Genomic DNA, 72,089 nt, shown 5'->3' with positions numbered 1-72,089 from the left:
GGCAAGTCGAAAACCTGAAAAGGCGGCTTAGGCAAAAAAGGGTATCCTGGTGGACTGAAAACCTGAAAAGGCGGTCCAGGCAAAAATTAGGGATTAAAGCGTATGACTATGTCCTGTTCCCAGTCAGCTTCATCCAAGTTCAAAGGACTGAACAAGCTAATCACTTCTATCCGACAGTAGGAGATGAGATGCTTGAAGACATAATGACAGTAGTGGAATTAGAATCGATAGGACTTTTTTTTGCATAGCTTTCTCTTTGTTTTCTTGACGATGTCCTCTTACTAGGATTTCTGTCTTCGTGTACACAAATTGCCTGTTTACGGGCCCTCTTTCAAATCAATACAATTTTATTTCCAAAAAGATGATTTCGTTTTTACTTTTCTGTTTTGTTTGCGTAAACGTCCATTGGTTTAATTTGAATTGATTTATGCATCTGAATATGATTAATGTTTACCAAAAATGCATGCCTAGAATAGCAATAGCAATTACTACACGACTTCAGGATCGAGGAGAAGGTCTAATCACGCTTCCCAATGAATCCGTTGCTAATTCTATTCCCCAACAAAAACCAGCTATTTCCCAGAAGAGGTTGGCATTACCAGACAGACTGGTCACCTCTTCCAGCCCTAGCCAGGCTCTGTTGAGTGTCTCCATCGTCAAACATAAATCAAGTATCCCCCGGCTAAGGAAGGATCATCAATACAAATATCTCCGACCAGCAGACTGAGATTTATTTCCCCAGTAGAGTCTCCTGGAAGAACGTTTTAGACGCATAGTGCATTCATTACATCATTGCATAACATATACATGCATACAATGTTCGCATTTATTTCAGACGCATAATTCACTCATTACATCATTTCACAGCACACGCATGCATACAGCATTTGCATCTCATGGCATGAAGCTAACTTTATTTTTCAGGTCAATTATCCTCTTGATACAATCAGAACAAAGGTCCATTCAGACGGACATCTTTATCAATTACATTTAGGATTCAACTACATCTTCCAGATATACTCCATGTCAACATTCATTCTGACATCCTCATAACGATGGCATCTATAAGCCCATCCCAGACATTTATTGCAAATACACCATATACAAATACTATCAGATATAGCCTAGCGTACGGTTTATTCTGATTCAGCTCAACATACGACTCCTTCAACTCAGAGACGATCTAATGTATGATCCATTCCGACCTTCAACAACTCAAATACGGTCTAATGTACGACCCAGTTAGACCTTCATCTCCTCAGATGCTACCTAGTGTACGATACATTTCTGAAGTGTAGTCTAGCATATGACTACCCCCTTTTATCATCAGATTCAGCCTAATGGACGACTCATTCTGCTCAGATACGGTCTAATGTACGACCCAGTTAGACCTTCATCTCCTCAGATGCTACCTAGTGTACGGTACATTTCTGAAGTGTAGTCTAGCATATGACTACCCCCTTTTATCATCAGATTCAGCCTAATGGACGGCTCATTCTGCTCAGATACGGTCTAATGTACGACCCAGTTAGACCTTCATCTCCTCAGATGCTACCTAGTGTACGGTACATTTCTGAAGTGTAGTCTAGCATATGACTACCCCCTTTTATCATCAGATTCAGCCTAATGGACGACTCATTCTGCTCAGATACGGTCTAATGTACGACCCAGTTAGACCTTCATCTCCTCAGATGCTACCTAGTGTACGGTACATTTCTGAAGTGTAGTCTAGCATATGACTACCCCCTTTTATCATCAGATTCAGCCTAATGGACGGCTCATTCTGCTCAGATACGGTCTAATGTACGACCCAGTTAGACCTTCATCTCCTCAGATGCTACCTAGTGTACGGTACATTTCTGAAGTGTAGTCTAGCATATGACTACCCCCTTTTATCATCAGATTCAGCCTAATGGACGGCTCATTCTGCTCAGATACGGTCTAATGTACGACCCAGTTAGACCTTCATCTCCTCAGATGCTACCTAGTGTACGGTACATTTCTGAAGTGTAGTCTAGCATATGACTACCCCCTTTCATCATCAGACACAGCCTAACGGACGGCTCATCCTGCAACTCCAATACGGTCTAGCATAAGACCCATTTGGATCTTCAACTCAGATATGATCTAGCATACGATCCGGTCTGATCTTCTATCCCCAGTGAAATCACCCGCTTAATGGAGGTCTCATTTTGCAACTCAGAGACGATCAAGCGTACGATCCATTCTGATCCCTTATCCCCAGCAGCGTATAACACACTCTGACTCCCCAGCAAAGTCGACAGCATAATGGAGGACTCACTATACGGTCTAGCGTGTGACCCAGTATGACATCCATGTCTTCAGATATCGTCTAATATACGACACACTCTGAAGTTTCCATCATCAAACTTCCTGGATGGCATCGTTAAGCCCACCTCTCGATTGACAAGTGCAAATTTTTGGGGCATTCTAGTGTTCAATAATCTTCCACCTCCAGACCACGAATGGCATACTTGCCATCCTAACTCTCTCGGTTCAAGAATATTGAACAGGGGCAGCTGTCATACCCCAAAATTTGCCCATTAATCTTGCAAAACATTTCTCGAAGCACTCCAACTTATTCTGCAAGGCACTGACCTTAAAGGAACAAAAGCCCAGCTCACAACAGGCCCAATCCAGAAAATGGCCCAAACTGGCCTGCTCGCTAGGCGAGCAATTCCTTCGCCTAGCGAACCTTCGCTACACGCTCGCCTAGCGAAGCTTGCGAACATCAGAATTTTTGGGCTTCATTCTGAGCCCATTAGGTCACAACAAGAGCATTATAAATAGCCAAGCTTCAGTCAGAAAAAGGAGGACGAAAACAGATGAAGACGGACGGAAACCCTGGCATAGAAACCCTGGAGATTAACTCAGCGCATTCCGAGTAAAGAAACCCTGAAGGCCGCTCATCCGCTCCGAAGCTACCGCCGCCCAACTCCATCCGATACCAAAAGCGGTCAGGCCCTTCAACATCGCAGCTCAATTGCAAACAGGTTTGCGCATCACTACTGTTTTATGCTGTTAATCGGTAATCTCTACATAAGTCATCATGATTAAATTTTCGGATATGTAATATGATTTCACATTGAATTGAAGTATACTTGAATATCCTGAATGTTTATCCATGCTATTCCTGTAATTAAATGCCATAAAGTTCAGGGTTCCGGAGATCATGCTGCTATCAAATTCAAAACCAGCAGCCGCTCGCTAGCACATCACTAAGCGAGCTGGTAGCGAGCACTCGCTAAGCCTTCGCTAGGCGAAGCAGGAGCGAACGAGACAGTGGCTGTTTTGTTTCTTTTCGGTTCTGCCTTATGTTTATCTGATCAATATTCATTATAATTCTGCATTATTTGGCCTGACTTAATGACTGTTGTGTTATGGTGTAATTTCAATTGTACTTTATCTCGATGCTCTAACCCGTGTGCTGAATGGTGTAAAGGCTTACATATTTCCGAGGAGACGGCCGGCTAGGTATTCCACCTTATGTGTGGGATACCCTTATGGAGATGGATTCTGAAGTACTTAATTTTAATGTGGAGATTCATCCTAAATTATCTAGCTGATTTTAATGTATTGATTTCATCGATTTTAATGTGGACCTAATTACTTAATCGATTACGGCTATCTAATTAATTGTAAAACTTTGCCTTTTAATAAGTGATCTTGGACCTCTCTTTGTTACCCTACGATTACGGTATTACGGTCATGTCCCGCGAATATGGGGATACACTTAGCAAAGACCCTTCGGTTAAATCATCATAGTCCCTCGAATGTTGCCTTTGCCCCTCGATGACCCTTCGGTGTAGCCTACGGTTAAATGATGATAGTCCCTTCGAATGCTAAGGTATCCTCACAACTGTTGCCTTCGATGACCAATCAATGACCCTTCGATGACCCTTCTACATCCAAAGGATGAAACTACTTACTTCTCAATAGTAAGGACAGTTTTACCCTCATAAGGATAGGAAATGCCCGGAAAGACCTCGGACAGGTATAACCCTTAATTGCTCATTCATAACCTAAAATACCCCTCACACCTCACACATTTCCAAACATCTTTTTTTTAGAAAATCACCACTTGGCATACATCCGCACTAGGATCATTGTCGAGCTATATTTTTCTAAACTACTTTCAAAACTAAATGAGATAACCACTTCGTATACATTCATACACGAATCATTACAAAGTTAAATTCTCCTTTTCAAAACATTTCCTACACATTTCTCAACCACTTTTTCAAACTAGAAAAACATAAATGATTGAGAAATTAAGAGCCCATGGATAACCATGGATACAAAGGGTGCTAACACCTTCCCTTTGTATAATGTACCTCCCGAACCTAAGAATCTAAATTAAGGTCTTTCCTGTTCTTTTCCACCTTTCCTTATTGGATAAAAGAAAAGTCGGTGGCGACTCTTGCTAACCGCGACATTACGATTAAAAACACACAAAAAGTCAGTTCACCGTATGACAGTCTGTCATACCCCAAAATTTGCCCGTTGGTATTACAAAGCATTTTCCAAGACCCTCTGACTTGTTCTGCAAGGCACTGATGCCAAATGGACAAAAGCCCACTCACAACAGGCCCAATCCACAGGCGGCCCAAAACAGCTTGCTCGCTAGGCGAGCAGCTCCTTCGCCTAGCGAACATTTCATCATGCCACTCGCCCAGCGAAGCGTTGGATCCAGGAAAAGGCCCAGACCTAGTTTGCTCGCTAGGCGAGCAATCCCTTCGCCTAGCGAAGCTTGCGAGAATTTGAATTTTTGGACCTCATTTTAAGCCCATTAGGTCACCATTACCACTACTATAAATACCTGCTCTTCTGCCACGAAAAAGGACACACAGAGACGGACTCACCTACACGGAGACGCTCACACAGAGACCCGGAGGAAACCCTAGCACCGAAACCCTGCTGATCCAAAGAATTCAGAAGGCGGAAACCCTGAAGGCCGCTTACCCGTTCCGAAGCTACCGCCGCCTAACTCAATCCGGCTCGCCAATTCAAGGTTGCAACTCGATTTGCAAACAGGTTTGTATCACTATTATCGCTTTAGTTCTTAATTGGCATATGATATTGCTTTAGGATTCTTAATCGGCATATGATTATCACTTTGTGTTCTTATTTTGCATGTGGTACCGCTTTAGTGTCTTAATTTGCATGTGATATCGTTTTGTACTCTCATTTGGCCTATGGTACCACTTCATGTTCTTAATTTGTGAAGGATATTATAATTGAATTCACAAACATTTTGAAGTTTTGCATGAGAATTTAAATGTGCTTGAATATTGTGAAACTGAACCATATAATTATGTGTTAGAGGCCATAAGCCTTGCTGCAGATTGAGGTCATAATTTCAAACCCGTAGCCACTCGCTAGCTCATCGCTAGGCGAGCCCGCAGCGAGCCTTCGCTGAGCCTTCGCTAGGCGAAGCAGAGGCGACCGGGCCAGGGGCTGCTTTGCCTTTTTGCTGCCCATTTCATGTTTACTTGATGATGATTCTGCATTATTTGGCTTAAACTCCTGGCTGTTATATTTATCTTATGGTGCAATTTCCAATTGTATTGTACCTCAATGCTTTAATCCGTGTGTTCATGGTTTAAGGGCTAGCATACTTCCGAAGAAATAACCGGCTAGGTACTCCGCCTTTTGCATGGGAAGCCGTCATGGAGAGGGATTCTAAATTATTTCACTTTAATGTGAAGATTCATATTGATTGCCTAATTAATTTTAATGTAATCCTTAATGTGTTGATTTTAATGTATCGATTTAATGCGGTATCACCATAATTCCCTAATGAACTTAAAACATGGACTTTAAATGAATGATATCGGACCTCTCTTTATTACCCCACGATTACAATATTACGGTCATGTCCCGCGAATATGGGGATATCCTTAGCAAAGACCCTTCGGTAAAATCATCATAGTCCCTCGGACGTTGCCTACGATAACACGATTTTGTCACTCGATGACCCTTCGGTGTAGCCTACGGTTAAATGATGATAGTCCCTTCGAATGCTAAGGTATCCTCGCAACTGTTGCCTTCAATGACCAGCCGATGATCCTACGAGGACCCTTTAACATCCAAAGGATAAAACTACTTACTTCTCAATAGTAAGGACAGTTTTACCCTCATAAGAATAGGAAATGCCCGGAAAGACCTCGGACAGGTATAACCTTAATTGCTCATTCATAATAAAAAAAATATACTTTTCACACCTCACCCCTTTCAAACATCTTTTGGAAAATCACCACTTAGCATACATCCGTACTAGGATCATTGCCAAGTTATATTTTTCTAAACTACTTTTGAAAAACTAAACGAGATAGCCACTTTGTATACATTCATACAAGAATCATTACAAAGTTAAATTCTCATTTTCAAAACATTTTTCACACATTTCTCAACCACCTTTTTCAAACTAGAAAACATAAATGATTGAGCAATTAAGAGCCCATGGATAACCATGGATACAAAGGGTGCTAATACCTTCCCTTTGTAAAAAGTACCTCCCGAACCTAAGAATTTAAAATTAAGGTCTTTCCTGTTCTTTTCCGCCTTTCCTTATGGGATAAAAGAAAAGTCGGTGGCGACTCTTGCTAACCGCGACATTGCGATTACAAATCCAATACAAGTCAGTTCACCGTATGACAGAACTGGCGAATCTGCTGGGGACTATAAAGAGAGGTCCACCTTAAAAAATCATTTTTGTTTTAATTTGTTCTTTCGTTTTAAGGGATTGTCTGAGTGAAAGATCCTACACCCGGATCTAGTGTACCTTAGGTAAGTAGCAATAGATCATCGCGACTATCCGGCGTATACTGGAATGGTTAAAATGATGGCTACGGTTAATGTGACACTTTGGTTGTCCTGATGTTCCTCATGTTACTTGAGGAAAAATTTGGCTTCCGCGTGGTGTCATTAAAGCATTAACCAGACCTTTAGAACCCTAGTTGACTCATCCTAGCCATTAGAAAGTAGTGAGATAACTGGCTTCGGTTCCGACTGAGGTTGGTTGATACTCGATACTACACTCTTTGAGATTGGACTTTAGGGAAGCTTCGGTCAACCACTTGGTGTTGCACTGAAGTGGACCTAAAGAAAGGTCGATGATCTGAGATCCTTCTAGAACCCGGTTACTATTCTAGGACAGGTTGAACCAACCAAACTTCAGTGGGGAGGGTATTCACCTATGGAACTCATGCAAGCCTTAAAACCTAGGAATAATTGTTGTGTGACATGCTTGTGTTTGCATAACATCATAACATCATAACATCATGGCATCATACTAACCATTTCAAGGACTTAGGAATTTAGCTTTGCTCTGTTGAACAGGTTATGGCTTCCAGGAAGACTATCCGGATCAATCTTGTAACGATCTCTCCTCAACTCAAGGATTTGGTGTCAGAACTCCCCGATCATGCTCAGTTCAACAAGAAACATGGTCATCTCCTCAATTTGGTTACCACTGGTTTCAAGGAAGATATGATGAGAGTCCTATTCCAGTTCTTTGATCCTAAGCATCATTGCTTCACTTTCCCAGATTATCAGTTGGTACCCACATTAGAAGAGTTTTCCAAGCTGCTTGGGATACCTATCCTTGATCAAATACCTTTCAGTGGTCTGGAAAAGATGCCAAAGTCTGAAGAAGTTGCCGCAGCTCTACACATGACGAAGTCTGACATTGAGACCAACTGGGTAACAAGGAGTGGAGTTAAGGGCTTACTTGCCAAATTTCTGGTAGGTAAGGCCCGAGAATTCCTAAAAGTTATGAATGTCCATGCTTTTGAAGATGTTCTAGCCTTGCTAATCTATGGTTTGGTGCTATTCCCTAATCCGGACCAGTTCATAGATGTGAATGCTATTAAGATATTCCTCACTCATAACCCTGTGCCTACCTTGCTTGGAGACATCTTGCATTCCCTTCACACTCGTACTATGAAGAAGCAAGGGACTCTCATGTGCTGCATACCTTTACTGTCTAGGTGGTTTATTTCGCACCTTCCTCAATCAGTCTTGAAGAATGATCAAAATCTGAAATGGACTCAAAGGATAATGGCACTCTCTCATTCAGACATCCGGTGGTGTTCTAACCTCAGAGAAAATGTTATCATCATCGACCGTTGTGGAGAATTCCCTAATGTACCACTCATGGGGATGAGAGGAGGTATTACTTATAATCCTGCCTTAGCCCTACGTCAGTTTGGGTATGCTCGAAGGGATGGTCCACATGAAATGATTGTTCAAGGTACAGTGTTCGACTATGACAATGACCCTCAAAATCTCCGTCAAAAGTTTGTACGAGCTTGGGGCATGGTGAAAAGATGCAATTTAGGAAAGAAAAATTCTATTCCTGTGGAGCCTTATCTCAGATGGGTACGCGCCAGAGCTCGTGAACTTGTCATGCCATATCTTGCAGTCGGACCATTGATTGTTGAATCAGAGGTCGAAGGAGGTACTTCCCAGATCATTCCTTATCCAGATATGCCTACTGATGTTGAGGAATTGAAAAGATCCTGGACCCAGTTGAGGGAGGAGAGAGATACTTTCGAAGCTCAGTTCAATGCAGAAAGGAAGAAAGTACTAGAGCTCACCAGTCAGCTTAATGAGGAACGAAGACTCAATGCATATCTTCGCCCAAAAAGAAGTCGCCCCTGGGAGACTTGAGCTTTCATTGTATTTTATTATTATTCCTTTTGTAATGAACATTGATCAAAAAAAATTTTTAGCAATAAACATTTCTCCCTTGTTGGCAATTTACGCAAAGTTAAATTCCCAAAAGTCCTTGAAAACATTTCATGCATTGCATCGCATAACATAACATTGCATAACAGGCATTCCAAAGGACCATATTCTCACGGTCTGCCTCTTAAACAGAAAAATGGATCTCGAACAGACTGTCAAAGATCTCCAGACTCAAAATGCTCAGTTCAAGGAGATGATGTTAAGCTTATCCAAGGGGCAGGAGGAACTGAAGGCCCTTTTGGCTGAAAAGAAGAAGGACAAGAAAGCTGTGAGCTTCATTAACCCGGGCAGAAGGCGTAAAGGACAGGCTACGGGAATCAAATTTGGAATCCCGAATGGCCCAGAAGAGGGGGCGGAAAATGATTCAGAGGAGGAGAATGTTGAGTTCTCTAACCCTGAGGATGATGAGGAGGAGTATGAAAATGAACAGTACTCTCCAAGAGATGATAAGTACAAACTGCTGGAAGAACGCATGCTAGCCATGGAGGGTCAGAAGACACCTGGTCTGGATTTCGAAAGTTTGGGTCTGGTCTCCGATGTGACCATTCCTCGCAAATTCAAGATCCCCACTTTCAATAAGTACGATGGTGCATCCTGTCCTCAGATGCATCTAAGGGCTTATGTGAGAAAGATCCAGTCGCATACCACTGATAAGAAACTATGGATCCATTTCTTCCAAGAAAGTCTGTCTGGCACTCAATTGGAATGGTATTATCAGCTCGAGAGTTCTGACATCCGCACCTGGACTGATCTGGCAACAGCTTTCTATAAGCAGTACCAGTACAATTCTGAATTAGCACCTACTCGGCTACAGCTGCAGAATATGACTATGGGATCTAAAGAAAGCTTCAAAGAGTACGCTCAGAAATGGAGAGATTTGGCCGGCAGAGTCAAACCCCCTATGACTGACCGAGAATTAGTAGACCTGTTCATGGGTACTCTGACTGGCCCATTCTACAGCCACCTATTGGGGAGTTCTTCATCAGGTTTCACTGAACTTATACTGACAGGTGAACGGGTGGAGAGCGGCATTCGAAGTGGAAAATTACAGGCAACTACTTCCACAAGCAGTAAAAGGTCCTACCATGGGAAGAGTGAATCGAATGCTGTGTATGGTCAAAAGAATCATAACAAGAAAATCGGTGACCATGCCATTGGAGCAGTGACGATCGCAGCCCCGCCAGCTCAAAACTTCCAGCAAAGACAAGACAGACCAAGAAGGCAGTTTACCAAGCTCAATATGACTTTAGCACAAGCACTGCAAAGTATGCTAAAGGTAAACCTAATCACTCTCAGAGGTCCTCCTGCAAATGTCAACACTGCTTCGCCTCGTTATAATCCCAATGCCAGGTGTGCATATCACTCCGATAGCCCCGGGCATGATACAAATGATTGTTGGCTATTGAAGAATAAGATTCAGGACATGATCGATGCTGGGGAAATTGAGTTCGAGCCTCCGGAGACTCCTAATGTCATCAATGCACCTATGCCTAATCACGACAAGGCTGTTAATGCTCTCAATGACGATTCTCTCATCACTACTGTAGCGGACTTAGCATCTCCTCTCCCGATCATAAAGCGGAATTTATTGCAAGCTGGTTTATTTCCAGGTTGTACTGAAGGTTGCAATCTCTGCATACTTTGGCCCGAGGACTGTTTGAAATTGAAAAAGGGTATTCAACGGCTGATGAACGACCGCACAATTCTCTTTGAAAGGGTTTCTAAAGCGGAAAACCCTATTGAAGAAATATCTGTGATTGCTAGGTCCAAAGGTCCAGTAAAGATTACTGCTCCCAGAGTACCTGTGAAGATCATTGCTGAGCCCAAGGTAGCCCCCCTGATCATTACTGCACCTGGCCCAATACCGTACTCCTCAAGCAAGGCCATTCCGTGGAATTATGGAGGTGAGGTTTACATCCATGGCGTAAAGCAGGTCGGTGATTCTGCTAATCCTAATGACATCGTTGGGACTAGTAAAGTTACTCGAAGCGGAAGGATCTTCTCTCCGGAGATCTCACCCCCAGCTCCTGAAACTCAAGGAAAGGAACCAGTCAATCCGTCTCAGTCAGAGATACTGGTCGAAGCTACTACTGAAGACGTTGTCAAACGAGAAACGGAAGAGGTGTTGAAAATCATTCGCAAGAGTGACTTTGATGTTGTAGAGCAGTTGGGGCATACCCCGTCTAAGATCTCGATGTTATCCTTGCTGTTATCTTCTGAATCTCATGCCAATGCATTGGTAAAATTCTTGAAGACTGCTCACGTGCCTCAAGAAACATCTGTCGATCAGTTCGAAAACTATGTTGCTCACTTGGCTGTTGACAATGGCCTAGGCTTTTCTGATGCTGACCTGACGCCAGCAGGGAAGAACCATAATAAGGCCCTGCATATCTCCATTGAGTGTAAAGGGATCACCCTGTCTCATGTGTTGATCGATAATGGCTCTTCTTTGAATGTGTTACCGAAAGCCGTGCTCGAGAAACTTGACTGCAAGAGCGTTGAACTGAAGCCTAGTGACATTGTGGTGCGGCCTTACGATGGTGCAAAGAGTGTTGTCCACGGTGAAGTTGTTCTCCCTATCAAGATAGGACCTCAAGTCTTCAACACTACCTTTTATGTAATGAACATTCGTCCTGCCTACTCCTGCTTGCTGGGTCGCCCTTGGATTCATGAGGCAGGTGCTGTAGCTTCATCTCTCCATCAAAAGCTGAGATATCCAGTAGAGGGAAAGATCGTCACTGTGTGTGGGGAAGAAGAATACATTGTCAGTAGTGTGCATACCTTCAGATACGTTGAGATGGATGGTGAATTCTTCGAGACTCCAACTCAGTCATTTGAAGTGGTTTCTCCGCCCGATCTTGTCCTTAAGCCAACTCCCTGTGTGCCCAAGGTTATTCGTGCCCCTCCTGCTATGATCTCTCTGAAAGATGCTCAAGCTATGGTTGAAGATGGTGGCTGTACTGGCTGGGGTCAACTGATCAACGTACCGTACAAGTCTGACAAAGCTGGTCTGGGATTCAACTCTGAGAAGACGGTCAAAGATCAAATCAATGCTGTAGAAGATGCTGACAGTGATTGCGACCTGGATAGTTGGATCTACCCAACAATTGGCGACGGACTCAATAATTGGAAGGCTGAAGACACTATCCCGATCTCCTTTAGTCAGGAGTAATTGTTATTGTCTATTTAGCATTTGAACTTCTTAAAGCATTGTGTCAATACCCGGGGCACAATAGCTAATTTGTTAAGGGTTTTGTCATTTCATAAGCATATTTTTATATTCAATAAATCTATGGACGTTTTCGCATTCAAATATTGCGCTCTCTATTTTTCCTGTCGTCTTTCAAACAAGCTATGCATTCTTACACACACTCACGTAACAAATTGTAGATCCGTACTCACTCTGGATCCTGTTGATAATAATTCCGCTACTGTTCATTATGACTTTGAAAATCCAATCTACCAAGCCGAAGATGGAAGTGAGGAAGATTGTGAAGTCCCTGGAGAGCTTGCCAGACTATTACTGCAAGAGGAAAGGACTATACAGCCGCAGGAAGGATCCCTCGAAATTGTAAATCTGGGTACTGAGGTAGACAGAAAAGAAGTCAAAATAGGAGCAGGATTGGAAAGCAGTGTCAAGGAAAGATTGATTCGGATGTTACATGACTATGTAGAGGTTTTCGCTTGGTCTTATGAAGACATGCCCGGGTTGGATACTGATATAGTGGTGCATCGGCTGCCTACGAAGGAAGACTGCCGTCCTGTCAAGCAAAAGGTTCGCCGCATGCGTCCCGAAATGTCTGAGAAAATCAAAGCCGAGGTTATGAAGCAATTCAATGCCGGTTTCCTAGCCGTTACTTCTTATCCTCAATGGGTTGCTAATGTGGTGCCTGTGCCAAAGAAGGATGGTAAGGTGCGAATGTGCGTAGATTACCGAGACCTGAATAAAGCAAGTCCTAAAGACGACTTTCCACTCCCGCACATTGATGTTCTGGTAGATAACACCGCTCAACATAAAGTATTCTCATTCATGGATGGATTCTCGGGTTATAACCAGATTAAGATGGCACCTGAGGACATGGAGAAAACTACGTTTGTGACGCAATGGGGCACTTTCTGTTACAAAGTAATGCCGTTCGGTCTAAAGAACGCCGGGGCAACATACCAGCGTGCTATGGTGGTTTTGTTCCATGATATGATTCATCATGAGATAGAAGTGTATGTGGATGACATGATAGCTAGATCTCATACTGAAGAAGAACATCTCGATCATTTATACAAACTGTTCGAGAGGTTGAAGAAGTACAAGTTGAGATTGAATCCGAACAAATGCACTTTTGGGGTAAGATCCGGTAAACTCTTGGGCTTTATTGTCAGTGGTAAAGGAATTGAGGTTGACCCGGCTAAAGTGAGAGCTATTCAGAAAATGCCAGTTCCCCGTACGGAGAAAGAGGTCAGAGGTTTCTTGGGACGCTTGAACTACATTGCCCGATTTATCTCCCACTTGACCGCTACCTGTAAACCCATCTTCAAATTACTGAGGAAGGATCAAGAGATGATATGGAACGACGAATGCCAAGAAGCTTTTGACAGAATCAAGAAATATCTCCAGGAGCCTCCAATTCTGATACCACCAGTCGAAGGAAGACCTCTAATCATGTATTTGACCGTGTTAGAAAATTCAATGGGGTGCGTATTGGGGCAACATGACGAGTCTGGTCGAAAAGAGCATGCCATATACTACCTGAGCAAAAAGTTTACCGACTGTGAAACAAGATACTCACTGCTCGAGAGAACTTGCTGTGCTTTGGCCTGGGCTGCTCGCCGACTAAGACAGTAGATGTTGAATCATACCACTTTGTTGATTTCTAGGATGGATCCCATCAAATACATGTTCGAGAAGCCTGCCCTCTCCGGAAGAATAGCGAGATGGCAGATGATCTTAACAGAGTACGATATCCAGTATACTACCCAGAAAGCAATCAAAGGAAGCGTGCTGGCTGATCATTTGGCTCATCAAGCAGTGGATGATTATCAATCTATGAATTTTGAGTTCCCAGATGAGGATGTCATGTTTGTTACTGATGATGAAAAACCTAAACCAGATGGAGGACCCGAATGGGGATCCCGATGGACTATGGTCTTTGATGGGTCTTCTAATGCATTGGGCCATGGTGTTGGGGTTGTACTCATTTCTCCTGGAGGTTACCATACGCCTCTCACTGCTAGACTATGTTTTCATTGTACCAATAATATGGTTGAGTATGAAGCATGTATTTTTGGACTCAAAGCTGCTATAGATTGGCAAATCAAGTTTTTGAGTGTGTACGGGGATTCGGCCTTGGTAATCAGTCAGATCAACGGAGAATGGGAGACTAAACATCCAAATCTCATCCCTTATCGAGAGCAGGTGATGACATTGATCCCATACTTTGAAGAAATAACATTTGAACATATTCCAAGAGAGGAGAACCAGCTGGCAGACGCATTAGCTACCATGTCATCTATGTTCAGAGTCAGATGGGGCAGCGAAGCTCCCATGATTACCATTGGACGGTTAGATGAACCAGCACACTGTTATGAACTTGACACTGAGGAGGTACAGGAGAAACCTTGGTTCCACGACGTAAGAAGATATTTAGAAGCTCAGGAATACCCTGAAGGGGCATCCATCAAGGACAGAAAATTCCTGAGAAGGTTCTCCGCTAAATTCTTTCTGAGTAATGGAGTGTTATACAAACGTAATCATGATTCGACTCTGCTTCGCTGTGTGGATAGAAAGGAAGCAGAAAGAATTATGGGAGACATGCACGACGGTATTTTTGGGATTCATTCTAATGGACATACGATGGCCAAGAAGATTCTGAGATCAGGGTATTATTGGTCTACCATGGAAGCCGATTGTCACCATCACTCCAGAACCTGCCACAAGTGTCAGATCTATGCGGACAAAGTACATGTGCCTCCTGCTCCATTGAATGTGTTGACGGCACCTTGGCCCTTTGCAATGTGGGGCATCGATATGATCGGAGAGATTAAACCTACGGCTTCTAATGGACATCGCTTCATTCTCGTCGCCATTGATTACTTCACAAAGTGGGTAGAGGCATCCTCATTTGCTTCTGTCACCAAGAATGTGGTGGCACGGTTCATCAAGAATAGTCTTATTTGTCGGTATGGCATCCCTGAAAGAATTATCACTGACAATGGTACTAATTTGAATAACAAGATGATTACTGAACTCTGCACGCAGTTCAAGATAAAACACCATAACTCGTCCCCGTACCGGCCAAAGATGAATGGCGCCGTAGAAGCTGCTAATAAGACCATCAAGAAGATCATACAAAAGATGACAGTAACGTACAAAGACTGGCATGAGATGTTACCATTTGCTCTCCATGGTTATCGCACTTCAGTACGCACTTCGACAGGGGCAACTCCTTTCTCTTTAGTCTACGGAGCGGAAGCTGTTTTACCAGTGGAAGTCCAGATTCCCTCTCTAAGAATCATGAAAGAGGCGGGCTTAGATGAAGATGAATGGATTCAGACTTGACTCGATCAAATAAACTTGATTGATGAGAAGAGACTTGCGGCTGTTTGTCACGGGCAGATATATCAGAAGCGCATGACCCAAGCATTTAACAAAAGGGTCAAGAGACAGGTGTATCAGGTAGGCGACTTGGTGATCAAGCGTATCATCCTACCACAAGGGGACCCCAGAGGCAAGTGGACTCCCACTTACGAAGGGCCATTTGTGGTTAAGAAGGTATTCTCTGGTGGAGCCATGACACTTGCTACAATGGATGGCGAAGACTTCCCGCATCCTGTGAACGCGGACATAGTTAAAAAATACTACGCATAAAAGAGACCCGCTAGGTCGACGTACCTAGGCAAAAGTAAGGGCATCCCGGCGAACCAAAAGGGTTCGGGCAAAAATTAGGGATAAATATAAAGTCGTGTACCCGGCAAGTCGAAAACCTGAAAAGGCGGCTTGGGCAAAAAAGGGTATCCCGGTGGACTGAAAACCTGAAAAGGCGGTCCAGGCAAAAATTAGGGATTAAAGCGTATGACTATGTCCCGTTCTCTGCCCCTTCAACCAAGTTCCAGGGACTGAACAAGCCAATCACTTCTATCCGACAGCAGGAGATGAGATGCTTGAAGACATAATGACAGTAGTGGAATCAAAATCAATAGGACTTATTCTGCATAGCTTTCTTTTGTTGTCTTGACGATTTCCTCTTACTAGGATTTCTGTCTCCTTGTACACGAATTGCCTGTTTATAGGCCCTCTTTCAAAATCAATACAATTTCATTTCCAAAAAGATGCTTTTAGTTTTACCTTTTCTGTTTTGATTTGCGTAAACGTCCATTGATTTAATTTGAAGTGACTTATGCACTTGAATATGACCAATGTTTACCAAAAATGCATGCCTAAAATAGCAATAGCAATTACTACACGACTTCAGGGTCGAGGAGAAGGTCTAATCGCGCTTCCCCAAGGAGTCCGTTGCTAATCCGATTCCCCGGCAACACCAATTATTCCCCGGAGGAGGTCGGCACCGCCATACCGAAAGGTCATCCCTTCTATCCCCAACCAGGCCCCGTTGGACAGAACACAAGTCCCCAGCTAAGGAAGGGCCATCAATACCAATGTCTCCGGCCAGCAGACTGAGATCTATTCCCCCAGTAGTGTCCCCTAGAAGAATGTTCCATACGCCTAATGCATTCATTACATCATTTCATACTACATACCTGCATACAACGCTCACATTTACTTCATTCCACATCATACACTTTACATCATTTCATAACATATACAGGCATACACATGCATACCAGGTCCGCACGCATATAACATTTGCATCTCATGCATCATGACATCGCATGAAGCTAACTTTATTTTTCAGGCTAATTATCCTCCTGATCACATTCAAGGTTCAACTACATCTGTCAGATATACTCTGTGTCAACATTCATACTGACATCCTCCCAACGATGGCATCTATAAGCCCATCCCAGACATTTATCGCCAATGCAACAAATATTATCAGATACAGCCTAACGTACGGTTCACTCTGATTCAGCCCAACATATGACGCTGTCAACTCAGATACGGTCTAACGTACGATCCATTCTGACTCTCAACAACTCCAATACGGTCTAACGTACGACCCGTTTGGATACTCACATCCTCAGATACAGCCTGACGTACAACTCATTCTGCAACTCCAATACGGTCTAACGTACGACCCGTTTGGACCTCCAGCTCAGATACGATCTAACGTACGATCCAGTCTGATCTTCAACAACTCAAGTATGGTTTAATGTACGACCAAGTTAAACCTTCATCTTCTCAGGTGCTACCTTCGGACAGGTACATTCCTGAATGGTAGTCTAGTATATGGCTACTCCCTTTCTCAGGTGCTACCTTCGGACAGGTACATTCCTGCATGGTAGTCTAGTATACGGCTACTCCCTTGCTCAGGTGCTACCTTCGGACAGGTACATTCCTGAATGGTAGTCTAGTATACGGCTACTCCCTTTCTCAGGTGCTACCTTCGGACAGGTACATTCCTGAATGGTAGTCTAGTATATGGCTACTCCCTTTCTCAGGTGCTACCTTCGGACAGGTACATTCCTGAATGGTAGTCTAGTATACGGCTACTCCCTTGCTCAGGTGCTACCTTCGGACAGGTACATTCCTGAATGGTAGTCTAGTATACGGCTACTCCCTTGCTCAGGTGCTACCTTCGGACAGGTACATTCCTGAATGGTAGTCTAGTATACGGCTATTCCCTTTCTCAGGTGCTACCTTCGGACAGGTACATTCCTGAATGGTAGTCTAGTATACGGCTACTCCCTTTCTCAGGTGCTACCTTCGGACAGGTACATTCCTGAATGGTAGTCTAGTATATGACTACTCCCTTACTCAGATGCTACCTTCGGACAGGTACATTTCTGAATGGTGGTCTGGCATACGACTACTCCCTTTTCAGCAGATTCAGCCTAACGGACGGCCCATTCTGCAACCCAGATGCGATCTAGCGTACGATCCATTCTGATCTTTCATCCCCAGCAAAATCATCCGCCTAATAAACGGCTCACTCTGGTATTCAGACACGGTCTAACATACGATCCATGCTGATCCCATATCCCCAGCAGTATATAGCATACTCTGACTCCCCAGCGAAGTCGACGGCATAATGGACGACTCACTATACGGTCCGACGTATGACCTGATGTGACACCCATGTCTCTAGATATCGTCTAATGTACGGCACCATCTGGAAATCTCCTCAGCAAGTTTCTTGGATGGCGTCTTTAAGCCCATCTCCGTCAAGACAAATGAACAAGTGCAAATTTTTGGGGCATTCTAAGTGTTCAATAATCTTTCACCTCCAGACCACGAACGGCACATGCCATTCTACTCTCTCGGTTCGAGAATATTGAACAGGGGCAGCTGTCATACCCCAAAATTTGCCCGTTGGTATTACAAAGCATTTTCCAAGACCCTCTGACTTGTTCTGCAAGGCACTGATGCCAAATGGACAAAAGCCCACTCACAACAGGCCCAATCCACAGGCGGCCCAAAACAGCTTGCTCGCTAGGCGAGCAGCTCCTTCGCCTAGCGAACATTTCATCATGCCACTCGCCCAGCGAAGCGTTGGATCCAGGAAAAGGCCCAGACCTAGTTTGCTCGCTAGGCGAGCAATCCCTTCGCCTAGCGAAGCTTGCGAGAATTTGAATTTTTGGACCTCATTTTAAGCCCATTAGGTCACCATTACCACTACTATAAATACCTGCTCTTCTGCCACGAAAAAGGACACACAGAGACGGACTCACCTACACGGAGACGCTCACACAGAGACCCGGAGGAAACCCTAGCACCGAAACCCTGCTGATCCAAAGAATTCAGAAGGCGGAAACCCTGAAGGCCGCTTACCCGTTCCGAAGCTACCGCCGCCTAACTCAATCCGGCTCGCCAATTCAAGGTTGCAACTCGATTTGCAAACAGGTTTGTATCACTATTATCGCTTTAGTTCTTAATTGGCATATGATATTGCTTTAGGATTCTTAATCGGCATATGATTATCACTTTGTGTTCTTATTTTGCATGTGGTACCGCTTTAGTGTCTTAATTTGCATGTGATATCGTTTTGTACTCTCATTTGGCCTATGGTACCACTTCATGTTCTTAATTTGTGAAGGATATTATAATTGAATTCACAAACATTTTGAAGTTTTGCATGAGAATTTAAATGTGCTTGAATATTGTGAAACTGAACCATATAATTATGTGTTAGAGGCCATAAGCCTTGCTGCAGATTGAGGTCATAATTTCAAACCCGTAGCCACTCGCTAGCTCATCGCTAGGCGAGCCCGCAGCGAGCCTTCGCTGAGCCTTCGCTAGGCGAAGCAGAGGCGACCGGGCCAGGGGCTGCTTTGCCTTTTTGCTGCCCATTTCATGTTTACTTGATGATGATTCTGCATTATTTGGCTTAAATTCCTGGCTGTTATATTTATCTTATGGTGCAATTTCCAATTGTATTGTACCTCAATGCTTTAATCCGTGTGTTCATGGTTTAAGGGCTAGCATACTTCCGAAGAAATAACCGGCTAGGTACTCCGCCTTTTGCATGGGAAGCCGTCATAGAGAGGGATTCTAAATTATTTCACTTTAATGTGAAGATTCATATTGATTGCCTAATTAATTTTAATGTAATCCTTAATGTGTTGATTTTAATGTATCGATTTAATGCGGTATCACCATAATTCCCTAATGAACTTAAAACATGGACTTTAAATGAATGATATCGGACCTCTCTTTATTACCCCACGATTACAATATTACGGTCATGTCCCGCGAATATGGGGATATCCTTAGCAAAGACCCTTCGGTAAAATCATCATAGTCCCTCGGACGTTGCCTTCGATAACACGATTTTGTCCCTCGATGACCCTTCGGTGTAGCCTACGGTTAAATGATGATAGTCCCTTCGAATGCTAAGGTATCCTCACAACTGTTGCCTTCAATGACCAGCCGATGACCCTACGAGGACCCTTTAACATCCAAAGGATAAAACTACTTACTTCTCAATAGTAAGGACAGTTTTACCCTCATAAGAATAGGAAATGCCCGGAAAGACCTCGGACAGGTATAACCTTAATTGCTCATTCATAATAAAAAAAAATATACTTTTCACACCTCACCCCTTTCAAACATCTTTTGGAAAATCACCACTTAGCATACATCCGTACTAGGATCATTGCTAAGTTATATTTTTCTAAACTACTTTTGAAAAACTAAACGAGATAACCACTTTGTATACATTCATACAAGAATCATTACAAAGTTAAATTCTCATTTTCAAAACATTTTTCACACATTTCTCAACCACCTTTTTCAAACTAGAAAACATAAATGATTGAGCAATTAAGAGCCCATGGATAACCATGGATACAAAGGGTGCTAATACCTTCCCTTTGTAAAAAGTACCTCCCGAACCTAAGAATTTAAAATTAAGGTCTTTCCTGTTCTTTTCCGCCTTTCCTTATGGGATAAAAGAAAAGTCGGTGGCGACTCTTGCTAACCGCGACATTGCGATTACAAATCCAATACAAGTCAGTTCACCGTATGACACAGTCACTCATGTCCCTCAGCATGCTTCGTGGAGTACCCATTAACTGTCTTTATGGTTATCCAGTTACTGACAACGTTGGATCAACAATAAAGCACTCGACTCTACATCTAGGGTCCATAGTGGTTTCAGGTCGAAGAGTGGTATACACAATTATCACCATGAGAATAACTTATGACACTTTGCATAACTTTCTATATTGTATTCTCATAGCGGGTCAATCCAGTATAAATATTACTCTTCATATTCATACCTATGTTTAAGACTTGATAACTCCTTTATCCATGATCCATGAGATGCGATCATCAGTCTATATACATAATCGTCTTTATGCTTTAATGTTATCCCACTTTACAATAAAGCTCAACTACGGATACTTTAAGAATAGTGTCCTTATGTTTAATATGATCTCATGATCAAGTCACACTTGATACATTAAACGGACTAGCTATTCTAGGGACTTTATTAAACAAATGTAATAAAGAAAAAGCCTTTTATTATTAATAAATAATTTGACACAAGTACCAAAAGTATTGGCCTCTAGGGCTTACACCAACACAAAACCCCAATGGTTTTATTCAAGAAAAATCGATACAAAGCCTCAACCCAAACTAAGATAACACACTCTTATTTGGACGTTATCGCAACAACAATGCACAATGCTCAACAAAGATTGTTATGTGTGATTATTGAGAAATACAATGAAGAATGAAGATGATGAGCACTTTGGTGTATATCTTTCACTTTTCTTGTTGTGTGTTGAAGAAAAGACTTTAGAGTATTTATATGATGCATGGACCAACTAACAGACATAACCAAATTATTTTGCAAAATTACACAACAGAAAATTAAGTCTAAGCAGCGACCACTCGACCTGTTCATACAGGTCACTCGACCTGTGTGGACCCGAGGTAAAATTATTCAAGTAAAACATGCGATGAGTCGAATCAAACAGGGGATGAGTCTACTCAAATAAAGTTTTTTTTCAGGGTTGAGTTGACCTATGACTCGACCGGTTCATACCCGTGGCTACATGGTTCAAATGAAAATAGGCAATGAGTCGATGCAACATGTGTATGAGTCGACTCATTCCGTTTTCCCAAGATTGAGTCGACCTGTGACTCGACCTGTTCAGACCCGAGAGTTTTGCTCTGAGTCATGAGTCGACTCACAGTTCTTAAACTCCCAAGAATGAGTTTTGAGATGTATTTTGACCAATTTAAACCGATCTCTTATGAACCTAGGATATTAACTATGATCAAGTGCATGATTCACATCTATGATATGCTCCTAAATGCCTGGACACGTTGAACCTATATTTTGAACATGTTAGAGGATGAATGCATTCTATGATATGATGATATTGTCCAAAGTACACGTTATGGGCGATTAGAAAGGTTTGACATCATTAAAATAAGGACTAGGCATATTTGCCCTCACATACTCCCCCTTTTTTATGATGGCAAACCGTGGCACAATCGCGTACTTTGATAGACATCATCCCACTGATTTTATGCATACCTTCAAACAATTTGCTATCATCCTTCTGCTAAATCATCTTTTGTGTTTGTTTCCATTGCTTATCCCCCTTTGACAACATCAAAAAGAAACAATGAAACAGTCAACATGAAGTAAAGATATTCAGAATCCCTTAGTCAACGACTTTGCAACATATAAACATCAACAACCATGCACATAACATGAAGTAAATGGAAGAAGTATAAGCATAAATATTACACGGAGCAAATGAAAATAAGTAAATAAGATTAAAATACCCGAATGTATTGCATGCTCGAACATACAACAGAGTCACCATCGAACTTAATTTATCCCCAAAGGGAAGGGAAAACATCGATAAAACCCAGGGGGAAAAGATATATTGGGTAAGGAAGTCAGTTATGCAAGGGGAAAGTATTAGCACCCAAAACATCCATGGTATTCCATGTGAACCGTTTTGATTGTTTTCGCTCGAATAGGTGTTATCTAAAGATTACTCGTAAAAGAATGAAGGGAAAGGAAAAGGAATAGGTAAAGTGCTCGGTGAGGATTGGGGTCCTCATGCTTACGTATCCTCATAGTGCAATAAGGAATTCAGAGCTTCGTAGTTTAAGGAACTAGAAGCGGGAGGTGGAAAGAATGGTGATCAAAGTATGGTCTAAACCAAAGAACAGTGTTTTGAACTCCAACAAGGGTGGAAAGATGAACCCAAGAGTAAAGTGGCTTTTACCAGTACGTGGGCTAGTAAGACTGCCACTATAGGATAAAACCGAAAAGACGAAGAAATGAGTGTTTGGGCACAGTCCCAAACATCTTTTGGTTCACAAGGTGACGCAAGAAGGAGCACAATGAGGTAATGTGTTTGGCTCAAAGATAATAGGTATATCACATAAAGTGAAGGAAGGTAGATTATGAAAGCTTCAATAGAGATGAATGGAGTGAAGTGACCAAAGTCACAGAATTGAATATTTGGAAATAAGCGACTGAAGAAGTATTGTTTGAAACCGAAAGGTGAAATTGTATTAGAATCCATAATAGGATTGGGATTTGTACCATAGAGGGAAACAACTTTAACCAATACGTGGACCAACAGGCCGCCGTTATAGGGTGTTTAACCATAAAAAAAAGGAATTAAATATTGGAGGTTGTAGCCCAAACAACTCTAGGTAGAAAGGCGGACTACACTCTAAAAGGATGTGTATGGAATCTTAAAGGAAGTGTGTTTCGATGTCAAAGAAATAGTATGTCACTGGGTGAACGATTTATGATCGAAGGTAGATAATGGATCATGAAAGATATGAATGATGCCCTAAAGCGGAAGGAGGAATAATTAGGAGTATGCTCGCCAAGGATTCGCACCCTCGTGCCTACGTATTCTCATTATGCAATGAGAAAGTCAGAGCAATCGTAGTTCGGAACTACGAGAATAGAGAGAGACATTTGTCTAAGCAACGGAGGCTCACAAGATAAACACCACTTCAAGGAATGATTGTAGCACTGTAGTATAAAGAATAATATCACTTGCTGGGGAAACAAACAGTTAGAGATCAAATAAGGATAGTATCTTGGATCTAAGAATGATAGACTCTGAGTCGAAGACCAAGGTAGGCATTTACCAATACGTGGACTAGCAGGACGCCATTATAAGGTAACTCCAAAAAGAAAGACTGAATTAAGTGTTTGGGGTTGTAGCCCAAACAACTCTCAATTGAGGAGATAGACTGTCGTTAAAACATCCCAAAAGGATAGACAAGGAGTCCAAGGAGAAATATGATTGATCTCAAAAGGGATGGTATTAATATGATGAATGGAGAATGATTGATAGGGTATCAATAGATAAGGTAGATTGATAAATAAGATAGCTCGCGAAGAATCTGAATTCTCCTGCCTACGTATCCTTATAGTGCAATAAGAAAATAAGAGCTTTCGTAGTTCAGCCCACTAGGGATGAAATCAAGGTGAATTAGAGGCAAAAGAATGTGATTGAATGATTGAATAGAATGGAGAGATGAATTGAGAGACTTGACAGTCGATTGATAAGAATCACACGAGAGTCTATGAATAAGGGCAAACGCTTTGAATATTTGGGGCATACGCCCCATACGCAAAGTCGCTCTAGACGAGGATAGGAGAGACTATGTCTCGTCATTCCCTATTACTTAAGACTTGAAGTGCATGATACTTCTCTTGACTGACAAGTTATTGGCGAAGAATCTCCATTGTTGTCCTTGCATTGATGTTGATTTTGTATGAAGAAGACTTGGTAGTTTAATCGCTTCTTATTATACTAAAGTCTATGAATAAGGGCGAACACTTTGAATATTTAGGGCATACGCCCCATACCCAAAATTGCTCTAGACGAGGATATGAGAGACTCCATCTCATCATTCCTTACCACTTAAGGCTCGTTTCGTACAAATTAAATTGTGTTTACCAAGTGTTGACCTTTGATTTGTCTTGTATAATCCGCTGCTTGATGTGACTGAGGATGCCTTGATTAAAGATCTGGACTTGAGGCTTCGAGCTCCGCAGCTTAGAAGAAAAGTCATATTAAGTGATCAAGGATCTTTTGGTCACTCAATTTAGACTGTTTAATTATACAAGTTCAAAGGATTTAATTAATCAAAATTGCTTTTGATCAATTTAATCATGGGTTTGTTTTGGTTTGAAAACTAGGTCAGCACCTAATCTAATGGTTACAAGTTAATCCTAAGGGATCATGTCATGGTTAATTGCAAATTCTATGTTAGCAATCCTAAGGGAGCATGTTATAGTTAAGACTTTTAGATTAAAATTCTAAGTCAGATTCTATTTTTAAGGGAGCATGTGATTATATGAGTGAAAATGTCCAAAACTCCCCCTAAAGGGTAAAATGGTCTTTTGCCAAATTTTATGGTTACTGAATATAAATTTCTAATTAAGAAAATTCTAATTGAACTCCTAATTGATCTAATTAACCTAAATTCTACCAATCAAAGTTATCTAATTAACAAAACAAATATCAAACAAAATAAATAAAATAGTGTGGGCATTTGCAAAACAGAGGTGTATGCCTGGTTTTAATGTGCAGGAAAACAGAGGCTAATATGCATGGGCTTCAGGTGCCAAAGCCCAATGCAGAACAATTCCTTTTCAGCCAGGGGGTGCAGCAGAAAAAAAAGGTGTGAGATAGCACTGTATTGGGCTTAGAGTGTGACAAACCCAATCAGGAAATAAGCCGAAAGGTTGGGAACTGTGTTGAAAAAAAACCCAGGAAAATTTGAATGTACGCGCCTTCTTCCATGACAGTTCAAATTGCTGGTGCAGGAACTCCACCGTAGACCACCGTGCCGGAAATCGCTTCCGGCGGCGGTGGCTACCGGAAATGAAAAATGGAGACACCTCCACCTTCGTCTCCACCTCCCGAACAAGGATCCACTCTCCAAATTCTCCAATTTCTGTCCTAAATCAAATAATGCGACTGAATCCTTGAGAACCTCTAAAAATTCATATCTACAATACTCCTCCATGAACAAGATTCGGAGCTCCTTACGATAGGGGTTTGTAATATCATGGTGTAATGTTCAGCATAACAACCAAAATGCGATGAAAAAGAGAACCTACCTCTGAAGCTGAGAATTGCTCCGGAAAGTGTTGATCGGAGAAGAAGATGAAGGAAAATCACTTGTACAAGAAGTTGAAGTATCGCCTTTATCTTCCTCTAACTTGCTTGTTTTCTGAATCTTCTTCTTCACAAACACGATAGTATGATGAGGTTAAGCTCACTCTTCTTAAAGCTTCAATGGAGTTTTAGGAAATTGAGCTTTGAATGTGAGAGGGAGAGGGTTCATAGAAAGATTGTAGAGAATTGAAGGTGATGAATGCAAAAGTGTAGCTAGTAGAGAAAAAGTGAAGACCTCAAATGATGGTGAAGATGAGAACTTATAGAGATTAGGCTTGGGATTAATGAGGCTTGGAGTTAGGCTTGGAGTTAGTTAAATGAGGTCTAGAGTTTGTTGGGATGAACTCAGTGAGTTTAGGTAGTCAACTCACTGAGTTGGAGGTTAGTTAATTGGTTAATTTAGTGGAAATGGTGGTTTATGACTGGCTATTGCAGGTGACAATTAAGCTTTGATGTTGGTTAAGGCACAAGATATAACTATCATGACTTGCAACTGTAGGTTAACAATGATTGTGTATGTGATTTTGGTCTTGGTTATGATTGTGCAAGTTGAATGGTTTGTGGATTTTGCTGCACTTGTTGTGCTGCAGGTTTAATGTGTTCACAATGCATGTGGTTGGAGCTCGATGAAGTACCAAACATTGAAGTGTCATCAGATGCTCACGATTTTTCTGGTGTTCACGCAGGTGTCTACTTGCATTGAATTGCAAGCCATAGCTAACTTCAACGATGAGAGTTCAAGTTTCAATCCCACAAGTTCCATCTCACATTAGTAGTACAAAAATCCTGCAAAACAAGTCATGAGTCGACTCAAACAGGGAATGAGTCGACTCAAACAGTGATTTTCCCATGATTGAGTCGACCTGAGAGTCGACCTGTCCGGACCCACGACGAAACGATTGGAAGGAGAATTGGAAATGAGTCGACGCCATGGACGGGTGAGTCGACTCAATCAGGAATTCCCAGGATTGAGTCGACTGGCGGGTCGACTTGTTCGGACCCGAGGGAACATGGTTCAAAGAAGGAAGGAGCATGAGTCAACGCAAAGAGTGAGTGAGTCGACTCACTCAAGTTTCTCAGAATTGAGTCGACCGGTAGGTCGACCTGTTCGGACCCGGGGTTTTTGCACCAAGTCATGAGTCCACTCACAGGGCTAAAACCCCCAAAAAATGAGTTTTTCCAATGCAATACCTTTTTTGCACATTTTTATGTATGTAATGAATATTTTAGGGTAAAAATGAATGGAATTGACCAATTGAATGAAAAGGACTTGAACCAATACATGAACACGACTATTAACCCAAACTTAAGATCTATAACCGACTCATGGAAGCGGGGAACACGACCCTATGGACCAAGCAATAGTGGGATGTCGGTGGTCGAGTGCATGAATGAAGGTGGATGGAAGTTATGAGACCAAAGACTTGGGTTATGACCAAAATAATTGAGCACCAAGGGGGACTAAGTGGACAGACCAAGTATCGGATGCTGAGTGCGACATACTGAGATCACCTGAGATTAGGGTTTTGGAGGCCTCGGTGCCTTGGGGCAAGTCCACACCAAGCATTTCCAGTTATTGTACAAACAAACCAAAGCCCTGCAAGTCAAACACTTAAAATCCATGGTGATAAATGTTGCTTATGCATGAGTTAATAATGTATGCGAGTGAACCCTAGTTGAATGGTTAGATGGAAATATAAGGAAAATGGGAGGGTAAATTTTAGGGTACAACAACATCAAACTGTCTCCTTAGCATTGAGTTTAAGGCGTTCCTAAACTCATAGTTTGGAGCAAACACAGTGTCAGTAATCTTGAGATCATTAGGAGACGATAGTGGAGAGATCTCAAACAGGGACTTTTAAACGTCATCATTCACTTCAATAACCTTATTACCAATATTGCATGCAAACTTAAAACCCTCAGATTTTCTATCAACGCCAGTATAAAACAGTTTGACTAAATCCTCATTATAATCAGTGGCACAGTTTAAGAACAAATCAATTCCTTGAAAATTTACCCATTCAACAATGTCTGGAATGTGCATGCATCCAGCCACTAACGGTGAGTATACGTACTACTTTACAACTTTTATGTTTTTGAACTTTGTTTCAAAGGTTTCAGCGAGATCATCAGAGAGTAAGGATAGAGCAGTTACTGGAGCGAGAGAGGAAAATCCTCTTGCAGTTCTTTTTCCAGATGCTCTTGACGCCATTTAAGAGTTGTTGGTAAGGAGATTTTAGGGTATTTGTGTGGAAGAGAGTGATAGAGAGAGGGAGAAGACCAAATGACCAAATGAATTGATTATGTAGAAAAAATTCTTGAAAACTGAGTCAACCTAATTAAGACTTAGATTGGCAGTTTCTGGCATCGAAAAGTCGACGCATGGGTCAACCTAATGGGACCCAAATTTAATGCAATCTCAGCATTTAGCAGCGAAGAGTCGACTCACACATGTAATGAGTCGACACACTTATGTTTGAAATCCCAAAAGAATAGATTCTGGGTAGCTATGAGTCGGCACATGGGTCGACCTGTTGGGACCCGAAGGAAATACAAGGATTGAGTTCTCATTGATGAGTCGACTCATGGGTCGATTAGTTGGGACCCGAGGGAAATATTAGGATTGATGAGTCGACTCATAGGTCGACCTGTTGGGACCCGTGTCAGTTGTTAGAAGACATGAGATTCAAAAATTCTCCTAACGTTGAATGCATGTTAAATATGATACCTAAGCAAGTTCAAGCATAATTCAAGCATAGAAATGGATCACATTTAGTTCAAACCAACAACATGAATATCAAGAATTACATAGAACAAGTATATACATACATAGTTGATTAATATAAGTCAAATGGATAGAAACGCCATTACCTCCAATGGTGATAGACGATGAGTGCCCTCACATAGCCCGCACTTATAAATCAAGGAATAGACAGGCATGATATATATTTAAACGTGATCCGAGATATCGAGAACACTAAGTTCCCTATGAATGTGGAAGAAAGGCTCTGTCGCAAGTGGTTTTGTGAAAATATCGGTAAGTTGATTTTTGTTATCAACATGCTCGAAGGCAACATCACATTTCTCAATATGAACATGATCCCTAAGGAAGTGATGCTGAATTTCATTATGTTTAGTGCGTGAATGTAGTATAGGATTTTTGGTTAAATTGATGGCGCTTGTGTTGTCACAAAAAATGGGAATACGTTCAAGTTGAACATTGAAGTCGAGTAATTGTTGTTTGAGCCACAAAATTTGAGAGCAACAATTACCCGCAACAACGTATTCCACCCCGGCTGTTGACAAAGCAACTAAAACTTGTTTTTTGCTGTGCCAACTCACTAAGGAATTTGAATAAAAATGACAAGTGCCACTCATGCTTTTCCTATCCGATTTGCAACCGGCAAAGTCGGAATCGGAGTAACCAACCAAAGAGAAATCACTTCCCTTAGAGAACCAAAGTCCATACTTTGAAGTACCACAAAGGTATCTAAGTATGCGCTTGATGGCTTTTAAATGTAATTCTTTGGGACATGATTGATACCTAGCACACATAAATACACTAAACATAATGTATAGTCGAGATGCGGTAAGATAAACGAGAGATCCGATCATACCTCTATACCTTTTTATATCTACGACCTTACCATTTTCATCCCAATCCATGTTAACAACAATAGGCATCGGAGTGTCGATTACTTCAGAGTTTGCCATATTGAAGCGCTTAAGTAGCTCATTACAATAATTCGTTTGGCTCACAAAAGTTCCTTCTTCAAGTTACTTGATTTAAAGTCCGAGGAAGTAATTTAGCTCCCCCACCATGCTCATTTCAAATTCTCCCTGCATCAACTTAGAGAATTCCCTGACCAAATTTATGTTAGTAGATCCAAAAATAATGTCATCTACATAAACTTAAACTAAAATATAGTGTTTTCCTTGACGCCTAATAAAAAGGGTAGTATCAACCTTCTCTCTTGAGAATCCTTGCTCTAGTAGAAATTTGCTAAGACGCTCATACCATGCCCTAAGGGCTTGTTTGAGACCGTACAAAGCACGTTTGAGCTTATAAACATAGTTAGGATGCTCATAGTTTTAAAAGTCGGGAGGTTGAGACACATAAACCTCTTCATTAATATAACCGTTTGAGAAAGCACTCTTAACATCCGTTTGAAATAATTTGAAATCTTGAGAACAAGCATAGGCAAGCAAAAGGCGTATAGCCTCGAGTCGGGCAACCGGAGCATAAGTTCTCTCATAGTCAATGCCTTCCTCTTGGTTATACCCATGAGCAACAAGGCGAGCCTTGTTGCGAGTTATAACTCCGTTTTCATCTAACTTGTTCCTAAGCACCCATTTAGTGTCGATTACTCGATGGTCTCACAGAGGGGGGAAAATATCCCACACCTCATTTCTTTTGAATTGATTAAGTTCCTCTTGCATCGCTAAAAACCAATGTTCATCGAGTAATGCGTCTTTGGAGTTTTTAGGCTCACTTTGAGAGACGAAAGCGAAATGGTAACAAAAGTTACTTATCTTTGACCGTGTGGTAACTCCCTTTGAGATATATCCTAGAATATTATCGATGGGATGATCCTTTGAAGGTTTCCATTCCAAAGGAAGATCATTGTTATTAATAGAATGATCCTCCTTTTTCTTTTCGGAAATTTGATCCGGCTCCTCCTTAGATTTTTCTGGATGGGGTTCAACATGCTCTTCTTCTTGATCTTTTATTATGTTTTTCGAAGGAACACCTGCACCATAAACAATAATACCTTCTCCGACAGTTTTCAGATAAGATTCATCAAAGGAAACATGCACGAATTCTTCAACAATAAGTAACCTTTTGTTGTTTACACTATATGCTTTACTAGATTGAGAGTATCAGAGAAAGATACCTTCATCAGCTTTTGAGTCAAATTTACAAAGATTTTCTTTAGTATTGTTTAATACGAAGCATTTACATCTGAAGATATGAAGATGTGAAACATTAGGCTTCTTTCCCTTTAGCAATTCATAAGGGGTTTTGTTTAGAATAGGACGAATGAGTATCGTATTCAATACATAACAAATCATATTTATGGCATCAACCCAAAAATATTTAGGAAGATTGTTTTCATTGATCATAGTTATTCCAAGCTCTTCTAAAGTTTGGTTTTTACGTTCCACTACTCCATTTTATCGTGGAGTTCTTGGAGCAGAAAAATTATGATCAATGTTGTTTGTTTCACAAAATTCCTCAAAGAGGTGGTTTTCAAATTCACCTCCGTGATCACTTCGAATAGTAACTATGATAGTGTTCAATTTGCTTTGAGACATCTTGGCAAATTTTTAAAAGCAGAAAAAGTGTCACTTTTATTTGCTAAGAATATAGTCCAACAAAATCTAGAGTAGTCATCTACTATAACGGAACCATGGCAGTTTCCACCTAGACTTTTGATTATAGATGGCTCAAAAAGGTCCATATGGAGAAGTTCAAGGGGTCTCGTTGTGGAAACAATATTTTTAGATTTAAATGAGATCCTTGTTTGCTTTCCCATTTGGCACACATCACATAAGTGATTTTTTGAAAATTTAATTTTAGGAATACCAACTACTATATCTTTTGCAACAACTTTATTTAGCAAGTCAAAGTTGACATGCGTTAATCGCCTATGCCAAAGCCACGAGTCTTCACTCATGGAGACGAGACATTTAGCGTTTGTCAAAGATACTTCATTCAAGTTAAGCATGTATACATTATTTTCCCTCCAACCCTTAAACACATCATTCTTATTATCATTATGTTCAATTATGCAACAATCTTTTGAAAATGATACTTTATATCCTTTGTCATATAATTGGATAATACTAATGAGATTGTGCTTAAGGCCTTTAACTAAAAGGACGTCTAGGATAGTAGTAGAGGATGAATTGCCTACACTACCTTTTTCGAGTATAGCTCCCTTGTTATTATCATCGTAGGTTACAAACCCTTTCTTCTTAGCCATAAAGTCAAAGAACAAGGAAATGTCACCCGTCATGTGTCTTGAGCATCCACTATCGAGAACCCATGTTCTCTATGTATTCTCAAGACATTCCACATACAAATTTAAACAAGGGAAAACGGTACCCAATTTTCATTGGGTCCTAGTGTGTGAGTGAAACTTTGGTTGCATTTGAGCAACCATTGAAAAATGCATGTAGGAACCAAAAATCTCCTAAATCAATATTTAGCAATAGTATGTCCCCTTTTGCAACAATATAGACAATTTAAGTTTGGATGAGAGTTGCTTTTGTTAACTTGATCCTTTACCACATAAGTGTACTTTTGATAAGGATTATTCATGTTACTTCTAAAATGTGATTGATCAATAGCAAAGGTAACTTTAGGTTGTAAAGCCTTGATTAACTTAACTTGAAGAGTTCTAGCCTCTCTTTGCCAAATGTGACAGGTTTCACATCCAGACCATCTAAACCAAAATCCCTTATCGTCTTCATTTTTGTCTTTAGTAGCCTCTATCATAGATTTCTTAAGAGTTTCTAATTCCTTTTCGGAATCAGAAATCTTCTTTTCTAAATAACTGAAAATTTTCTTATTTGAGGCCAAGCGTTTAAAAGCTTCCTTGGCCTCATTGTGTAGAGTACTAAAGGTATTTTGCAAATCAAAGTAAGACATTTTATCAGCATGGTCATATTTAGAATGACTTACATTCTTTTTCTTCTTTTGATGAGCCGTAAGACAAATATTGATAATTTCTTCTTCATCACTTGAGTTGTAATCGCTTGAGAACTCACAATCGCTCTCCCATGCAATGTATGCTCTTCTAGTTTTGCTAGATTTGTTGTGGCGTTTGTCTTTTTCTTTGTCTTTCTTCAACAAGGGACAATCCGACTTATAGTGACCGGCCTTTCCGTAATTAAAGCATGATCTTTTGACTTAGTTATCCTACCTTCCTCTCGATTCGGGAATTTTGATTGTCTTCTATAGTTGACAAGATTTTTATCCGAATGTTGGACTTTATTCTTTCTAAGGTATCAGTTATACCTCCTTACGAATAACCCCATGTCTTTATTCGAATCTTTATCATCATCACTTGATTCACTGCCACATGCATCATTGGTGGATGACTTATTTCTTGAAGCCTTTAAAGCGATAGAATTCCTTTCAGTGTCCTTAGATTTCTCCTTCTTTTCATTCATTTGACTTTTCTCATGTTTCTCAAGGTTCACGAGCTCTTGCTCATGCTCTTGAAGCTTGCCAAACAATGCTGTCATGTTCAATGTTCTTAGATCATTGACTTCCTTAATCGTTGTGACCTTTGGTAGCCAATCCCTGTTAAGACATCTTAGGATTTTGTTAGTAGCAACATCATTAGGGGTAGTTCTACCAAGATAATTTAACCGATTGATTAGATGAGAAAATCGCTTTTGCATATCGACAATGGTTTCACCATCCTCCATATGAAAAGGGTTAAATTCTTGAGTTAAAGTGTTAATTATAGCTAGTTTGACATCATTGGTTCCCTCATGGGTAATTTGCAATGAGTCCCACATAGCTTTAGCACTAGTATAATGGGAAATCCTATAATACTCATCAACACCTAAGGCAGCGGTGAGTATATTTCTGAATTTCCAATCATAGCTATACTTTTTCTCATCATCTTTATTCCATTGTGCTTCAGGTTTAGATATAACAAAACCATCCGCATTGGTCATGGTTATTTCCATAGGACCATCTTGGATGAATTTCCATACTTTCCTATCAATAGAGTTGATATGGATACACATACAATCTTTCCAATAAATATAGTTTTCACCGGTAAAAATAGGCGTCCTATTGTACGCCCATTTAGGATCATTACTCATTTTCTAAAAATTTATATGCGAAGCACTAGACGAACCAGGCTCTAAGACCACTTGTTAGACGATAATACCGATCTAGAAGGGGGGTTGAATAAATCAGTTTTTGAAATTTAGCGCTTTTTAAAAATGTTTTCAACGGTTGTGGAAGCACCCTAGATTATAATCGTCTAAACAATCCGTTAATGGGAAGATCGGATATGCGTGAAATCAAATGGAATAACTAAGATAGAGATAATCAACCACTATCTAAATCAATCGATTAACCACTACAATCTTTGATATTGTTACCTCTAATAATGCTTTAACACAATAAGAGAGCAAGTAAAACATTACTAGATTTGTATGAGATTAATTTTATCGAACACTTGGTGAGCATTCCACACCAAATGTCAATTTCACTCAAATTTTGAATGTGCAGAATTTTACTCAGTTGCAATCAAAGTGATTGCACCAATTTATCGTACAATTACTATGCACAACAATCAAGCGATATTGATTTTACTATTAGTTTCACACAAAACGTAATTAATGCAAAATTTAAAGAGTTAAGAGATAGATAGAACAAGACCGGATTTGTTGAGGCAGTTTCCCTATCGTCCTCGCTTAGGATACGTCTGCCCTCAATTCTAAATCTAGAATTGAGATGTTTTTATTAACACGTTGCAAAGTCAATACAAGAGAACAAATGATCACCACCAATCAACCCATAGTATTATTGCAGATCCTATTCTATTCTCTCCCATTGATTCGAGTTGAGAAAAGTCCTTCAAGCGCTTTAAACAAATCTCCGGTTACAGCTACCTTATTGCAAGAACGCCACGTTCTCCAAAACTTCAGCTCGGCTGATTTCAAACACAAGTCGCTTGAACCCTAAGCTTTCTTCACAATCCTCCGGTTACCGTTACTTGTTTGACCGAACCCACCATTTTTCAAAATTTTCACTCGGCTGAATCTGCAAAGCAAAGGTTAGTGCAAAAACCCCCAATTCTTGGAGGACAAAACCCCAATGGTTTTATTCAAGAAAAACCCACACAAAGCCTCAACCCAAACTAAGATAACACATTCTTATTTGGACGTTATCACAACAACAATGCACAATGCTCAACAAAGATTGTTATGAGTGATTATTGAGAAATGTAATGAAGAATGAAGATGATGAGCACTTTGGTTTATATCTTTCATTTTTCTTGTTGTGTGTTGAAGAAGAGACTTTAGAATATTTATATGATGCATGGACCAACTAATAGACATAACAAAATTATTTTTCAAAATTACACAGCAGAAAATTAAGTATAAGAAGCGGCCACTCGACCAGTTCATACAGGTCACTCGACCTGTATGGACCTGAGGCAAAATTATTCAAGTAAAACAGGGGATGAGTGGACTCAAACAGGGGATGAGTCGACTCAAACAAAGTTTTTTTCAGGGTCGAGTCAACCTATGACTCGACCTGTTCAGACATGTGGCTACATGGTTCAAATGAAAATAGGCAATGAGTCGACACAACATGTGGATGAGTCGACTCGTTCAGTTTTCCCAGGGTTGAGTCGACCTGTGACTCGACCTGTTCAGACCCGAGAGTTTTGCTCTGAGTCATGAGTCGACTCACAGTTCTTAAACTCCCCAAAATGAATTTTGAGATGTATTTTGACCAATTTAAACCGATCTCTTATGAACCTAGGATATTAACTATGATTAAGTGCATGATTCACAACTATGATATGCTCCTATATGCCTAGACACGTTGAACCTATATTTTGAACATGTTAGATGATGAATGCATTCTATGATATGATGATATTGTCCAAAGTACACGTTATGGGCGATTAGAAAGGTTTGACATCATTAAAATAAGGACTAGGCATATTTCCCTCATAATAATATAGAATATGCAATGAACACAAGCGATAATTGAATAATAATGATATGCCAAAGCAGTAACATTAACATCATCCACTCATATGTCCCAATAGAATAAAAGTAGGTTCATCATACAAAAAGATATAATCTAGAGGAAATCTAGCTACTCATAGTGTAAAATAAATATACCATGAGTTTACATTTAGAGTATATAAAAAATCACAGAAAAAATGCTCTCCAATGGCCTTCAAAAGCACCAAAAATCTCCTTTTGCTGCCACTCTCAGTCTTGGGATTCCTAACCCTTTAAAAGTGGCCCAAATTTGCTTTTTATAGAAAAAAGCGTGTCAACTGATAAAGTCGCATCACGTCCGCGACAATCAGCATTGTGGCGCTATGCAAGTCTCATTGCACTGTGATGGGATGCATCTCTCGCACGAGAATTCTCGGAGCAAATCACATGTTTTCTCTCATTTTCTTCATAATTTTCAATAAGTCTTTGTATATTTCTTGTATTGACTTTTTGCTCAAATCTTCACATTTTAACATCGTTTTTTTTATCATTCTTCTTTAAAATTTACCCAAATTTCTTCCTAAAAATCACGTAATGAGATTGTCGTTATAACCCAAACTTGAGCTGTTGATTGTCCTCAAGCAACATGTCTGCACAATGAATATTTCATAAGAATCAAAATGCTCACCCTTACCAATTCTTGTCACCAGTGTTTTTTTCTGATCAACACTTTGGTTTTCTGCTTCAATCCAATCAACTCAGAAAAGTTCTTTCGACATACAAATACTCAACCTGTCCCTTATATCAGCACGATGCACTCAAATTGACAGGGTAATTACTCAATCAACATACCAAAGTATTTAATCATAAATTTGAAAATTTATAATCGAATGAATCAAAGTCATATTTAAACACACACTTTTGAGGTCTTTTCCGAAACCTTAACTCTGATACCAGTTGTTGGGCAAATGATGAATAAACAAATATCGGCGCACGCGAAAGCACATCCATAAAAGAAGAAAAAAAGCAAAAATTAAAAAACAAAATCCACAAAATCATAACTCAACTTCTAATCCTTGTTTCCCTCTCTCAAATACAAAAATGATATTAAGTCCAATGCAAACAAAGACATTATGCAAAATATCATTTTACTTCTCAACCGAAATTGGGAGGTCAAATTAAATCACATCTTCAAAGAAGCAAATAGATACGCAGACACAATGAAAATTTTGAGCCTTTATCACGATAAATGAATTATGTTTTATGATGATTGTCCGATGAAAATTCAATCTTTCTTCATCGTTGATTTGACCGGGAAGGTCATCCCTCGAATATTTATGTTGTAGTTTCTTTTCTCTTTTAGGCTTTTAACCCTCCCTTATATAAAATAAATAAATAAATATTACCGATAGAGATTGAATTCTGAATCGATATGGTACACTCATTTAATTAAAAATGAACAATTTTAATTAACATTAAATAACTAAATTTATTTGAAGAAATATGCTAACACAAATTTAATTTAAGAAATAAAGAAAAAAATAGTTGGATATAATAAAATTTTATATGTCTAGTGTGTTGAGATATTTATGGTAAAAAAAAATCAATGATTTTTTTAATAACACGCATACTATACAAAATTAAATATTAAATAAATATTATTTTTTTTAAAAATAATTATATTGAAAATAAATCAAACATTATTAAAGCTTAACTTTAGAATCGATTTAGTCAATCATATCCTGACTATTTTCAAATATCATTTAGCATTTTCTTAAGTAACTTTAGCATCGATTTAGTCAATCATATCCTCTCCTGACCATTTTTAAATATTATTTAGCATTTTTTTTTAAGTAATTTAATGATTGAAATTCATTTTTTAAATACGAATAAATGTGATGTCATAAGTTCGAATGCACACTTTAGTATTTGATGTCATTAATACAACTTTTTATACTTTTCATTTTCTTAAATTATTTCTGCCACATAAAAAATCAATTTAAGAAAATAGAAAGTAATTAAAAATTAAATAAAATATTTAGCAAATATGATCTAAATAATGGATATTGTTTGTAGAGATAACTATGCTATGTAAAAAAATTATTGAAACAAACTTTAAGAATTGAAAATATAAATTAATTTTGTTGGAAAAATGTAAATATATATTTTTAAAATTTAAATGAAATATTTAGTGGTTTGAATCAATGTAATATATTTAATTTGTTGAGATGTTCATGGCACATAGTAAAAACGTATTTTTAAGAGTAGACAAAAAAGTATTTTAAATTATTTAATATATAGAATCAAAATAATATCTTTAGTTTGTTAGGATATTTATGTTAAATAATAAAATTAATTCTAAAAATAAAAAAATTGAGAGTAAATATTAAAATTACATGTTAGATAATTCCATAATTACAAATCAAAACTTCGTGGAATGTTTATTTCAAACAATTACACATAGTCTTATTTTTCTTATAGGCAATATGTGTAATTGATTACTACAAATTCGTTTTGTATAGTTAAAAAGTCATTTTTATTTTAGTTAAAGTTTAAATTAAAAACTAGTCTTAAAAAAATATAATAAATATTAGTGTTCAAATATTAAAATAAAGAAATGACATTTAATTTAAACCTTTTAAAGAATTAGGATTTATAGATAGGATTTTTTAGTTAGCCAATCCAAAAGTTCAATGTAGGTATGTATTATCTGTTGAGATTTTTATGTTTAGATAAAAACTAATAATTTGGAAGTGACACTTGGTTATAATATATATTTTTTAAAATTTAAAAACAAATTAATTTAAATTTTAGATTAAAATAAAATAAAAAATTAATTATTCATTAAAATATGAATTAATAAAAATAAAAAAGAAATGTTTGATGAACAAAACTAGAGTAAGATATGAGTGCTTTATTAAAATACTTATTTTTGATAAAAATATCATCTTTATAAAAGATGTGCATAATAATAAAGAAAAAATTATTATTATTAATTTTTTTTTTTTGTAAAAAATGATGCTAAAATAAAATTTAAAATTCTTACAAAAAAAAAATACAATTAAAAATTAATTAAATAATATAAATACGCAAAAAAAAGTATGGATAGATTAAAAAAACAAACAAATATTTAATGTATATGTTCAAATATTTAATGATAGTAAATTGTTGAAACAAAAAACCTTAAAACAAGTAAAAATAAAATAAAATCTTCAATCAAATAAAAAACCTTAAAACTAGGGATTATAACAACCTTAAAACTACCGCAAAAAAAAAACAACCTTAAAACTAGTATTTAAGAATCTTGAATCCAAAATCAAATCAAATCAACAAACTCTTCACTTTCCTCAGTTCCTGTTACTTCTGAAATCACTATTTCCTTCTTCTATTCAAACTCAAATCAACAAGTAACTTATTCCAATTTCAAAACATGGTATTCATTTCTCATCTTCTTCGTTTTACTTGATGTGTTTCGATTTTCGCAAACAAATTTACCTTTTTGTTGTTTTTGTTTTTCAGGAAAAAACCACAATGACTGATAAATACAGTGTTGAATCCGCTGAAACTTTGGCAAATGAAGCTCAGGTTTTTACCCATTTCCCATGTTTCAATCTTTTGTTGTTTTTCTTTTGCAATTCTTTGTTTCTTATTGTTTAGCTTTTGTTTACCGTAAAGATCGCATTTTTATCTACTAGTGTTGTCATATAGTGGCTATAGTGGCGCTATAATTCGGTGGCATAGTTGAATTTGAACAAACCGCAAAAATCGAGATACTTGATTTAGTGTAATGTGTAACAAATAGCGGTTTAGCAGAATTTGAACAAATTGTTATTGTTCCGCGACACTAGATTTTGAATTATGTGTTTTCGAATAGCGGATATAGCAATGTGGAATTTAAGCTAATTGATACTTTCCACAATTTGTAATTGATATTTTCTCTGTTGTTGTTTAGGGTTTGCCTATTGCGGAAGCCATACCTATATATGAGCAACTTCTGCAGTTATTTCCAACGGCTGTAAGTGTTTTTGTCGAGTGTTTTGATTGTTTGTTGAAGAAATACATGGTTTTTAATGACGGTTATTTTGATTTGTGTTTAGGCCAAGTTTTGGAAACAGTATGTCGAGGCACACATGGCTGTAAATAACGATGATGCTGTCAAACAGATTTTTAGCCGCTGTTTGTTGAACTGTCTTCAAGTTCCTCTCTGGTATGTCATATTGTACTTTTGTTATTTCTTTGGTTTTCGTGGTAGCCATCGTGTTGTTTCTTGTTTTCAGTTAAATATTTTTCTTATGATAATGGACAAAATACCGTGCTTATTAGCTTTGTAGCACCAACACCTATGAAAAAAGGTGTGTCTGTGCCATTGTCATCTCCGAAACCGACACCAGCACTTGTGATTACTGACGTCGACGTGTCAGTTTCAATGTCGTGTTTCCAGCGTTTGTGCTTCATAGAGTCTGTCTATTAGTACATGTAAACACTGTTACTGTTTTAATCTTTCACCTTGTTTCTGATCCTTGCTTACAGGCGGTGTTACATTCGTTTCATTAGAAAGGTTAACGACAAGAAGGGGATAGAGGGTCAAGAAGAGACAAAAAAAGCTTTTGACTTTATGCTCAATTATGTCGGTAAGTTGATTCTCATTGTCCCATTAGTATTTCGGTTTTCTTTGGACTCTTATAGTAAACATTTAGGAGATGATGATGGAAACTCACCTAAGGTGGTTCAGTTCGGTCATGTGAGAAAAATATAATAGAAGCTCTAGTGAGAGGAAGATTTATCAGGGACTCATCAAGAAAAGTGAATAAAAAGGCGGAAGATTGTGTGTTTGTATGCTTGTATATGCATGTATTTATATTTGTACTAATATTGATACATCTTTCTAATGATGTGTTAACAGGAGCAGACATATCATCTGGTCCTGTATGGATGGAATACATATCCTTTCTAAAATCATTGCCGGTTAGTTAATCTTATGTTTTTTTTATTGCAATTTTCGGTGCATAATTTGGTGTCACTTTTCAACTTTTTTCTTGGATCAGATTCAATTGCAGTCTATGCACGCACAAGAAGAATCACATCGGATGACTGTTATTCGAAAAGTCTATCAGAGGGCTATCATTAATCCTACCCATCAAATTGAACAACTTTGGAAAGACTATGAAAATTTTGAAAATTCCGTCAGTCGTCAGTTGGTAATATACCGGTTTTTATTTCATGCTCAATTTCTTTAGAAGAAAATTCTAGTTCAAAAGACATATGTTCTGATGATAAGGTGCTTTACAGGCTAAAGGACTGATATCCGAGTATCAACCAAAATATAATAGTGCGAGGGCAGTTTACCGGGAACGGAAAAAGTATTTTGATGAAATTGATTGGAATATGCTTGCCGTACCACCCACCGGATCCTCAAAGGTAAATTTCTGTTCTTTTGCAAATATTGTATACAAAAGAGGCTCTAATATTGTGTTATAAGCCAATTATTCTAAAAGCATAAGATGTTCGACGAATAAAAATGAACGAATTAGTAGTTTTTATATCTCTTACATCGATATAATTTTTAAGTGTTTGTTACTTCTGACAGGAAGAAATGCAATGGATGGCATGGAAAAAACTTCTATCTTTTGAAAAGTAAGAAGCACACATCCTTTTTATCGTCTTGAAGCGATTGTTTGATGAATCTAGTTACTTTCCTCTCATTGATTTATTCGATGATGTTTCTTAACATTTTATATTAAATCGTTATCCATTTCAGAGGAAATCCACAGAGAATAGACACCGCTTCCTCCAACAAACGAGTTATATTTACTTACGAGCAGGTACAAGGAAATATATTTTTCTTTCTTTTTGTCGCTCTTAAAAGTTAAACGCAGCTTCGACATTTTTTTACTTTGGTGACATTTATTTATTATATTATTTATGGAATTTCTCACTGCATTTTCCGGTATTCAGTGTTTGATGTATATGTATCATTATCCTGATATATGGTACGACTATGCTACATGGCACGCTAAAGGTGGCTCGATAGATGCTGCAATTAAAGTATTTCAAAGGTCTCTCAAGGCTCTTCCCGGTTCGTGGAACTTTTCTTTTATTTATTCCGCTTAATTTTCAGATGTTTTAATATCGTCTGCATATCGTTTTTATCCACAGCATTTTCTGGACTCTCAATTCCTTCTTCTGTCTTTTCATTTGTGAACAGATTCGGAAATGCTACGATATGCGTACGCAGAGCTAGAGGAATCCCGTGGAGCAATCCAGGTATTACTAGTCGGACAAATGTGACGAAAACAATAGTGATTACAGTTATCGGGAATTGTGGGATTTTTAATGTATTGTTTGAAAAATTCGAGTTGCGCAAATTTGTTTAATTTTTACTATTGCTCTTGTAAATGTAAAATGTAATTATTCTATTTTGTTGTTTTGTTGTTTTCTTGTTTTATTTCAGGCTGCAAAGAAAATACACGAAAACCTTCTGGGAGACGGTGAAAATGCAACTGCACTTGCACATATTCAAGTATGCGACTTTTTTGATTATCAGTAAATAAGTCTTACGTGATCAGAAATTTGAATGTTTTGCCGATTCAAGTTCCTAATCTAATTTATCGAGAATGTTATGTAATTTACGCAGTTTATTGTAATAATTGTTGATATAATTCCATGATATCGGTTTCATGCTACAGTTCATTCGTTTTCTAAGAAGAAGCGAAGGTGTTGAAGCTGCAAGGAAGTACTTTCTCGATGCTCGCAAATCCCCGACTTGTTCATATCATGTTTACGTGGCTTATGCGTCCGTCGCCTTCTGTCTCGACAAGGATCCTAAGGTCTTACTTTTCTTACCTGTTCTATTGTTGGAGTCTTATACTTACTTTTTAACTTCTAGAAAATTAATTCGGATTATCGTTCCAGATGGCTCATAATGTTTTTGAAGCCGGATTAAAACGCTTTATGCATGAGCCGGTTTATATTCTCGAGTGAGTTCTACTTTCTCCCGTCTCTGATTAATCTCGCCATTTAATTCCTCCGAAATATAGTATTAGTTTTTAAATCTTATACCGCTTGTTGTGTTTAACTCGATGTTTCAGATATGCTGATTTCTTGACACGTTTAAACGATGACCAAAATATACGTGCTTTATTCGAGAGGGCATTGAGTTCACTTCCTCCAGAGAAATCGGTTGAGGTATATTCAGTTGCAGAATATTTAGTAGTTGTATTTTTACGTTGAATTTGCTCGTAACTAGTAACTAATTTCGCTTGCAGATTTGGAAAAGGTTCGTTCAATTTGAGCAAACTTACGGGGATCTTTCCAGCATGCTCAAGGTAGAGTACTCTATGGATTCGATTAAACCGATGCTTATTCCGGTTGAATAAACTTCACGAAAATCAATTGTAACATGTTTTGATGATTTATCTTTGTGTCATATGTAGGTTGAGCAAAGAAGAAAAGAAGCGTTTGGCGAAGATGCAACGACAGCATCGGAAAGTTCTCTGCAAGATGTTGTATCACGTTATAGTTTCATGGATCTATGGCCGTGCTCTTCTAATGATCTCGATCATTTATCCCGACAAGAGGTAGAATTTTCCCCTTTTTCACGAATTCTTCTGTTATATTTGTGTCTTATATAGTAATTCATTTTAATTTCGACGTTTTTAGTGGCTTGCCAAAAATCTCAATAAGAAAGTCGAGAAGTCTATTATTCCTAACGGCGCAACTCTTACAGGTATTTTTCTTATTCTCGCATTTGGTTTCTCGATGTTTCTTATTATGCGGTTAACAATACACTATTAATGCACAGATAAGGGGTCTGTTGCGAACATTTCTAATACGTCATCAAAGGTTGTCTATCCTGATACTTCGAAGATGTTGATATACGATCCGAAGCAGAATCCGGGTACCGGTGCTAACACAAATGCATTCGATGAAATTCTTAAAGCTACACCGCCTGCTTTGGTTGCATTTTTAGCAAACCTACCCGCAGTCGATGGTAAATTTTCAATATTTCTGTTAACTACGATTTCGGATCAATCAAACAGTATATTCTTTTCGCAATTTTATCATTATCGGAGACGCATCACACACCTATTTTTGAAGTATATCTAAACATTCTCGATAACTGTATTTTGAAATATGCAGGTCCAACTCCAAATGTGGATATCGTGCTATCGATTTGTTTGCAGAACGACCTTCCAATCGGACAAAGTGGTAAAACCGGGATTCCATCGCAACTTCCCGGAGGTTCTGCTCCGGCTACAAGTGAACTTTCCGGTTCAAGCAAGTCTCATCCTGTTCATAGTGGTTTGTCGCATAAACCACCCGGTCGAAAGCATTACGGAAAAAGAAAAGAATTCGACAGTATGTGCATAATCCATTTTGCTTACATATATAAAATAATCCATTTTTTGGCTTATTTGATTGATGTTATTATAATATTTAGGACAAGAAGATGATGACACTACATCTGTCCAAAGCCAACCACCTCCTCGTGACGCTTTTCGTATACGACAGTTCCAGAAAGCTCGAGCCAACAGCACGTCACAAACGGGATCGGTTTCATATGGAAGTGCACTTTCCGGCGATTTATCCGGCAGCACCGGTTGATATAATATTCCAAATCACTTCTCCCTTTGGCTATGTAAATTGAAATACCTTCGCTTCGTTACCTTGACTTCCAAGCAACCTCCCGATATTCTTTGGACTCTGCACTCTTTTTCCCTTCATCAAGGTTTTATCCTCAATAAGGTTTTCCTCGATAAGGTTTTTAACGAGGCAGAGTCGTCGTACCTTGAGTTTTGGTCTGGTCCCCTCAAGGAATATGTAAAAATATAGATCCAAATCGAATCGAAATCATGTTATACTTCACTTTTGGTCACTATCAATTTAAAAAAAAAAATCTTGATCATATAAAAATATTCAAATTATTATAATATTTGGATATACATTACATTACATGATGGTGCATGGTGCATGAACATTGTCATCACTAAAGAGAAAAACAGTTTCATCAGGAACAGTTGAGTAAACTTGATCAGGAAAATATCCATGAACACTCTCGTTGAAACCATGTCTGTAATAGTTATAAGAAGATGTGAATGTAGATTCATCCAAATATTGTGAAGCATATGGATAATATTCACTATCATAAGGAAATGGCCAATATTCAGCTTTTCTTCCTGTTCTTCTAACAGTTTTCAATACCTTACTTTTGTCTACATATCCTCTAACTGTTACCTTCTGGTTTTCCATGTCTATCTCCAAACTATCAACACCTGCATGTATGCATACAAGCTGTTAATAGTATTTTTTTGCAATAAATTTATATAAATAAATATATCAACTAATATATTATTATTTATAAAGTATGCTAAAATCGAACTTTACAAGGTTATTCTAATCAAACTAAAGTGTTTCGATTTATTCAAAATTGAATCGAATCAAAATCGTTGGTTGTATACCAGTTTAGATTTCTGAACCAGATTAAAGACAATTTTTTTCAAATCAAACTATTTGTTTAAGAATCAAATATTTTTCTTTGATTTTTTATTGGTTTGTATACCTTTTTGTTAAATTCTTTTAATAAAAAAATTTATATTTAATTTTGTTATTCTTCATTTTTCAATTCCGGTTCGAATTAATTTATTTATCATTTGGCTCCTTTTTAGAACCTTTTGTGCAACACAAGTTTGGTTTAGTTTATTTGCCACTTGACACAGTTTTATTGTTGGTAGAATACAAGTGTGGTTCATTAATCAAATATAATAGTTCAATTATTTTAATTTCAATTCGGTTCAGTTAGTTCAATTTTTTATGAAAGTAAAATGAGACGGCGGGGTCTCTTCCAGCTTAACCAGAGATTTAAGATTCAAATCTAAACCCGAGCGCACAATCGTGTTAAATTTTTTAAGAGAGATTACTATCTATTATGATTCTACAAAATTTTAAGAATTAATCTCTTCAGGACGTACATAATTTCTCTTTTATATAAATAAAAAGAATGGTTTCTTGCCATTTAGTTTGGAGATGGCCCTTGTTATTCTTTCTTCACAGCCTTGGCAATCCATATGCACCTTAAGTTCCACAATCTACACCAACATAAAAACATAAAAGTTATTAGAAACCACATTTGATTTTTGGTTGATATTCTAACTTAAAATGATTATTATATAATAAATTAAATAAAAAAATACATACTAAGTGAATTAAAATATGAATTAATAAGAAGTGAGAGACTTACAGACAAAGTACTAGGAGTTCTTGTTTTCCAAGGTCTCCACCCTAACATGTTATACATCTTGTTGGGAATACTAGGATGCTTGTCTCAATTTCCCTATTTATATAATATCTCAAACAACATTGTACTTCCAAGATTTTATCCTAAAAGTTAAATTAAAATCTAATCTCCAACCAGATAGATGCTGCACCTATTGTTATCAAATATAACCACTAATCAATTATCACGTGCATGATGTGTGTATTGTATTACTAATTAATTGAAAAAATATATAGATTTTGGAATCACAAGAATATATTGTTAGGACTCCTAAGTACTTAGGAGAATCTATACTCAAATTTATTCCCTCAGGTAATGCTTCATTTAAATAATGAAAATTTAAATATAATTTTTTTTAAGCAACCCCTTTGTTATGAAGTAAAAATGTTCATTTCAAATTTATTTATTATAAATTAAGAAATTAATTTTTATAGTAGTTTAAATATTTATTGTTAAATATTTTAACATAATAAAAAATTATATAATTTTTAAAATACTTAATAATAATTTTGATTTTGATTTTATCTGATATACAAAATTAACCTTTAATTTTAAATTCAAATAATTTTAATCTCTTTCTTATATTTTTTCACTTAAAGAAAAATGTGAGATATTAAATTGAAATCTAGTATGGTTGATGAGTAGATTTTTGGTTCGACAATCCGACATGACGTTAGCATGCCGTCGAAGTCTGTTCACATGTTATAGTCGAAATATGTTAGGATTGTTAGCGTGTAGAATTGGGTCTGATTGTTATGCCCATTTGTTTAAGTTAGATTGTTCTTTAAGTTATCTTGTGTAATGAATCTGTGTGTAAAAATCCATTAGATTAGTGTGTTAGTTTTCTTATAAATATCATATTAGTCTCTCATCATTGAATAATGCAAATCCTAATTAGGATGAGAGAGGTTATTTTGCTATTCTGTAACACTTATAATCTTGTTTCAAAGAGAAAGTAAAGAATATCAATTTAGAATCAATTTCATTGTGTTCTTATTATTTTCTCCTTTTTTCTACCCTTGTGAGCTTCTTACCGATCAAGAAACCAATTATACTTTGTAATTTCGACATCGTTTTCACAACAAATTAGTGCAGTGAGTATAGAGAAAATGTCGTCAACAAAATATGAGATTGAAAAGTTCACCGGAGTGAACGATTTCGGTCTGTGGCGCTTGAAGATGAAATCCCTACTAGTTCATTAAAGTTGTTTAGAAGCGTTGAAGGGAGCCGCAACCATGGACGCTGAGTTAAAGGATAAAGAAAAATTAACTATACAGTTGATAAAGATGTATGAAGAAAGCTAGTTTGTTCCCTTGATGTTATACAATTTAATCCAAGATGGAGATTTGTGAGATATTTGATCGAACTCTAATATGGTCGATGGGTAGCTTCTTGGTTCGACAATCCGACATGACCTTAGCATGCCGTCGAAGTCTGTTCACATGCTATAGTCAAAACATGCTAGAATTGTTAGCATGTTGAATTGGGCTTATTTGTTATGCCCAATTGTTTAAGTTAACTTATTCTCTAAGTTAGTTTGTGTAAAAGTCCATTAGGCTAGCGTGTTAGTTTTCTTATAAATATCATACTAGTCTCACATCATTTTATAATAAAAATTCTAATTAGGGTAAGAGATAGAGATGACAACGGGCAGAGTTTGGGCAGGGTACTATAATACTCATCCCCATACCCGCGATTTGAAAAAAATCCCCGTGCCCGAGCCCATACCAGCTTGGGTGCCAAAGTTAACACCCATACTTGCGCCCTATGAGTATGTAAATACCTATACCCGTATCCGTGATCTGTATTCAGGGACAAAGCTACGCTAAGGATTGTGTAGGCTCCAGGCCCCACTTGGTTTTCAAGTAAAAAGAATACCTTATGTATACACTATATAATAAATGTCTAAAGAGAAAATGTACTTTGATCAATAGGAAAGTCAATTAAATAAGTTTGTTAATTTTTATTCGCAATATATAATACACATAATTTTAATATATATATATATATATATATATATATATATATATATATATATATATATATATATATATATATATATATATATATATATATATATATATATATATATATATATATATATATATATATATATATATATATATATATATATATATATATATATATATATATATATATATATATATATATATATATTCTCCAGGCCCCTCTTGGTTTTCAAGTAAAAAGAATACCTTATGTATACACTATATAATAAATGTCTAAAGAGAAAATGTACTTAGATGGATAGGAAAGTCAATTAATTAATATATATATATATATATATATATATATATATATATATATATATATATATATATATATATATATATATATATATATATATATATATATATATATATATATAGCCCCCACTTGTAAAACATTCTGGCTCCGTCTCTGTCCACATTTCTATTAAAAATAATTAGATCAATTATAAAATATCATATAATTTTAAGTTTTTAAAAATATTAAAAAGTTTTCAAATAATTTATTGTTGAAATAAATGAATACTTATATTAAATACACAATGGTTTAACATTGATATACATTTTATAATTGATAGATATACATTTTTATATACTAATATGAACTAAAATATATAAATATAAATAAAAATATATAAATATATAGTGTGCGGGTATGAGGTAGGGTGGATACCAAGGTTCCCATACCCGCACCCGCCTATTTTAATGGATAATTACCCGAGTCCATGCCCGTATCCACTTTTGCGGATTTTTCCCCTATCCGTTGTGGATAAATTTGTGGGTGCCCATTAGGGATGAGACAAATTACCATCTCTAGTGAGAGAAATTATTTGCTATTCTATAACATTTGTAATCTTGTTTTAAAGAGAAAATAAAGAATATTAGTTTATAACCAATTTCATTGTATTCTTATTGTTTTCTTCTATTCTATCCTTGTGGGTTTCTTACCGATCAAGAAATCAATTATACTTTATAATTCCAACATCATTTTCACAAGATATATCCATTTTACAAATTATTATATAAAAACACTTATGTAAATTTAAAAATCCAAAATATAAATCACACTTCATTAAAAAAAGTGGACACATCTTTAATTTTAAGTGATGGATGAATTAAAATTATTTGAATTAAAAATTGAGAATTAATTTAATGAATGAGATAAAATAAAGAGACCAAACCTTTAATCAAAACAATAAAAATATTTTTTTAACTTTTTTTAAATTATTCAAAAAATATATTTTATTTGAATATAAAAATAAGAAATATTTAAAATATTATTTTATAGATAATTATTTAAATGAAGTTTATATATATATATATATATATATATATATATATATATATATATATATATATATATATATATATATATATATATATATATATATATATATATATATATATATATATATATATATATATATATATATATATATGTATATATATATAACAAAAGTATATGAATCTATAAAAAAATCTTATAATTTTCACTAAAAAATTAAACATTTTACATTTCAAACTTGAAATATATTTCCCGTAAAAAAAATTGAAATAAGTTTATTTTTGAGATTGCTCGTTGCATTCTTAATATTATTCTTAAATTTATAATTTTTTTTGAAATAACCTTTCATCGTCAAAATTTTGAAATCTTAACGTAACATATATGACAATAAAGTTTAAAGTTCATCTAAAACATATATGATGTATAAATAATCTTATTTAAATTTTAAAATTCGAATACAAATACATATTATAAAACCAAAATCCTAAAACATATTTATACTGCGTCCGATTTCAAATTTAAGATGATACAAAAATATATTTTTGAAAATGTAAGAGTTTGCAAGAAATACAAGTTAACGAAACTACCTTTATTTTTCTCAAACCGATTAAATTATTCTAATTATTATTTTGAGGCTTAACAAACTACAATATAAAAAATTCAAATTTCAAAGTTTTTCATCCTCAAACTTTATTTTCTTCTCAAATAGAATAAAATATGAACATGTGATTTTTGTTGTGTTAGCTTTTGGTGCTCCTTTCTTGTCATTAATTTATTCTTTTTTTATATTTGAGGGGACATTAAAGTTGAAATAAAGTTGGTGATGACATATATATGTCTCATGATCATGTCTGGTTTTCCCAAACCCAAACTTCCACCATTGACAATGGCATATGCTTACATATTAACTAATGGTTCTACCATTTTCACCATCATTCGTACACATTATCATATCACCAATATTCCCAAACATATGCTACCCTTATCTATTTCCATAAGCTAAATAAACTTGTTGAAACATGAAATAGATTAATAAAAGAATATAGCTTTTTTTCTTTGTCAACATAATAGAATTTAGTGTAGACAAGGAACACGAAATCTAGAGTCTATAACTAGGGTATTATATTCTCACTCGTGTGTAAAATTTTCATGTTTTGTATCTTTATTTGTTGGATATACATATTTATTTTGAAAAAGATAAAATTAATAAAAAAATCAATTCATTCAAACATAAGTCTCATCAAAGACTATACAAAAGGAAACGAAAAAAAATACTTTAATAGAATAATAAATGTTAGATGCATGATTACTTCACCAAAGATTTATATTAAAAAGTGTTTTCGCCCTCTTAGCCTTTAACCACTACTAAGAAAAGATCTTAACCTTGTCTATCAACAAAGAGTATTGATTCTTTACTACTACATATACTTAAATTTATTTATTTCTAAATAACTTAAATAATCACCAACTAGACGACTTCAAAATACTTTCAAACCTAAGAGGGATATGTGAAACTCATGTTCACTTGAACACAACTTCAAATATGATAAAAAAAATCACACTCCAAAAGATGTACATGACTCTCTTCTTTAAGAAATTCACTTGTACATCCCTTCAAATTTAATGTAATTATTCCCAGTCTCACCAAATTTTTGTTAGTGGGAATCTTATTATTAATTAGTTTCTACACAAACAACGACATTTTTAGCGGTATGATTTTGTTCTAAATGATCTCCTATGTCGATTTAGAATTTAACTGGTATTCATGTATCAAAATATTATACGCAACTTTCACCAAATATCCATGATCACAATAAGGGATCCACATCCCGTTGTCAAAAATATTTTATTGCAAAACAATATAAACTAGCAAAGATCTACACTCCGCCTCATTCTCATCCTCTCATGTAAAAAGTGTCCCTCTCCACCTCCACCCTAACCCCAAGACTCAAAACTGGTTTTTTCATCTCTGCAACAAATATATGTTTTTGTTAGTTGCTAACTCATAAAGTCAACAAAACTTAGAATTAAGACTTCCTTCCTCCAATCAATGGTCATTCCAAAAGTGACGACTCTTCTCCATCACCTATTGAACAAGATAAACGATTGTCTAACTACCAAACTCAAATCACCTCCATTTCTTTCCCGACTCTAGTCAAGTCCCTCCACTACATGAACGCCTTACTACCCATGTATATTATATTTCCCACTTCTACCCTATATTTTTCCGCAAGGACCTTAAACCACAAACCACCATCTCCAACTGCAACACATCATCAACCTTCGAAGGATCAACCACAATACCACCACTAAAAATTACGTGGCCAAGAAAACTCACTTCTCTTGACCAAAACTCACACTTAGATAGCTTAGCATATAATTGCTTCTCTTTTAACAACTCCAGCATAATTCTCAGATGCTCAACATGCTCTTCATTAATCTTCGAATAAATTACAATATCGTCAATTAATACCACTATGAACTTATCCAAATATTGATTAAACTTCCTATTCATATAATCCATAAACACGCCTAGTGCATTGGTCACCCCAAACTGCATCACAAAATACTCGTAGTGACCATATCTCGTTCTAAATACAGTCTTTCAGAATATCTTATGGTTTCACTCGAATCTGATGGTAATCCGACTGCAAATAAATTTTACTGAAAACAAGAGTACCAACTAATTGATCCATCAAATCATCGATTCTCAGAAGATGATATTTATTTTTAATTGTTACCTTATTCAACTATCGATAGTCAACACACAACCTCACGCTATCATCTTTCTTCTTTACTAACAATATCGGCGCACTCTAAGGAGAAACACTTGGACAAACAAATCTCTTCTCAAGTAACTCTTCCAACTGTTTCTTCAGCTCGCTCAACTCAGAAGAAGACATTTCGTATGGAACCATAGAAACATGACTAGTACCAGGCACCAAGTCCATAGTAAACCCAATCTCTCGCTCTAGTGGTAAATCACTACCGTCTTCAGAAAACACTCCAAAAAATTCACGCACTACAGGAAGATCACGAACTACTCCCCTGTCTTTGGCTTCCAAAGGAGCTAAAATCACAAACACTTGCGTCCCATCCTTCACGGACTCTGTCACTTACTTAACAAATACAAACATCAACTATTCACCACCATCGAACTCATATTCACGCTCTAGAGGCAAGTCACATATATTTTCAAGAAAACATCAGGAATCACACATATCACTAGTTGTAACATTTATCCGCACTCTCGAGAAGCAAATCTCAACAATACCTGATCGTTCTCCCTCAAAGACATCCCAACTGGACCAACAGACAGGAATCTCGAATCCACATTCTCTTTGGATTCAAGAAATTGCACCGACTTATCAAAACAATTGGTAAACACTTGGTTTAACTCAAATCAATTCATTCCAAGAATAACATCAAAATTTTTCCAACGAAAGACAAATTGTACACATCCTTAGGAAACACGTCAGGATACTCAACACACCATTGTCTTATCTCTAGCCAAAACACCGCCTTCCCCCTTATAATGAAGCGAACAACGAGAATACTTGTCTGTCTTCCCTCAAGGATCACACCATTTTGATAACCGACACCATCCTCGAATCCGACCTCTCTCCAGGTTCAGGAAAATCACAACATTCTCAAAATAGTTGAACTAGCCAATACAACACTCTCGCATGCAACAACATGATGTCCAAGCTCTCTACAGTTGGAAAATCCAAGAGAAGCAGACACTTCTCCCCCGCCTGTTTCATTCCCAACCTACAAATGGAAAACAAAACAAGCATCGATAGTGTTTTCACACACATGTCACATACTAGGGAACAAACATAATCAAACAACCCAGACGAACGAACCGACCTGTTCTGATACCACTATGTAACATCCTAAAAACTCACGCGTAATTATCAAAGAATTTAATTAACGAAATACAATCACTTAGGATGTCACTCACAACAATCATAGTCTGCTTTTTAACACGGGTTACAACAAAATATTTTACTGCATACATTTGCACTTAGGATGTTTACATGATATCCAACTCATCTGAATAACTTCACAGCGGAATCATAATAAAAGAACATACCAATTTAAAATCTCATAATAGTTTTCATAACAAAATTAAAAGTGAAGGAGAATAGCGATCCAAAACGCATCGGAATTTAAAATTTCTCCTTTAGTGATTCTTACGAATGAGCATGATCAGTGATAGAATCGTTACCTCTTGTGGCGATTGTAACCTTTGATGCAGATCTACGGAGCGATCACGAATGTTGAACGATGACAATGCCTCTACTCAGTCCACATGAATGGATTCCTTCAATCTCAGTGCTAGCTGCTACGAATGAAGACTTTGAGTGAGAGAGAGAGAAACGAAATTGCAACTGCACAAATGCTTCTACACAAGGGTTCTATTTATAGAACCACTTGTGTGGGCTGCAAGCTAAAAAGCCCACTCAAATGTATGTGGCCCATATCTCATAATATGCCAAAATCACTTAAGCGCGTGGTACCTTACCATATTTCGTATTCTACTTAAGTACACCGTAGCTTACGACGTTCTACAATTCACTTAAGTGCACCGTACATTACGATATTCCTTAGTTACTCTATCTCTCATCAATCCGTCCTTTTGTGAGTGACCCTGTAGGTTTTCGCGGCATTGGCAATTATATTAAATCACGTATTTAACATAATAAACAGTGAGCGGTATCTAGCAACACATCACTGCTACCCAAGACACAAAAATGTCATGTAATCTGACAAATCCTTATGTGATAATACTTATGTGTATAATTACCCTTTTTCTCTTATGTCTATATTGAACACAAGACACAAACCATGTCATCCTTGTCCAGTTCAATATTGGGCCCATAGACATTTATCCTGTTACGCAGGATGGGCAAATTCCATCTAGGTCACTCATGTCCATTAGCATGCTTCGTGGAGTACCCATCAACTGTCTTTATGGTCATCCAGTTACAGACAATGTTTGATCAACAATAAAGCACTCGACTCTACATCTAGGGTCCATAGTGGTTTCAGGTCGAAGGGTGGTATACACCATTATCACCATGAGAATAACTTATGACATTTTGCATAATATTCTATATAGTATTCTCATAGTGGGTCAATCCAGTATAAATATTACTCTTAATATTCATACCTATGTTTAAGACTTGATAACTCCTTATCCATGATCCATGAAATGTGATCATCAGTCTATATACATAATAGTCTTAATGCTTTAATGTTATCCCATTTCACAATAAAGCTCGACTACAGATACTTTAAGAATAATGTCCTTATGTTTAATGTGATCTCATGATTAAATCACACTTGATACATTAAACGGACTAGCTATTCTAGGGACTTTATTAAACAAACATAATAAAGAAAAAGCCTTTTATTATTAATAAATAATTCGATACAAGTACCAAAAGTATTGACCTCTAGAGCTTACACCAACAAAAAGCACCGACTTGTGAGTCTTCTCCATGTACTATTTCACCAAAACATAAAACAAATACGAGAACATGCATTGTCTCTTAGAAAATTCCAACACAAAACAAATAATTCGCTCCCCAATGTTACATATCAGAGCATAACCAAAGCTAACAAGAATAAACTAAAAGAAATAGCTCTAGGAGCTAACTTCCACTCACAACAGCATCTCTACTTTTGAGTATCTGCACTATGCTCATGTAAAGACAACATTCAAACAGAAGAGGTGAGAATTCATTTCAACAATAACAACATAGAATGTAAAATAGAGTATGACATCTACACAATCATGTACAACAACATATCACATTTGACACCCAAATTATCATCAACATCACATACAACAACACCATCATCACATATAGTCATATTTCACGCATATATTTTATTCATGTCATACGACTCATTACAACGACAATGAATCATATGCATATGGTACCAATTCAACATTTGGTTCTTCTTACAAACCTGATTCCCCCTTCAGAATCCCGAACTCCCCAGTCTGAGTTCCAGATAAGTCTTTCGTCCCCCTTCGGACCTATGACTTATCTCCTTCAACATATCAATAATGAATGTATGGCATGGCAATAATGCAATTAAAACAACAATTATAACAATATTTAATGATCCATAATCGATCACACAATTGCAACCATGCATAACGTAATCCACCTTTCTGGACTATCACCAATATATAATAATGCAATTAACACAACAATTATAATAATGTTTAGTGATCTACAATCGAACACACAATTACAACCATGCATAACAAAATCCAACCTTTTGTACTACCACCAATATAATCAAACACACTCTCCAATCATTCACAACATATCAAATAATTTGTCAATACGGACATCATCCATATTCGTCACATCGTACACTTCTTTCCTACCTGCTACCGACCTCTGATAAAATCGTCAAAAATATTTTATCTCTAAAATAAAGTTATATCACTCTATTTCAGATATTCAATACTTCAAACCTCGTCCCAAAATGATTTACAAGTTGAAAGTTATGATCAAAACCATGCACGAATGCGTTACCAACAAGTTGTTATTTTTATGAAATTCCCAACATAATTTTCATCTTCTCCAACCCCAAAAACATCCATGAAATTATCATCAAAAATATTTTACCCATGAATAAATGTTATAATCCTCTGTTTCAGCTATCCAACACTTCAAACCCCTACCTAAAATGATTTACGAGTTGAAAGTTATGATCAAAACCGTGCACAAAGACGTTACCAAAAAGTTGCTGTTTTTCTGAAATTTCCAGCACGATTTTCATCTTCTCTAACCCTAAAAGTGTTCATGAAATCATCATAAAAAATATCTTACTCCGGAAACAAAGTTATATTCACCTGTTTCAGCTACCAAACGCTTCAAACCCCGTCCTAAAATGATTTACGAGTTGAAAGTTATGATCAAAACCGTGCACGAAGGCGTTATCAAAAAGTTGCAGTTTTTCTGAAATTTCCAGCATAATTTTCATCTTCTCCAACCCCAAAAACATTCATGAAATCATCATAAAAAATATTATACCCTTGAAACAAAGTTATAATTCTCTATTTTAGCTACCCAATGCTTCAAATCTCGTCATAAACTGATTTACGAGTTGGGAATTATGATCAAAATCGTGCACAAAGACATTATTAAAAAGTTATTTTTTTCTGAAATTTGCAGCATGATTTTCATATTCTCCGACATTCATGAAATCATAACAAAAATATTTCATAGTTTTAAACTCAGCTATAAACATACCTATATCAATCACTACTTATATTCATATAATCATGAATTTATATACTATATCAATCCCTAAAACTTTCAAACATCATCAATTGTGAACATATGTGGACACTTTAAAACATAAATTTCATTCAACAAATGTTAACATTCATCATCAATCAAAAAATAATTAAACATTTCTCTACCCTTCCATTCATATCCCTATTATTGAACCAAATTTCAACCCTTACCTTGTAATTTCAGAAAAATATAAGCTCTTGACTTTGACTTCTCTTTCCTAGAGCTCTCCTTAGGTTTTCCCTGGTTTTCTCTTCTCTTGCCTCCTTTTCTCCAATTTCAAAATTTTCACCTACTGTGAAGTTTTTCCCTCACTTCTCTCCTCATAAATCAAAAACTTAATATCTATCTTTCTAATATTTCACTAAGGCTCAATTTATTACTAACTTACATTATTTATTTTAATTTTCCATAATTAGCACTTTCCACCCCAAACTCATTATTTCCTTTTATTTTATTATTTCATTTAAATAATAACACTAAAACATTATTTAATCAATTGAATAATTCTAAATAAATCTAGCAACCTCTAATTACTCTCCCCACTCTCTACCTAAGGGTCACCCACTTTTGTTGCCATAACGCATCTCAATTATCACACAAATAATAATTTGATACACACATAAAATTATAATTAATTAATATAAATAATTTCTAGAAAAATGGGGTGTTGCAGTCGTCACAACCATATTCAGGTTCGAGAGTCGATTACGCAAGGGAAGAATATTAACACCTCTCACGTCTGTTGCACTCAACGAGAACCTTTTAATTAAACTTGCGATTGAATGTTAGCTTATGTTAATTGTTTTCATCGAATGATCAAAAGTGCAAAGGGAAAAGAATATGGGTCGCAAAAATGTTTTTATTAAGGTGCAATGAGGAATTCAAAGCGACGTAGTTCTGTGCAAGACAAAAGATATTTTTGGTATTTTTTGTTATACTGCTTGACGAGATGTTGAATCTCACTCCTACATATCTCCAGGTGCGATAGAGAACTCAAAGCTACGTAGTTCTTGGAAGAAAATGAGTGTTGATTGATTAATTTTAGAGAACAAATATTTAGATCGTGTTCCAACGGCTAAACACTGCATGTGTGCTCGCGCATGAAAGACTTAAACACTTGTCTGTTTCGCGGTAGAAATGATCATGTTTGATCATGTTCTAGCGATTTAGACGTTGCTTGTATGCTAGCGCATGGAAGGCTAAGTGTTTGTTTATAACGCGGTAGAAAAGACTAAGTAATGTTCTTTTGTAAAAGGTTTTTGGTCACATAGGGGCGAGAATAAGATAAGTTTGATTGGTTGAGTATTTTGTTGGATTACGATTTCTCGAATGGCCAAGTTATGCAACTTGTATCTAAATAGTCAAGGAGAATAATAGAAGGATCTAGACCATCTCCTTTTCACCCTTAATTGCAAAAAGGTTTGGATATTGTTAAGGTATCTTGGATGGACAAAGAATACTCGAATGGTTGAGTTAGACAACTCGAATCCAAGTTCTCGTGGAAGGGAATAAAAGGTTCTAGACCACCTCCTTTTTCTTCCAAATTATTACGAAAAATGAGTTTGCTTAAGTTTTAATTATGAAAGATGTTTTGAAGCGAATCAATTTAAAAGTTTTTAATGGATAACGATTACTCGAATTGTCGAGTAAGACAACTCGTATCCAACAATCGAGGAGAGGAATTGAAGGCTCTAGACCATCTCCCTTTTCATCCTTAATTAAATAATGTTTGAGTACGATTAAGTGTTTTAATTTTAATTATAGAAATGCGCTCGATGTTGATTAAGGTTATAATTTGCATCGAATCAAAATGTAGAAATGGTTTGTGTTAGACGATATGCAAAGATCTAGGGGGGGGGGGGGGGGGGAGGGGTGAATAGATCTCAAGTTAAAAACAATCTTAAAAATTTGTTTTGAAAAAGTTTAACGGCTATCGGAAGTAACTCAAATCGAATTGTCTAAACCGAACCGCTATCGAAAATTTTGGATATGCGTATGTAGAAACTCAAAAGGACTATACCTGACATGACACTGAAAATTAGAGAAGAGGTGAAGACACAATTTGATGATGGCTTCTTAGCCATTTCTGAATATCCTCAATGGGTTGTCAACATCGTTCCAGTTCCAAAGAAAGATGGCAAAGTTAAGATGTGTGTAGACTATAGAGACCTCAATAAAGCGAGCCCAAAGGATGACTTTCCTTTGCCTCATATTGACGTCTTGGTCGATAACACTGCTAAGTATTCCGTCTTTTCATTCATGGATAAGTTTTTCGGGTATAATCAGATAAATATGTCTCCAGATGATATGGAAAAGACCACTTTTATCCCGCCTTGGGGAACTTACTACAAAGTCATGCCATTTGGTTTAAAGAACACATGGGCAACATATCAACGATCCATCTCTTTCATGATATGATCCAAAAAGACATTGAGGTTTACGTGGAAGATATGATTGCTAAATCCAAGACTGAATATGAACACTTAGATCATCTGAGGAAATTATTTTCCAGACTCCGAAAGTTCAAGCTGCGGTTGAATCCTGCAAAGTGCAACTTTGGGTCCGATCAAGTAAACTTTTGGGTTTCATTGTTAGTCAGAAAGGCATTGAAGTTAATCCCGAAAAAGTTCGAGCAATTCAAGACATGCCACCTCCCAAAACAGAAAAGGAAGTCTGAGGCTTCTTGGGTTTACTCAACTACATCTCAAGGTTTATCTCCCATCTGAAGGCTACATGTGAACTAATTTTCAAGTTATTGAGAAAAAATTAAACAATCGTGTGGAACGACGATTGTCAAAGGGCATTTGACAACATAAATAAATACTTGCAAGAATCACCGATCTTAATACCACCTGTTCCGAGTAAGCCTTTGATCATGTATCTCATTGTATTGGATGAATCAATGGGTTGCGTACTTGGTCAACATGATGAGACGGGAAGAAAAGAACATGCCATTTACTATTTGAGCAAGAATTTCACTGAGTGTGAGACTAGATACTTACTTTTAGAGAAGATCTGATGTGATCTAGCTTGGGATGCTCGACGCCTAAGACAATACATGGTTTACCATACTACTTTGTTGATATCCAAAATGGATCCAATAAAGTACATATTTGAAAAGCCTGTTATCATTGGAAGAATTGCTCGGTGGAAAATGCTACTAATAAAGTATGACATCGAGTATGTTACCAAAAAAGTTATCAAATGGAGCGTCTTATATGACTATCTTGCTCATCAACCCATGGAGGGATCTCAACCAACGAGGTTTGACTTTCCAGATGAGGACATCTTATTTATCAGAGATTATGAAATTCCAGGCCTTGACGAAGGACCCGAACCAAGATCGTGATGGACGCTCGTGTTCGACGGTGCTTCAAATGCTCAAGGTTATGGGATTGGGGAAATTATTACTTCTCCAAATGGTTTTCATCTTCCGTTCACTGCAAGATTATGTTTTGATTACACCAACAATATGGAAGAATAGGAAGCATGTATCTTCGACATTGAATCATCCATTAATTTTAGAATTAAAATCCTTGAGGTATACAGAGATTCAACTTTGGTAATTAGTCATATCAAGGGAGATTGTTCCATACAAGAAGCATGTCATGAAGATGATTCCATACTTTGATAAAATCACTTTTCATCATATCCATTTGGAAAAGAATCAGCAAGCAGATGCTTTGGCTACCTTGGCATCCATCTTTAAAATCAAGTGGAAAAATGAAGCACCCTCTATTCAAATTGAACACCTGGATGAACCTGGATATTGTCTAGCAACTGAGATAGATTATGATGATCAACCTTGGTTTTGGGACATTAAAAGGTATCTAAAGAAATAAGAGTATCCCTATAATGTGTCCATCATTGATAAGAAGGCTCCGAGGAATCTCTCTGTCAAGTTCTTCTTGAATGGGGATGTGTTGTACAAAAGGAATTATGACTCTATCTTGCTCAGATGTGTGGATAGACACAAATCAAACACGATCATAAGATCCATCCATGAAGGTTATGAAGGAATCCATGCTAAAGGGCCTATTATGGCTAAAAAGATCCTTCGAGCTGTCTATAAATGGACAACCATTAAGGTTGATTGCTACAACTTTGTCAAGAGATATCACAAGTGTCAGATCTATGCTGACAAAGTACACGTACTGCTAACTCCATTGAACGTCTTGACATCACCTTGGCCCTTATCTACGTGGGATATTGATATGATTGGAATGATCGAACCGAACACTTCCAACTGTCATTATTTCATCCTAGTTGCTATCGATTACTTCACCAAGTGGGTCGAAGATGCTTCATATGCAAATGTCACACGACAAATGGTTACAAGGTTTATCAAGAAAGAAATCACTTGTCGCTACGGAGTTCCTAGAAGGATTATTACTGACAACGCCAATAACTTGAAAAATAAGACGATGAAAGAGTTGTGTCAAGAATTCAAGATCGAGCATCACAACTTTTCATTATATCGGCCCAAGATGAACAGTGACGTAGAAGTAGCAAACAAAAACATCTAGACGATTTTCTAGAAAATGGTCAAGACTTACAAAGATTGGCATGAAACGCTTCCCTTTGCACTTCATGGCTACAAAACTGTTAGGGACCAATTAGCACTACTTTTCATATATTTTTATTGGTCCCTTTTACCATTTTATTATTGAATTACACACTTTTATCCTCACAATTTTGTAAAAATGCAATTAAGTTTAATTGATTATGTTTTGAATAGATATTTCACGTATTTATTAGTTTTGTAGAGTTTTTGGACAAGAGAGCATTGGAGTGCATAAGCATAATTTGGAAGAAGTTTCAATGGCAATTTGGAAGCATTTGGAAGAATAACACTTGGGAGAAATGTTAAATGAAGCTTGCAAGGCAAAGAAGCTGAAATTGCTTCAGTTCGCGCCGCGACCAGGGATGGCGCCGCGAACCTTGCGAAAACAGCAAGCATTTTGTTTGGGCCAAGTGTTTTGTTTTCAACCCAACTTTAGTGTGACAGTTTTGTATCATTTTTAGAGTGCTTTTCAGTTTTAGACCAAAATGAACATTTAAGGAAAGTATGAACTCTTTACAAAACAGAATGGAAAAGAAGGAAAAATCATTCACAAGTTGTAGAAGAAAAACAGAGCTTACTTTGATATTGTATTTTGCTGTCCAAAATGATGATGAGGAGCTAAACCCCATTTTTTCAAGATTGGAGGTAGTATCTATTCCTATTTGTTTATGTATTCCATTTGACTCTTGTATATGACAAAAGGTTATTGATGTATTGAATGATATTTTTGCCCTATTTTGAATATTTAGATTTGAGTTGTTATTGAGAAAGATTATTCAAGTCCTGGCTTAAAATATGCTTTCAAGTAGTGAATGAGTTGTAGAAATAGATTTATACACTACTCTTCTTTTGTATCAAACATTAAAGATTGCTATATTGATAGTTAGGTAGAGAAATCATTTAACAATTAATATAGTGATTATCACAATATCATTTAGAAATAAATGATATTGAGAGGATACTTGAATATCATCAATAATTTTAAGTATATATAGTTGTCATTAAGGAAACATAAGAAATTTGAATAGTGAATTCCAATTTTGCCAAGCCTTTTACATTTGATTAAAACTATTTTATTGTCTTAGTGTCATTTTACTCAAAAGATAACTATTCAAACAAAACAACTTGGTTACATTTTAAACTTATAACAATTTGGATTATAGAACGACGGTAATAACAACCAATCTCTGTGGATACGATATTAAAATATTTGCCGAAAATATACTTTTCAACAAAAACTTCGATTCATACTTCTACTGGGAAAACTACATTCTCCCTCGTATATGTTATGGAATTTGTCTTCCCAATCGAGGTGGAAATTTTGTCATGAAGAGTTATTATGGAAGAAAAACATGATGAAGCCAAATGGATCCAATCTAGATATGACCAACTGAATCTCATCGAAGAAAAACGCTTGAAGGCTCTCTGTCATGGTCAAATATACCAGAGACATCTCAAGAAAGCTTTTGACAAGAAGGTTTGCCCTCGAGTATTCCAAGAAGGTGACCTCGTGCTCAAGAAATACACTCGGATCCACGAGGCAAATGGACTCCCAACTACGAAGGACCTTTTCTCATCATGAAGGCCTTCTCAGTCGGAGCCCTGATCCTCACCACCATGGATGGGGATGAGTTTTCACTTCCCGTGAACTCTGACGCAATCAAAAAATATTATGCCTAAAAATAAATGAATAAGAGCCCATTAGGTTGACATCTGCAAGGATAATCCAGGAAAAAATGGTTATCTCGATGGACAAAAAAAGAAATGTCCCTGCAAAAATTAGGGATCGAGCAAAATATATATATACAAGCCCGCTAAGTCGAAAACCCGAAAGAGCGACTTAGGCAAAAAAAGGTATCCCAATGGACGAACAAAGAGAAAAATGTTCCAAAAAAAGTTGGGGATAAAGGAATTTGACTGCAACCTTGAGTCTACTTCATCATATCTAGATCTCAGACGGAAACAAATCGATCCAATCATCATAAACCGAATAAAAATATTGAGACCCAGATCTTACAGGGGATGGTAGTCTATGTTGTAACCAATGGAAATTAATATAAATTTCCCATTTCCATTTACCTTTATTTTTCAATTTTTGTAATTTCGTCTTCTAGAATTTTACATCTTTGTACACACATCATATGTACAAATCTTTTCACATTCAATAAAATTCACTTTTCTTTTCATTTCTCGTATTTTGTTTGCAAAATAATTGATTATTGTCGATCATATAATGCCACAAAACATCGAGAATAATAAAAAGCTAAAACAAAAGATTTTTTTTTTGCATTGCCTTGTTTACTTGAAAAGTTCTAAAGGGAGATCGACATTCTACAATGGACTCATAATACATGTAAGCATCTCAATAATTGCCCGATCAAATTGCAAATCATTCTCCTTCCCATTAAGGGTCATGTTTGAACCCCCAACATGTTATGGCAACATGAAGTCCTCTCCTTTGTGACAAGCTCTCTGGTTCAGATATCAAACGTCAGAGAGTTGAAGTGTATCACCATACAAAAAGAATTTCACCCTTGTAGATACTATTCATGTCTCTCACAGAAATAACTCATGTTGCTGCATAGCATACATAACTTCATGCATTATAAAAAAATCAATCATACGTAACAAACATTTCTCTTGCGACTGGTCTATTTTTACAACAGAATATTTCAGTCAATCTCCAACAGATGACCTTACAAAATTTTACTTGTCATTCCATATCCATAATAAAAAATTCCCAATAATACACTTACCTCACATTATATCCAGTCTCAATGTGATTTTTTTTGCTAATATTCTTGTATTTCATCCTCTTCTACCTTGAATGCTAGAAAAGTCGTCGCCATTCATATATTCAGGTCCAAGATGATTAAATAGGGGCAACTGTCATACCCAAACATTTGCTCTACTTTTTACTTCATTTGGCCCATAGCTCATTTCATTTGCATATTCACATGTCCCAATCATCCATTATAAGACATTCATTTAAAGTTGCATTTAAAAAAAACAAGCATCATTGATTCAAAGGCCTTTTTGATGTTCATGATTAACATGAAGTTAGGGTTTCTCTAGAGATTCAGTCTATGGGATCTTGGTGATACAGTTGACTTGGGAGAGGCGTCTCTTGGAATTGATGCTTGTATAACCCTAATTCATGGAATATAGGCCTTGGTCACTGTGGATTGCATCATGGTATTGATCTTTGAAAGCAATTATCAGGTTTTATACGGGTCAAGCAAAGGTCAACTTTAGGGTTGACTATCTGTTGACCATTCTTCATGAAAATATTACATGGCTAGTTGTTTGGTTGTTCATTTGGTCCAAGGCATTTCAATTCAAGATTCATTCAAGAAGGTAATTGCAATTGAAATTCAAGGCAAAGTTCAAATTCAAGAGTTTGAATTTCAAAATTCAAAATCAGGGTTGGACAGAGAACTATCTTTCATGGAACACAAGCCATAGTTAATTTCAAAAGACTAATTTGTATTACAAACCATCAAACATCATATTACAAAGTCCAAAACCATGAGAATTACACAAAATTACACATTTTACCACAATTGACTTTAGATCAACTATTGACTTTTTGGTCAAACAGTTGACCAAAGTCAACTACATACCCTAACCCAAACATTTACTCTAAACCTAATTCCACTTCAACTTCACTTTGATCATCACTCTTCCATATTCTCAAATTGCTTCATGGCCAAGTAATCCATGTTATGCCATGATGATGTTCCTTCAATGCCAACCTTGATCCATACTTTGCCAAGACATTGTCATATCAGCCTTGTAGCAAGTGGAAATGAATTACTACCATGCACAAAGCCAAAAAAACCATTCAAGTCATGAAATACTAAGCCATACACAAACTAAACTTGGCATATCCAAACCTGGGCTAACTCATGCCATATGTTCATAACAAAACTCCTAATTATCCTAATTTCTAGCATTGCATAACACTACCAATTTCCACTAACATGACTTATTGCCAATCCAACCAACAACAATCACAGTCACAAACATGACATGTACATAACCTATAAAGCCATGGTAAATACACGTTCAATTCACATACACAGGCCAATGCATCCATATCCTTCAAACATGCTATAACTATCCATTACTTTTCTTCATTTCACTAACACATTAGTATTCCTAGCATGCAATCCCATAACAAGTTCAACTAGCTAATTAACTAAGTTTTTTTCTAACAAACCTCACATCAAAGTAATTCATCATTAGCTAATAACATTTCTTCAAAAACAGTTCAGGTAGTACAGAAACATCTCATGACATTCCCATTTCAAAACATTCCAATTACATAGCAGTTCAACTCAAATCAACAACACCATATCCATGGAAACAATTTAGTTCACTCTAATGGTTTAATCATGGCTTGACTAATTCACTGACAAGATCCATTTATTCAAGTAATACAATAAGAGTCCACACTACATTAACCTCATAACAGTCTGATTCAAGATCCTAACTCCTGACAAAATTAAATAACCTAGTTCATTTTTCTATATTTCATTAACATCACAACATTAACTGACACTTCATTCTATTACTCCATATCAACCTACTAATTTCTAATTAATTAGCATAACTCTAACAACTAACTTCCAATCTAATTATAACTAACTAATTGTTATAGTTCAATATATGCCAAGTGTCTTCCTAACAATTCGACTCATTTTACTAAGTGCAAATTCATTAAATAACTTAGAAATTCAAAATTCTCCTAACAAGCTAACTACACTAACTAATCTTAACATAATAACAACTAACTCTAATTCAATGATCAAACTAACTTACTAACACATAACAACTAATCCTAACACTAATTGATTCAAACTAACTAGCTTCAGTAGAATTTTAACAGAGTTAGAAACTTTTAACAACTTTCCTCTCCAAATTCATTAACCATAACCCCTTCATTCTGCCCTAATCATTGCTCGAGGTTGTTACGATCAATCCCTATATAATCCCATACTCATCTTCATTCTAACTTAACAATTCATTTTGCAACTTCACCCTCAATCACTCTCTCTCATAATTCTCTCTATGCATTATCGATTAACCTCTGCACTCTCAATCACTCTCTTCACTCTCATCATTCTCAAGCATACAATAAGCAATAACCACATCACAACAATCACATAGCATCAATTTAATCCCTCAAACTAAAGATCTCAGAAGAAGAAGAAGAAATTATTGCAAGATAAAAAGTTGGAGAGTTCGAAGCACATACCTGTTAATACCTATGGTTTTCTCTTCATAAGCATCTTTTTGAACCTTCAGTAATCACCAGGGTGAACCTCGACCCTATAGGTTGGTGATTTTTCATTCCTTCTTCTTTGTTTTTCCTCAAGCAAGTTACCTTCATGTAGACTCAAGCATGAGGAATCAAAGCCCTAATATATTGGGCTCTGATTCCTCCTCAACGCCATTTAATTTCAATTTATTTAACCTAGGGTTTTTGGTTTGTTTGGCTCAATTTGGTGAAATGATTAGGAGTTTAGAGAAATTAGCTTGAGATTGTGAGAGAGGGAGTGGAGGAGAGCATGTGGGGATAGATATGAGGTAACTTGGACCTCTACTGGCACCAAAAGAGATTTTCGGCGCGACAAAATTGATTCTCAGGTGAGGGACTTGAGAGGAACTTGTTTTGAACTTTTGGCTTGGAGAGTGAATTGATCCTCTAATCCATTTTCCCATCTTGGCAATGCGTTGGTCTTATGACGCTAACAAGCCCATCATAATTTCTTTTCACACCCCTAATCAATATATTCACCCCTATGTTTGTACATTGCACCCCAAATTTCTTTTTCATTTTTAATCTCTTGTTTTTTCTATTGTTTTTAATATCTTTTTTTAAATTCTTTTTAATGTATTTTTTTATATGTCTTTTCAAAATATTTCAATATTTTTAATACATTTTATCATGAAAAATGCTTGGAAAATTAAATAAAAATAACAATACACGTTAGTTAATTAGGATTTAATTAGGTTTAACACTTAGATTCAATTTTCAATTAGACAATTAAAAATTGATAAGCATGTTAAGAATAAGTTCACATTAGCACTTAATTAGCTAGTTTAATTCTAGATTAGATTTTAGAAACTAGTACACATGCAACATTAGATTTTTTATTATCATTTTAGTTTTAATTTTAGAAATTAATAGATGTTAGTATTGTAGTTTCTTCATGATTTTAATCCTTTAAATAAAATTCATGTGCTTGTAGTTCCTGATCATATCCCTGATTGATTGGGTTGATCAAAGACCTCTTTGATAAATTAATCCCTTGATTCGTCTAATTCCCTTATCCTGTCAAGTGGTCACAAGTCTCTTAATCACTTGATAGAATTAGTACTGTGTACTTGCATCACACGGGACCTCAAATCAAACACAATGTCAAGACATCATGCAAGACCTCAAGGCTGAAGATTCTGGACATCAAGCAAAATAAAAATATTCATCTTCAACACTTAATAATTATGATGAGGATTGTGCGCCACGAGCCTTAAGTAGGAGAGAAGGGATGAAAATGAGTATTCCTATCCTTATTCTGAATATCTTTGGATACGGGATGCCTGACGCAGTTGTTCAAAGTATTCCTATCCTTATTCTGAATATCTTTGGATACGGAATATCTTTAGTGTAATTCAAGTCGAATAACTTTCAATTCCTCTTTCCCACAAATGTTGCAACAATCAAACTCAAATATACACTTCCCTTTGGACTAAACACTGGATTCTTTGGACTTCCATTCATTCTTTGGGTTAATCACCTCATGGTTAAACACTCATCTCTGAACCAAGATCCCTTTTTTCATGCATGTTTGCCTTGTCATACATCGTGCTTAGGCAAACCCCCTCTTCATGCATGTCTGTCTTATTAGACCTCGTGCTTAGACAAACCCTTATCTTTGTTATTTGCCTTGTCAGACCTCGTGCTTAGGAAAATCCCCTTTTTTATGCATGTTTGCCTTATCATACCTCGTGCTTAGGTAAACCCCATTTCTCCTACATTTTTGTCTTGTAAGACCCGATGCTTAGACAAACCTTTCCCTTTCTTGTTTGCCTTGTCAAAATCGGTGCTTAGGCAAACACCCTTCTTATATGTCTCGATCCTTGGATATAGACAAAATCCTACAACCTTACATTAGCCACACCATATATTGGTTAACAACACACACTCGTTGGTTCAAACACACATACCCTATGGATTCAAACAAAATACCACATGTGGTTCAAACAACTTCTTTTTCATTTCACAACACTCTTTTACACTTCAAGCAAGCAACTTTCTCTTTATTTTTCTATTCAAGTAACTCTTTATTTTCTTTTTACACACAAACCTTTTCAAAAACAATTTTCTTTCTTTTCATAAAAGAATTGTTATAATCCGTTTATTAACAGTCAGATTAAAATCTTAGAGCATCCGAACAAGGATCAAAATCAGCTAACGTCTACACACTTCTAGGATACGATTATAATTGTTCCCTAAAAACAACCAACAAATCCGCATTTTCTACCACGGACTACAAACCTCTGATTTTCTCATTGCACTATGAGAATACGTAGGCACGAGGGTTCAAATCCTTGACGAGCATAGTAATTATAAACCTTTTTCCCTTTCACAAGTAACCTTCGATAGTAACACCCGTTCGTACAAAGAACAGTCAAAATGGTTTCCGTTGAGTACAACAGATGTGAGGGGTGATAATACCTTCCCCATGCATTGATGGGTTTAGTTATGATTGATATAACGAAAAGTACCTTGATTATGTATAATGACATAACTAATGGGCGAACTAATTTGGATATGCCTAAGGAATATAATGGCGAAGTTTGAGCTCATAAAGTCTAACACATGCGTATGATTATATATGTGACCAGTGAGAAATTGTTAGAATTTTAGGGTCACAATTGTAATATTACACGTGTTAGGACCATTATGTAACTAGCCATAGTTGTAGTCCTCTAATTAATAATAAGTTTGTGACTAAAAACATAAATATCATGAAAGGTAAGATTAATGTGTAGATACCATAAGTCAACATCTAATTTGATGAGGAGTCAAATTAGAATATTGAAAACTAAGAAATAACCTGAAGTTTATTTATAGGGGTTATGGTCCCAATTTGTAGACAGCACAAAATGACTTATCATAAATTCTTTCTCCATCCCCATCAGAGGAGAATCAAGGAGCCGTAGAGGAACTCTATAAATTAGAAGATCAAATACCCGTAAACCTTCAGTGATTCTCAATGACAAACTCAGGTATACTTCCGCTTTTATTCTCTAGTTAAATTCTGATATGGATTTAAGGGATACAAGTTATGGGTTATCGATTCATATGGATTATTTTAGAATTTTGTTCTTTATTTCTATATCGATAGAAATAGTAAGGATATATATATATATATATATATATATATATATATATATATATATATATATATATATATATATATATATATATATATATATATATATATATATATATATATATATAGATATATATATATATATATATATATATATATATATATATATATATATATATATATATATATATATATATATATGTTGGTGCAAAGGTAGAATATATGATGAATGGAAATATTCTTATTCAGAGAATGATGGCTACAAAAAGGATTAAAAGTTACAATGATTGACACCCTATTTATAAGCCTCTAACAAACTTAAATATGAATCAAATCTAATATTTAAATCTAATATCTAACAAACTTAAATATGAATCAAATCTAATATTTAAATCTAATATCTAAATCTAATATCTAACAAACTTAAATATGAATTAAATCTAATAATTAAATCTAATACCATCCCTTAATTCATATTCCATCAAAACTTGTAACACCAATTCCATCCCTTAATCTGAGAAATTGATCAGTCTTGATAGCTTTCGTCAGAACATCTGCCAACTGCTTCTGAGTGCTGCAGTGTACAACTTCTAACACTCCCCTCTGAACTTGATGTCTCAGAAAATGATACTTGGTCTCAATGTGCTTGCTTCTCCCATGCAACACTGGGTTTCTGGCAAGATTGATTGCAGACTTGTTGTCAATCATCAGCTTCAGAGGTTTGTTTACTTTAATCTTCAGATCCTGCAATAGATTCAGAATCCACACAGCTTGGCATGCAGTAACAGCAATCTTACAATTCTTCAGATCAAATCTCTTCAGAAGTTCTAATTCATACTTGAGCTGATGCAAAATAATACCTTTCTCAGAGTATCTGAACTCCATCCCTAGAAAGTATGTCATTTTGCCTAGATCAGTCATTTCGAATTCATTCATCAGAACTTTCTTGAACTTGGCTATCTCTTGTTCAGAACTTCCAGTCTTGTTTCTCTCTATAGCATCAAGTTCTTCTTTCATGGCCTTCAGCCAGAGCTTCTGCTTAAGAGCCTCTTCTGTACTTATGGGTTCAGAGTCTACTAACATGGCACACTGAATAACTTCTCCTTCAGAGTCTACTTCAGTGTCTTTCAGCATGTCAAATTCTGCATATCTTCTGGGGATGTTTCTGATTCTTTGTGGTCTCTGAACTTGTTCAGAGTCTTGAGCTTCAGAGTTTCTAGCTTCAGATGGTTGACTTCCTCCAGAGCTTTGACCATCTTCAGGGTCTGGCATATTTCCAGAGTCTGAATTGCCACCAGAATTTGGATTACCATCAGAGTCTGGATCATCAGAGTCTGGATCACTATCAGAGTCAGAATCAACGTCAGAGTTTACTCCAACTTCAGAAATTCTGAACTCTGACCTTTCTTCAGAAGTTCTAACATCATAATCAGATTGAGACTTATCCCAATTCCAAACTTCTGATTCCTTCACAATCACATCTCTGCTGAATTCAATTTTATTGGTTTCTGGACAATAGAGCTTGTATGCACCTGTACTGTGGTACCCTATCAGAATCATCACTTTGCTTCTATCATCCAGCTTCTGTCTTCTGGCTTCTGGAACATGTTTATAGCAAACAGAACCAAACACCTTCAGATGACTAACACTTTGCTTATCTCCAGTCCACTTCTGTATTGGAACTATTTCCTTCAACTTCTTCGTAGGACAACGGTTGAGTACATACGTTGCGGTGGCAACAGCTTCTCCCCAGAGCTTCTGAGGAAGCTTCTTCTCCTTTAGCATGCTTCTCACCATATCAAGCAAAGTGCGGTTTCTTCTTTCAGCAAGACCATTGTGTTGAGGGGTATAAGGAGCAGTAACCTCATGCTCAATTCCATTCTCCTCACAGAACTTCTGGAACTCTTTGGAGTTATACTCACCTCCACCGTCAGTTCTAAGAATCTTCAACTTCTGACCACTCTGATTCTCAGCCTTCATTCTGAACTTCTTGAATTCATCAAACACCTCGTGTTTGAACTTAATAAGGGATACCCATGTCATTCTTGTGAATTCATCAACAAATAACACAAAGTATTTATTCCCTCCCATCGATGCTACTGGAAATGGACCACACACATCAGAATGTACAACTCCCAAGGCATGTTTTGCTCTTGGAGCAGTTTCTGACGCAAATGGCAATCGTGGTTGTTTTCCTTCCATACAAACTTTGCATGACTTTTCAGGCTTCTTAATTGCAGGAATTCCATGTACCAACTTCTTTGAATTCAGATGTTTTAAGCTTCTGAAATTCAAATGACCAAATCTTCTGTGCCACAGCTCACTCTCCTTCTCATCACTTGTTGCACTAAGACATTCTGAGTCTGCAGTTCTGACATTCACCTTGAATGTTCTATTCCTTCCCTGTTCTGACTCCATAATCAACTTTTGATTGCAGTCATACAGCTTCAGAAGATTGTCCTTCATGGTAACTGAAAAACCTTTCTCAATTAATTGTCCCACACTCATCAGATTGCTTCTGATGCCAGGTACATACCACACGTTCTGAATCAATGCTGTTTTCCCATTGTTCAGAGTCACTCTGACATTTCCCATACCTTCTGCATTAAGATATTTGTCATCAGCACATCTGATCTTTGTCCTCTTTTCAGAGTCAAAGTCAACCAGCCATTTCTTGTTTCCAGTAAGATGATTTGAACAACCAGTGTCCATATACCACCAGTCTATCAGATCCATATCATCAGATTCAGAGGCCATCAATAGCACAAATTCGTCATCAGAACTTCTGGCTATATTTGCTTCTTCTGATTTTCTTTCCTTGTTTGACCAACAGTCTCTAGCAAAGTGACCAAACTTCTTACAGCAGTAACATTGGATCTTCTTCTTGTCATACTTCTCTTTTCCCTTCTGAGCATTCTTTTGTCTATCAGAGGTTGAGC

General features: G+C 36.7%; 2 protein-coding genes and 1 long non-coding RNA gene across 3 annotated transcripts; 1 reads left to right on the top strand and 2 right to left on the bottom strand.

The window, feature by feature from the left end:
• The first annotated feature begins 38,542 nt into the window (after window positions 1–38,542).
• LOC127125052 (cleavage stimulation factor subunit 77) lies at window positions 38,543–44,148 on the top strand. The gene is made up of 22 exons (XM_051054188.1): window positions 38,543–38,716; window positions 38,803–38,868; window positions 39,236–39,298; window positions 39,381–39,490; window positions 39,814–39,914; window positions 40,187–40,248; window positions 40,329–40,481; window positions 40,573–40,701; window positions 40,871–40,917; window positions 41,042–41,105; window positions 41,239–41,359; window positions 41,489–41,547; window positions 41,735–41,803; window positions 41,970–42,110; window positions 42,196–42,260; window positions 42,372–42,468; window positions 42,549–42,608; window positions 42,717–42,860; window positions 42,943–43,009; window positions 43,085–43,273; window positions 43,423–43,641; window positions 43,724–44,148. Exons 1-22 carry the CDS (start codon window positions 38,714–38,716, stop codon window positions 43,885–43,887), a joined length of 2,193 nt encoding a protein of 730 aa, XP_050910145.1. The 5' UTR covers window positions 38,543–38,713; the 3' UTR covers window positions 43,888–44,148.
• Window positions 44,149–44,190: 42 nt separating this feature from the next.
• On the bottom strand, window positions 44,191–45,638 carry LOC127125068 (heavy metal-associated isoprenylated plant protein 45). Its single transcript, XM_051054189.1, has 3 exons — window positions 45,521–45,638; window positions 45,293–45,368; window positions 44,191–44,555 (listed from the first exon to the last, which is right to left on the bottom strand). The coding sequence occupies exons 1-3, from the start codon at window positions 45,575–45,577 to the stop codon at window positions 44,233–44,235; spliced, it is 456 nt and encodes a 151-aa protein (XP_050910146.1). The 5' UTR covers window positions 45,578–45,638; the 3' UTR covers window positions 44,191–44,232.
• Window positions 45,639–64,210: 18,572 nt separating this feature from the next.
• LOC127125041 (uncharacterized) lies at window positions 64,211–66,447 on the bottom strand. Its single transcript, XR_007804511.1, has 2 exons — window positions 66,006–66,447; window positions 64,211–64,561 (listed from the first exon to the last, which is right to left on the bottom strand). It is a non-coding gene; the product is annotated as an uncharacterized LOC127125041 (long non-coding RNA).
• Between the last annotated feature and the right edge of the window lie 5,642 nt (window positions 66,448–72,089).

The sequence above is a fragment of the Lathyrus oleraceus genome, chromosome 1, assembly GCF_024323335.1.
Source record: "Lathyrus oleraceus cultivar Zhongwan6 chromosome 1, CAAS_Psat_ZW6_1.0, whole genome shotgun sequence".
Classification (NCBI taxonomy): Eukaryota; Viridiplantae; Streptophyta; class Magnoliopsida; order Fabales; family Fabaceae; genus Lathyrus; species Lathyrus oleraceus.
The sequence above is the reverse complement of the archived record's forward strand: the minus strand, read 5'-3'. Positions and strand labels throughout refer to the sequence as shown.

Coding starts and splice junctions, on each gene's coding strand:
- LOC127125052 (XM_051054188.1), top strand. Junction 41,106..41,238: donor TTATATTTACTTACGAGCAG/GTACAAGGAAAT, acceptor TCCGGTATTCAG/TGTTTGATGTATATGTATCA. Junction 42,861..42,942: donor ATCATTTATCCCGACAAGAG/GTAGAATTTTCC, acceptor CGACGTTTTTAG/TGGCTTGCCAAAAATCTCAA.
- LOC127125068 (XM_051054189.1), bottom strand. CDS start 45,577: ATGTATAACATGTTAGGGTGGAGACCTTGGAAAACAAGAACTCCTAGT. Junction 45,369..45,520: donor GAACTCCTAGTACTTTGTCT/GTAAGTCTCTCA, acceptor ATGTTGGTGTAG/ATTGTGGAACTTAAGGTGCA. Junction 44,556..45,292: donor GGCCATCTCCAAACTAAATG/GCAAGAAACCAT, acceptor GCATACATGCAG/GTGTTGATAGTTTGGAGATA.